The following is a 60948-nucleotide window of genomic DNA, read 5'->3' on the forward strand; positions in this document are numbered from 1 at the left end:
CCTGCAGTTTTAATGACTTAAATAATGGATTTTTCTTTCTTTCTTGTGCTCCAATCTTTTTAAAAATGTATCACTCACAGTGCTGCAGATGTTTGTGATGATCCCGAAAGACATGAACGTTCCTCTGATTGCAGTTATTTCTTCTATAGTGATTTCTCTCCTACTCTGCTGCTCTGCTCTGTCTGGATGTGAAGTCTCTTGTAGTCGACTTGATATCTTCCAATATCTCACAGATTTTTGTCGATTTTTGTCCCGATTGTTAAACTTTCTACTTAAAATCACTTTATCCAAGTGGATTTCTAAGATTGGTTCAGATTTTCTCTCATTTCAAAACAAAAAAAAACATAGAAATCTGGGAGCTCATAGAGACATGACTTCTCTTTAGAATCTTCTTCTCTCTCTCTCTCTCTCTCTCTCTCTCTCTCTCTGTGTGTGTGTGTGTGTGTGTGTGTGTGCGCATGCGCGCATGCGCGGCTGTGAGTGGTTGAGTGTGCGGAGCGAAGTGAGCGTGAGTAAGAGCGATATTGAATTACTTTCTTTTTCTACTTGCTGGCTTGTGTGTGTGTGTGTGTGTGAGTGTGAGCGTCAGTGGGAGCGTGAGTGTGAGTGTGAGTGAGTGAGTGAGTGTGTGTGTGTGTGTGTGTGGCGTGTGTCTGGAGCATGGCAGCTCAGAACACGCGGTTGTGTGAGAACCTGACTCGCCAGCACGGTGTGCGTGTGGCGTGTTCAGCGAGTGTTGAAGATTGTTGTATAGCGGTTGGAAATGTGGTGGGGCATGAGAATATTGTCTCTGCCTCTAGAATGAACAGTACTATTGTTGTTTTTCTCAATGATGTTAACAAAGCAGTGACACTGATTGAAGAAGGCATAATAATAAATGATGAGTTGAAAATGGTTTCTCCCCTCAGTTCACCAGCCAAAAAAATTATGCTGTCCAATGTTCCTCCTTTTATTAGTGATGAAGAAATCAGTAGAGAACTTAGCAGATATGGGCGCTTGGTCTCCCCCATAAAGAAAATCCCCCTCGGATGCAAATCCCCACTGCTAAAACACTTGGTATCTTTTAGAAGAATGGTTTTTATGATAATGAAAGAAGGTGTGGATGAGCTGAATGTTGTATTTAAATTTATAGTTGATAACTTTGCTTACAATATCTTTGTTTCATCAGACACTAATATGAAATGTTTCAAATGTGGAAAAATGGGACATATTGTTCGTGCCTGTCCAGAAAACAAAACTGATGATTCTGGTATTTCTGAGCAGCCAGGGCAAGATGCAGCAGAGCCTTCTGAAGCCGACCCTCCTACGGCTAAAGCTGGGCCTGTAGCGGAAAGCCCTGGGTCTCTCACCTCGTCTGATATGATGGAGGGTGACCCCTCTGCCCAGCCTGCTGCCAAGGAGTCCACAGGTGCAAATACAGTGGACTCTGAAGAAGTGCTAGAGAGACCTGCACAGGCAGGATCAGAGAGGCAGAGTTCCCACTCTGAAGCATCGGCCACCACAGTTGTGCACGATGATATGGAGATGAGCCCACATTTAAAGTCCCAAATAAAAGGAAAAAAAGAGGCAAGGGACAACTGAACAAGCAGGCAAAAAGAGATTTGAAGGCTGAGGAGAGAGAGTCAGATAGCGATGAACATATGTCTGACTCCATACTTAGTTTTAGTTCGCAAGAAGAACAATCAACAACAATGTACTCAGCTGAAGATATTAAAGATTTCCTAAGAAACACCAAATGGCAAAAAAATGTTGTGATAGAAGAACACTTCCCGGATCTTAAACAATTTATTCACGATGTGAAACATTTTAGAAGAGAAGGAGCATTTACTGATCAAGAAATTTTTAGATTAAAAAAATTGATTACTAAAGTTAACAGAGAAACCATTGACGTTGATCAGTATTGTTTTATGGCTTTTACACTAAAATAGGTCTGCGTCTGAAACTCTCCATATTTGTTAAAATTTTTATCTTTTTTATGAGTGGGATTCAGATTGCAACTCTAAATATTAATGGTGCCAGAGATCATGAAAAGAGAGCAAAGCTTTATGAACTTATAAAGCAGAAACATATTGATGTGGTGATGTTACAGGAAACACACAGTGATGCATGTAACTCTGTTGAGTGGTTTAAAGAGTGGAATGGATTGGTGGTTTTAAGCCATAATACATCACATAGTGCGGGAGTTGCATTGTTATTTGCTCGTAATTTTATTCCTGATTCCTATGAAGTTGAAGAAATTTTAAATGGAAGGATTTTAAAAGTGAAAACATTTTTTGAGAATGAGATTTTAGTTTTTATCTGTGTGTACGCTCCCACCAGTGCAGTGGCGAGGATGGTGTTTTTAGATAAATTAAATGATGTTATTGCTAGCTGTAGCACTGCTGAGCTTCTAATTATGGGTGGAGATTTTAATTGCACAGTGGACAATTTGGATAGGAATCATGAAGAACCTCATGTAGCCTCCCGAAAGCGCCTACGGGAGATGACTGAGACTAATGAGTTAAGTGATGTATGGAGATTTTTACATAAAGAGAAAAAACAATACACATGGGTCCACACAATAAATAACACGCTCTCTCTGGCGAGATTAGATCGGTTTTACACTTTCAAGCATCATATGTCATTTTTTACAAAGTGTTTTATCGTTCCAGTCAGCATCTCTGACCACAGTATGGTCCAGTGCCATATCACTAAGAATAAAATTAAACCCAGAAGCGCATATTGGCACTTTTAGAGGATGCTAATTGTAGAGAGTCTTTTATTTATTTTTGGAATGTTTTTAAATCAGAAAAAGAGTCTTTTAGTTCTTTACAGCAGTGGTGGGATGTGGCAAAGACACAAATCAAAATATTCTGTCAACAATATACTCTAAATGTTACTAAAGATATGATCAGATCATTGAAAGCCTTGGAGATAGAAATAGTGGAACTCCAAAGTTTGGAGGCCACAGGAAATGGAGGGCATAATGAAGCAATCAAAAAGAAAAAAGTTATAATGAATAACCTGCTGGACACTACAGCACAAGGGGCGCTGGTCCGCTCACGTTTTAAAAATGCAAATGAAATGGATGCTCCATCCAAGTTCTTCTTTGGTCTTGAGCAAAAGAATGGACAGAAAAGGATAATACATGCTCTGCGTACAGAATCTGGGGATCTCGTATCAGAGCCCAAGGAAATACGCAAGCAAACAGTCAGCTTCTACTCGAAGCTTTACAGCAGTGATCGGTCAGTGGCAACAGTAATAGAGGAAAGTTTCCTTTGTGACCTGCCAAAACTTTCAGAAAGACGGCGGAAGAAATGGCAACAGAGCTGACGCTCATAGAACTCCATGAGGCTTTGCAAAAGATGGAGAATGGATGGGTGTCAGGAATAGATGGTCTTCCTGTAGAATTCTATAAAGCCTTTTGGGCAGGAATGGGGCAGGACATGTTGGAAGTTCTTCAGGACAGCGTAAAGAAGGGGAAGCTCCCACTGAGCTGCAGAAGAGCTGTTCTGACCCTGCTGCCGAAAAAAGGAGACCTGACACACCTGAAAAACTGGCGCCCAGTGTCACTACTGTGCACTGACTGTAAGCTGTTTTCAAAAACATTAGCTTTAAGACTAACTAAGGTAATGGAACAAATCATCCACCATGACCAGTCATACTGTGTGCCTGGCAGGTCTATCGTTGATAACATACACCTAATTCGGAATGTTCTGGACGTCTCTAGGCTACTGGGTTTAAAGACTGGTCTTATTCTTTTGGATCAGGAGAAAGCTTTTGACAGGGTTGAACATGAATATCTGTGGAAGGTACTGGAGGGTTTTGGGTTCAACCCAGGTTATATAGCTATGATCAAGATCTTATATTGTGACATTGAAAGTATATTAAAGGTTAATGGTGGTTTATGTGCACCTTTTAAAGTATACAGAGGCATTCGGCAAGGTTGTTCTCTATCAGGCATGCTGTATAGCCTAGCAATTGAACCACTTTTATGCAAACTAAGAAAACAACTTTCTGGGTTTACTTTACCTCAGTCCAGTGATTTCCTTTGTCTGTCTGCATATGCAGATGACCTTGTTGTAATGGTGGCTACACAGACGGACGTTAATGTTTTAACTGATACCTTAAAAGACTGAACTTTTATCATCTGCTAAAATAAACTGGGATAAAAGTGAAGCCATGTTAGTTGGAGAATGGGACGGTGAGGAGCCGACTTTACCAGGAGGCTTAAGGTGGAGAAAAGGTGGTTTTAAATACTTAGGTGTTTACCTGGGTAACCCTGAGTTTTTAAGTAAAAACTGGGAAGGCACCATGGAGCGTGTAAAGGGCAGACTGAACCGGTGGAAGCGACTGATCCCAAAAATGTCATACAGAGGACGAGTATTGGTGATCAATAATCTTGCAGCGTCATCCCTGTGGCATAGGCTGGCATGTGTAGACCCACCGCCAAATCTGCTCGCTAATATCCAGGCTCTGCTGGTGGATTTTTTTCTGGGATGGACTGCACTGGATCCCTCAAAGTGTGCTTTATCTTTCAAAGGAGGAAGGGGGACAGGGGCTGGTCCACCTTGCCAGCCGAACTGCAGCTTTTCGCCTCCAGTTTATACAGAACCTTCTCACTGGACCCAAGAATCTGGTGTGGAGAGCAACAGCTCATGGAATCCTACAAAAAGTAGGAGGAATGGGTCTAGACAGAGCCTTGTTTTTAATGGATACAAGAATGCTGGACATTGGTGGATTACCCTTGTTTTATTATGGACTTTTTAAAATTTGGAATTATTTTAAAACGTAAAACAAAGGGAGCAGAGTGCTACAAGGGCTGCTAGGAGAACCCCTGTACTACGGGTCACGTCTTGACATCTCCAGTGTAAATGGCTACCAACTGTCTAGAATTCTGGTTACATCAAGGATCATCACACTACGACATCTGGTTGATGTCTCAGGGACAGACTTTTCAAGAGCGGTGTAAAAACTGAAGAATATTTCCCAGACTTATCAAAATTTGTTGAGAAAGCAAAATGGTTCATGAGCAAGGGTGCTTTTGAAAACACAGAAGTTTTTCGTCTTAAGAAAGTAATAACAGCAGCTAAAAGAAAATTGATTAGAAATGACAAAGAAGACAGCGTCTAGAATAATGACTGTTGTTGGGTGTATATATACATTTTTATTTATATTCATGGGTGAGATTCATGTCGCTTCCTTAAACCTCAATGGTGCAAGGGACAGACTAAAGAGGGCAGAACTCTTTGAGTTATTAAAATTAAAACGCTCAGATATAGTTTTCTTACAAGAAACACATAGCGATTCAAAAAACACTGCTGATTGGACCATTGAGTGGGATGGTCTATCTCTAATGAGTCATAACACCTCAGTTAGTGGAGGTGTTGCAATTTTATTTGCCAAACATTTCATTCCATTATCCTATGAAGTTGAGGAAATTCTAAAAGGGCGAAAACTTAAAGTCAAAGCCCTTTTTGAAAATCACGTGTTCATTTTAATCTGTGTATATTCACCAACAAACGCGTTAGAAAGATTAAGGTTTCTAGACACACTGTCTAATAATTTACATTGTAACAGTGAAGAAATATTACTATTGGGAGAAGATTTTAACTGCACAGAACACAACATAGACAGAAATCACATTGAACCCCATATGTTATCTCGAAAAAGACTCATTCAGTGTATCAAAACTCACAATCTAAGTGATGTTTGGAGAAACTTAAATGGCGAACAAAGACAATACACTTGGGCTCATGCTCATGAAAAATTATTCTCATTAGCAAGACTTGATAGATTCTATAGCTTCAAACATCAACTTAACATCTTTTTAAAATGTTCCATTACTCCTGTGTGCTTTTAGGACCATAGTTTAGTACAGTGTGTAATTTATTTGAATTCTGTAAAACCAAAAAGTGCATATTGGCACTTCAATACAAATTTAACACAAGACAAACAATTTAAAATTTTCTTTACTTTTTTCTGGAATAATTTCAGAACTTCAAAAACATCTTTTAATTCAATACAACAGTGGTGGGAAATAGGAAAAGTTCAAATACAACAATTATGCAAGCAGTACACACAAAACACAACAAGAGAAAGAACCGGAGTACACTGTAAGCCCGGATAAGTTCAATCTACTTAAAAAATTTGAGGAAACCGGTTGCCTTAAAAAAGTTAAGTAATGTATAATGAAAACTTGAGTTAGCATAACTTAAAACATTAAGTTATTACACCTAAAAGGCAAGTTGATTAAACTTTCTTTTTTTTGTTATACCAACTGCTTTTCCCAATAATTCTACTTAATATCTTGAGCTCAATGGAAAAAGCTATTGATTTCTTCTTAGTTTTCATGTTAATTACATTTTAAATATGAATTACAAATGTTTATAGAGAAACAGACACAATTATAAAATTATTTTTCTTTATTTCACTTCAGAAGTATTTACTTAAAATACAACATGTCAAGAAAACATCTTTAAAACTGTACAGTATTAAAAGTAAGTATTAAAATTAACATTAACAGCATTAATTTAAGGATTAAAATAAAGCAAGCCAGCTAGCAACCCAAAACCTCGTTCCTGGGTTCTCGTTTCCAACATATAAATGAAATGGACGCACCATAAAAAAAAATTTTCAGTTTAGAAAAAAAGAATGGACAAAAAAGATTTATTCATTCGTTGCGTGCAGAATCTGAAAATGTGTTATCGGACCCCACTGAAATTCGAAGTAGAGCAATAAGTTTTTATAAGGATCTATACAGGAGTGATATTAACGATGAACAATTTATTCACAATGTCTTTCTAAATAACCTACCTCAGGTATCAAGAGAATCCTTGGTAGAGCTGGATGCTGATATAACAATAGAAGAGTTGGAAAGAGCCCTCAAAAACACGGAAAGTGGAAAAGCACCAGGGCTAGACGGAATTCCAGTAGAATTTTACAAGACTTTTTGGTCAGAGGTAGGAGATGATCTTTTAACAGTACTTAATGACAGTTTAAATACAGGATGTCTACCGGTAAGTTGTCGCAGAGCAGTACTGACTCTACTCCCCAAAAAAGGAGATTTAACCCGACATTAAAAACTGGAGACCCGTATCACTCCTGTGTAGTGACTACAAATTATTGTCTAAAGTACTAGCTAATAGACTGCGCCAAATAATAAATGAAATTATTCACCCAGATCAGACTTATTGTGTTCCTAGAAGATCTATATTTGACAATATTTCTTTAGTCAGGGATATTGCAGAATTGTCAGAACGCCTAGGGTTAAAGGTGGGCATGATTTCACTTGATCAAGAGAAGGCTTTTGATAGGGTAGAACACAAATATTTATGGGATGTACTAACAGCTTTTGGTTTTACCGAAGGGTTTATTCATAAAATCAGGACCCTATATAACAACATAGAGAGTACTTTAAAGATTAATGGGGACTTAAGTGCTCCTTTTAAAGTACAAAGAGGAGTAAGACAAGGCTGCTCTCTCTCTGGAATGTTGTATTCAATTGCCATAGAACCTCTCCTACAAAAGTTGAGATCTACGCTAAAAGGATTGATAATATCTGATTGTGCTATTAATCCCAGATTATCAGCATATGCTGATGATGTAGTCATTTTTGTTAATGACGAGAGAGATATACAAGAAACAGTAGAATTACTAAGACATTTTAAAACCATTTCATCAGCAAGAGTAAACTGGTCCAAAAGCGATGCCTTCCTATTTGGTCAGTGGCCGGAGGGAGAGCCAAAGCTTCCAGATGGACTAAAATGGAAGAGAGATGGACTTAAATACCTTGGAGTTTATCTTGGAAATGAAACAAACACCCGAAAAAACTGGGAAGGAACACTTGAAAGAGTAAAAAACCGACTTGAACAATGGAAATGGCTGCTGCCTAAAATGTCATACAGAGGACGAACACTCATCATTAACAATCTGGTGGCATCGTCCCTCTGGCACCGACTAGCCTGTGTAAACCCACCTCCAGATCTTCTAAGTAAGATACAAGCTATGTTGGTCAACTTCTTCTGGGACAATTTACATTGGACTACACAGTCAATCCTTTTTCTACACAAAGAAGAAGGTGGACAAGGCCTGATACACTTGCAGAGCATGGTTGCCACCTTTAGAGTACAGTTTGTAAAGAGACTTTTAAATGGACCCAGAGACGTCGCATGGAGAGCCATGAGCTGTAAAATTCTGAAAAGCTTAGGAGGAGTTGGACTAGATAAAGGCCTCTTCCTAATGGCACCACGTGAAGTGGACTTCTCTAAACTACCAACCTTTTATCAAAGTCTTTTTAAAATTTGGGGATTTTTTAACATACAAAGAGAAAGACTAACAAGTTCTCTATACTGGCTTTTGCAGGAGCCGTTAGTCTGCGGGGCACGCTTGGACATTACAGCTTGCGGTTTTCCTGCGCTTAAGAAAATCCTTATTAACTCAAAGACTGTGACATTGAAAAACATCTGTGACTTGGCTGGACCAGATTTCAACAATGTGGATAAAACAGCAAAGGCACTAGGAATAAAATCTAACCGAATGACTGGAAAAATTCTACAGAAATGGCAAGCTGTTCTCACAGAAGAAGAAACAAAGATGATTAAAGAACATTATACAGGTGAACTCAATCCTAATGAAAAAGATGAGTTTCCTAAAATCGTACTGTCTCCGGAATTTGGAGAAGCTACAGGCTGTTTTTTAAATTCCAAGGACATAACACCCATGCACTTAGATTGTGTTGGTGGGAAACAACTATAAAAATCTTAAATAAAAGAACTCTAAACAACAAGGTGGACACACCGTGGAGAACTGTCCTAAAATTCACAGAAGACAAAAGACCAGAATGGCGATCACTCTACAAACCACCTATAGCTAAAAAGACAGGGGATTTACAATGGAGAATTCTGCATGGAGCTGTAGCCGTGAAAGTTTTTGTCTCAGTGTTAAATCCAGAAGTCAGTCAAGATTGTCCTTTCTGTGGCCAAAGGGAAACAATCTTTCACGCCTTTGCATACTGCGAAAGACTGAAACCACTGTTCCTGATTTTACAACGCCTGTTCAAGTGTTTTAATAAAGATTTTACACTGGAGATTTTTATTATTGGTTTTAAATATCTTCAGCGTAGACAAAATGTTTGTAAACTACTGAACTTCATTCTAGGTATAGCTAAAATGAGTATTTATAGTAGTAGAAAAAACAAGATTGACGAACAAAAAGGACATGACGTAGTTGTTGTATTCTATGCATTGGTTAAATCAAGGATTCTAATAGAATCTCGTTTTTATAAACTGATGCATGACTGAAAAATTTGAAGACATATGGTGTTGTGGGGATGCACTGTGTATTTTGAGTGAGAATGAATTGCACTTTACTTTATAATATACTGTAGGTATTGCATTGGTATCCTGTGTAAAGATTGTTTTTAAAAAGTAATCTATAATAATTGCAACTTGTAATAAAATGTAATTTTAAAAATCAAAATCAATCTCTCTCTCTTTCTCTCTCTCTCTCTCTCCATATTGATCTGAGGAAACGTGACTGAACTAAATATCGTCAAATTTTCACACACATTCGATATAAAATCGTCACATCGTGTTTAAAACACATTCTGTGTCTCTAACATTACAGTTTATATACAGTTTAAACAAGATACACGACTTTTATACACTTATTAGGACATTTTATGAGGAGAGCTTTTAGTCACGTCTTAGCATCTACTATGTGGGGAACAAAACCCGGTCAGGGTTGCCAGATTGCAACAGTGATTTCCAGCCAAAAATCCTCCAAATTACATGAAAAACCACCCAAAACACCACAGGATAAACAGATGATGTTTAACATTTCAAAAATAATAAACCAATTTGTTTATTAATATTTAAACGTCATGTTTTACACTTTGGTTACAATCATGACAGGAACGGTAGTTACTCATTACACAAGATTCATCAGTTCACAAGTTTATATCAAACACAGTCATGTACAATTTATGTAGCCAAGTGATGAGCAAAGGGTGATAAAGGGGCGCTGTTGCTTTAAGACTCCTCCCCTTTCGCCAGCGTGAGTGTAGCGTTAATGATGCACAGATGAAATAGGCAGTTGAAGCATGGCTGGTTATAGTGCTGAACGTGTGCCGCATCGGCAGATAAGCTGAGTTTACTGCGGTGTAGATGGTGTTTATTAATACCGGATTACATGGGATTGTTTAGCAGTTTTAATAGCGATTTTTCACAACGTGGCCTGGTAAATCTGTACATTGTGAATGTGCCATGTGATTAGTGGGAGCAGCCACACAGACTGTACTGTTAGCCACTACCGTATTTATTTATTTATTTATGTATTTTGTATTCAATTCAATCATTTGATCCATTTGTGTTCAAAGGAATGAGCTGGAAAACTATTTTGATTTCATTTTAATTTACAGTTTTAAATAAATATATGCCAGAATAAAAAACCCCAAAGACATCAATTTTTGTGTTGTTTTTCTGTGTTGGCCCGGTATACGGGCCCACACAATTTTGGTACCAGGAGTGGGGTCTGGCAGTTAATTTGGAAAAATAAATAAATAATAATAATACCGTAGTGGTAAAGGTGAAGCTTGGGATTCCAGAATTGAGGGAAGAGTGCATGCTGGGAGTTTGAGGACATCTGTGGAGGCAGTTTGCGTGTTTCGACTGCAGGTTAGAGATGTTGAACTTCAGCACTTGCATCCTGGGTGACTTCTCATCTGAATCTCCAAGAGACTGTCTACAGTGTGTTATCCTACTGATGCGTAATTAAAAGACTGTGTGGTTGTTTAAGAACTTAAGAGATTTGAGTTTGGACTTGAAATCGTACACAATGTCACAAGACGCGAGTGATGTGAGCGACGCTCTAGAACAGGGGTGTCAAACTCACGGCCCGCGGGCCAGATCCGGCCCGCCACGTCATTTTATGTGGCCCGCGAGAGGTTTAATGACTGTATGATTGTTGTGATGGTTCGAGTCGTTACAGAGACGCGCTTATAATTTAACGAGACACCTGCGCCTTTAAGAGACAACCGTGACATCGTAGTCATGGCAACTAACTTTAACCTTTGCTAAGAAGAAATGTGACTTTTACGGCAAAGAGAACGCGAAGTAGCGTAGTCAGTAATGTAAACAATAATAAATAAATACAAATAATTATCTTTCAGTATAATACCAAAGCAATGTCTGTAAGTAGTGGCGTTTATATTCTCAGTTGTTAGTAAATGTTTAGTGAGTATATCACAGCGTTTTAGTTACAAATTTACCGTAATTAAATACAGTTGTTACCGTTACTATAGCAATTAGTATCTTTACACAAAATTTTAACTCGTTAGCGCTATTTTACGTTTAGTTAAATCTCATATTGTACCAGATGTAACACTTGACTACAGCTGTGTGCTTGTACTGTATTAAGTTCTTTATTGTTTTTATTGTTTGTATTTTTACTTCATTTTGATGCACACAGTGAGCTGTCTGTCTGTCTAGCTGGGAAAGGGGGATAAACTATTAGTGAGGGCAGAATGATTGTCTTAAAAATACACTGTAAAATCCTAAACAAACTGCATCTTTTAAAATGCAGGCTGATTTTGTGACCTGCAAAGTGACACATCCTGCCAGTAGATGATGTTACACATATTTACACATGATCCTGTGAGGAAGAGAAACCGGTGCGTCTCTTGTGTTATGAGGCCGTGTCTGTGGTAAAGGAGGACAATATAAATGCAGAATTTGGCCTCCAAGAAAAACAACAGACTGCAATCACAGCAGGAGGGCCCCCTTTGAGGGCCACCATAATGCTAATGTGGCCCTCTGTGAAAATGAGTTTGACACCCCTGCTCTAGGACCATTAGGTGGGTTTGAAGGTCCAAGTGATGATCTGCAAATGCAAATACATGAACTGAGTAAAAAACAAAGTGAAACAATGGAAGCAATTGCCAATTTAAGTCAGGGATCAACACAGTCATATGTGTATGTTCCCAGGGAGCATCATGTTCAACCATTTTGTGGTGATGTAATTAAGGATGGAAGGTCAGTAGATGAGTTCATTGAAGAAGTTGAACGCATTATGGTGGCTAGAGACAGAACCATAGAGGATCAGGTCGATTTTGTCATCTCTTTGTTAAGAGGTTCAGCCTTAGAAGAGGTGAAGTTACGCCTGGGCGAGGAGTCTAAACAGCCAAGTGATATCTTCACTTATTTAAGGGAAGGATTTAGAGAGAAGCACAGTGCCTCCCAACTTTTGAGTATATTTTATGGTCGTAAGCAAACAGAAGGGGAAGACCTCTGTGACTATTTTCATGTCTTATCAAAAATATTGAGTTCTGTCAAAAAGCAGTCCCCAGATTTAATTTCAGATGCTCAGCTCATACTCCGAGATCAGTTCATAGGAGGTAAGAGATGGTTCACTTCGCAGAGAGCTTCGTAAGTTTGTCAGGGGTAAACCAAAGTCTACTTTGATTGAAGTGCGTGATGAAGCCATGTCTTGGTCATTTGAGGATTATAGACACAATAACAAAAATGTAAAGAGTAGGAGCATTGTAACTGAAACCACATCAGCTGAGAATGCCCAGCATTCTGCCGTTTATGACAAACAGACGGTGACATTGGATGATGTAAGTAGTAGCAGAACAAGGTAGAGCAATTGGTGAGTTGACTAGTGCAGTATGTGACCTTACTCTAAAAACAACCAAAGAACAAAATGGTGAGAGACCACGTGTACAGCGTAGGTTTACTGATGATGGGCAACCCATATGCTTTAAATGCCGAGAAGCGGGACACATTGCTAAAAAGTGTACTCGCAGGCCCCGTACAGTGAAAGATGAATCTTCTCCATTGTCACAGGCTCCGGGAAACGAGTCTCCTCGCTTGCCATGAGCCAAGCAATGCGAGGGAACATGTTAGGCTCAAACAAAACCGAAATCAGTCGTAGCCAGTTGCTTCAACGTGCAGTAGGAGAATGTCCAGTAGTAGAACTAAAAATTGGGGGTGTATCAGTGTCCTGTATATTGGATACAGGTAGTCAAGTGAGCACCATTGTTAAGAGCTTCTTTAGGGAGAAACTGTGTGGAGAGAGTACAGACATACTATCAACATTTGGGTGGTTAAAAATTACAGCTGCCAATGGGCTAGACATACCCTACCTAGGTCATCTTGAATTAGATGTTGAGGCAATGGGCATGGATTTATTTAATTGTGGGTTTCTGGTTGTAAAAGAACCTCAGAATTTGCCTACCAGTGTTCCAGTGTTAATTGGAATGAACATTATTAGCCATTGTGGGGAGCTGGTTCATGCTGAGTTCAGCACTACACTAGGTCGCGAGTTAGACTCAAATTGGAGGGAAGCCTTTCAGCAAATGCATGAAAAGAACTCTGGTAATAGGGTAGCGATGGCACGTGTGGCCGGAAAAGACATGATTCATGTACCCGCATGATCCGTGGCAACAGTCATGGCGAAAGGGTTTGGGAAGGATTCGAAGGATGGTCCTGACTTATTATTAGAGCCTGTGAATTTTTCTCTGCCCAGTGGCCTTGTGGTGATTCCTGTCTTAGTTTCCCCACTAGCTCACACGGTTCCAGTGCAAGTGGTAAATTTCTCACAGGAGGATGTGTGGCTTAAACCCCGGACAAGGCTTGGTACACTGTCAAAAGCCAGTGTCAGCATTGATGAGTCCTGTGAAGTTAAATTCCAGAGGGTTTCTGCAAGTATTGAACAAATCACGGTGGATAAAAAGGAAAAACAACTGCCTGACACACATTCTTTGCCTTTTCTTGGTATGCTTCAACTAGGTGGCACCACTGAGCAGCAAGTGGAGTTGGGAAGGTTGTTGGCAAATTATTCAGAGGTTTTTGCTTATGGAGATGATGACTTGGGCTATACAGACAAGGTTCAGCATGAGATCAATTTAACTGATGACACTCCTGTGACCCAACCCTACCGTCGCATTCCACCTAATCAGTACAATGAAGTTAAGGAGCACATCAGCTTTTAAAGAAAGGTATAATCCAAGAAAGTAACAGTTCTTATGCCTCACCAGTCGTGTTGGTCAGAAAGTCTGATGGCAGTTTACGTATGTGTGTAGACTATCGAAAATTGAACTCGAAAACAAAGCGTGATGCTTTTCCACTACCGTGTTTCTCCGAAAATAAGACATCCCCTGAAAATAAGACCTAGTAGAGGTTTTGCTGAATTGCTAAATATAAGGCCTCCCCTGACAGTAAGACCTAGCAAAGTTTTTGTTTGGACCGTACGCTGTCCCTGCTGTGCTGTACGTGTCACATTTGCTCCAGTGTGCTCCTATGTGCCACGCCCTCCTCTCTGTGAGCACACTCAGTCTCCTGCCACACCCTCTCTCTTGATTGGTTCATTTGAACTAATTGGCTCCAGCTGTCCTCCATTTAAGAGGTGCACTGGAGCACAGACACTGGGTGCTATTGAACTGTGCTTGACTTAAACTTTGTTTGACTTTTGTTTGACTTTTGTTTGACTTTTGTTTGACTTTTGTTTGACTTTTGTTTGACTTTTGTTTGACTTTTTACTTTGGCTCATGACTGCAGATTTCTGTACTTTGGTTTGTTCTTTGCTCCATGTGCCTTGTCCCATGTGCCCTGCTTCTTGTGCCTTGCTTCTTGCCGTATCATCCGGTCTGTATCTTTGATTTGTTTGTTTGTTTCAGTTTGTTTTCCATGTTAGCCATATTTGCCTTAGTTAGCCTTGTTAGCCTGTTTAGCCTCAGTTAGCCTTAGTAAGCCTGTTTATTCCTTGTTTAGCTGTGTTAGTATTGTTTCGCTTTATTTGTTCTGTTATGTCTTGTTATTAATAAATATTCATTAGGTTTTTTCACATCTCTGCATGTGTGTCCGCCCTCCTTGTCTTAGCCTTAGCCCATTCGTGACATAATAGCACCCCACTTTAGAGGACACAGCGAGATGTCGGTAACCAATAGATTCCCTGAGTTTGACTCCATGTGGTTCCACCAGACCTTCACACTTAGTAAGCCAGCTCCCTATGATGGAAGCGACTTGTGTGTCGGCGGCTTCCTTCTTCAGAGCCGGCTCTATTTGCAGTACCTTAGTGACCTCAACCCACTGAAAAACAGCAGGTGTTGTTTATGATGTCTCGGCTGAGTGGCACAGCTCGCAGATGGGCTAGGAAGCTCTGGACTGAGAAGGGAGCTGAGCTGAACTCTGTGCAAGAGTTTGAAGGCCTCATGCGAGCTCAATTTTTAGGAGAAGAACCTTACGGGTTTGGTATAGGGAAGGTTACCCAACCTCTCATACCATTTGGAGACGCTCCACGCAGCAAAGCGCCCACTGCAGCTTATACCCGGCATCCAGTGCCCACTGGGGAGGTGGAATTTTCCCCGGTGCCCACTGTTGATGTGGTCCGGGTGCCAGTGCCCACTTCTAATGCTCGTGACCGTCCCACGTCCTTGTTAGGAGCCAGTCAGGATCGTTTTAGTCAGGTTCCTTGTAATGACCCCAAAGGCTCCCGGGGTCCTTCTGTTTATTTGCCGGCTCCAGTTCCGTGTACTCAAGTTCGGGTCAGTCCTCTGCCGGTTCCGTCTGTTTCCTTGACTCATAGTCAGTCTAAGTCTTTGTCTAGGAAAGTTTATGACTGTATCCTGCCAGTTCGGTTAGGTTCATGTTTGCCAGTGTCGAGTTCAGTGCAGTCCAGGTTCGTTAGTTCAAACTCGTCCAGCCACTGTGCCTAGTCCGTTTAATTCTGCTAGTTCGTCGACCTTGCCTGTTCCTAGTCCGTCTTTACAGTCTGTCCAGTCTTGTCCCAGTCAGTCTGTCCAAGTCTGTCCTGTGTCTAAGTCAGGTTCAGTAAGTTCAAGTTTGTCTGGTCATGCTTGCCGCAGTCAGTCAGCCTGTCATGCCCTGTCCATCTGTCCAGGTCTGTCCTGTCTCCAAGTCAGGTTCCATGAGTTCTAGTTTCTCTAGTCCTGTTCCATGTTCATCTGTCTCTGTCGGTTCTAGGTGTCAGTCCGCAGATCAGGGTTTCAAAAATGATCTGTTTGTACGTTCGGGCCCTCCTGCCACCCAGACGGAGTCTAACAGTTCCAAGCCCTCTCCAGTTTTGTTTCCTGTCAAAGTACCAAGCTGTACGTTCCAGCCTGCCAAGTTCAAGCCACAGTCTACTACAGACAATTCTCCTTCAGCTCTGCTGCTACCACCACCAGGTTCCAAGCAGCTGATTCAAGAAACCTCTTCAGGTTCCAAGCAGCAGATTCAAGAAACCTCACCCGGTTCCAAGCAGATGATTCAAAACGAATCTTCAGGTTCCAAGCAGCTGATTCAAGAAACCTCTTCAGGTTCCAAGCAGCTGATTCAAGATAATTCTTCAGGTTCCAAGCAGCTGATCCAAGAAGCCTCTTCAGGTCCCAAGCAACTGATTCAAGATGAATCTTCAGGTTCCAAGCAACTGATTCAAGAATCTTCAGGTTCCAAGCAGCTGATTCACGAAGCCTCTTCAGGTTCTAAGCAGCTGATTCACGAAGCCTCTTTAGGTTCCAAGCAGCTGATTCATGACGTCCCTCCAGGGTCCAAACAGCTGACTTCCAACGCATATTCAGGGTCCAAGCAGCTGATTCCGGACGCCTCCCCAGTGTTCTCGCCACTGATTTCAGTGTATCCAGGGTCCAAGCAGCTGATTCAGGACGCTTCTTCAGGGTCCTCGCAGCTGATTCAAGTTTCTCTAGGGTCCAAGCAGCTGACTTCTGACGCCTCTCCAGGGTCCAAGCAGCTGATTCAAGAAGCCTCACCAGGTTCTAAGCAGCTGATTCAAGAAGCCCCTCCAGGGTTCAAGCAGCTGATTCCTGACATCCCTCCAGAGTTCAAGCAGCTGATTCAAGAAGCCCCTCCAAGGTTCAAGCAGCTGATTCCTGACATCCCTCCAGAGTTCAAGCAGCTGATTCAAGAAACCCCTCCAAGGTTCAAGCAGCTGATTCTGGACATCCCTCCAGGGTTCAAGCAGCTGATGCAGGATGCCTCTTCAGGGTCATTGCAGCTGATTAATGACGTTTCTCCAGTGTTTTCGCAGCTGACTCCGGACGCCTCTTCTCAAGGGTCCTCGCAGCTGACTCCGGACGCCTCTTCTCAAGGGTCCTCGCAGCTGACTCCGGACGCCTCTTCGCCAAGGTCCTCGCAGCTGACTCCCGAAGCCTCTTTGCCAGGCTCCACGCAGCTGACTCCCGAAGCCTTTTCGCCAGGCTCCACGCAGCTGACTCCCGAAGCCTCTTCGCCAGGCTCCACGTAGCTGGCTTCTGTTCCTGAGTTGGCGCCCCCCGATGGCGTTTCTGTTCCCGAGTTGGCGCCCCCCAATGGCGCTCCTGTTCCAGAGTTGGTGTCCTCCGACGGCACTTCTGTTTCCTCGTTGGTGCCCCCTGATGGCACTTCTGTTCCCGAGTTGGTGCCCCCGAGGTTGCTTCTGTTTCCATGTTGGTGCTCCCTGATGGTGCTCCTGTTCCTGAGTTGGCTCCCGCCGATGGCGCTTCTGTTTCCGTGTTGGCGCCCCCCGACTTTGTTTGACTTGTTTGGCTATTTTTGACTTTGGCTCATGACTGTTTGGCAGATTTCTTGCTTCTTGCCATATCATCCGGTCTGTATCTTTGATTAGTTTGTTTGTTTCAGTTAGTTTTCCATGTTAGCCTAGTTTGTTAGCCATATTTGCCTTAGTTAGCCTTGTTAGCCTGTTTAGCCTCAGTTAGCCTTAGTAAGCCTGTTTATTCCTTGTTTAGCTGTGTTTAGTATTGTTTAGCTTTATTTGTTCTGTTATGTCTTGTTATTAATAAATATTCATTTGGTTTTTTCACATCTTTGCGTGTGTGTCCGCCCTCATTGTCTCAGCCTTAGCCCCTTCGTGACAGTATGAGTGTGCTGTGGTGAGCTCCCCCTGGTGGCTGGAAGCTGCAATACCTTCCCTGCTGTACAAGTGGCTCAGTGTATATATTAGGGCTGATAATAACGCATTAACGCGATCTCAATTTAACGCGATAAAAAAAAAAAGTGCCGTTAACGCAAATTCTAGTTCATGTTGAGACTTGACTGGTAGAACCAACGTTTTAATGTCGGACTTGCCACCGTTGTTCATTTGCGGTTTGTTAAAATAATATAACTGAGCGTCGTAGGGATGCACTTATATAATAAAGAAATAAATACACGGTATATTCACAAGTTGTCGGGAGCAAAACACTTTATTAACTTAATCTGTTACGGCACTGAATACCGGAGTCAAGCACGCTAGTCCATGAACTATGGAAGCCCCAAAGGGTCAAAACACATCCAGGATAGAAACGTCCATCAAACCATTGTCACGATACAAGCACAGAAAAGTCTGTTACAATAACTACGCCTTATCCCACCTAAAGCACCGCTGATCTACAATGTTTGCTGATGGAGAAATTCTAACCTACAATCTGACATTTATACGAAGTCAAGGGTCTCTGCTGGATAGTATTACTGCCTAGTATGTGAGTGAATAAAACAGGGCCGGCGCTAGGGGGGGGGCTGAGGGGGGCATTGCCCCCCCAAATTGTGTCTTTGCCCCCCCCAAGCACAATGCAAGCAACGGCTATTTTTAAAATTATCTCTGAACCAATCACAAAAATGCATTTTGTTTTACAGTGTGAAGATATTTCCTTGCTTATTCCTGATTGGCTCTTTGAGTCATATAAAAATCGGCAGACTGCCCCAAACAGTTCAGTTCGGCAGTATATGTTCTGTTAGTGTGAGCGAGAGGCAGGTATACTGGTAAACACTTTTTTTTTTTACAGAATTAGTATTCTTTTGTTTTCTTTATATTTTAATTTCCCAATAATATAAATATTCTCACTCATTCCTATTTCCACGTTTGAATATTCTCAGTCTGTGTGTAGGTACATTTGTCAGCTTTGACTTAAATTTGTATTAAAGCCTTTCAAGAAATAGAGTTGTTCTATTAGTAATGGCAATTTAATTAAGGGGGCGTATTAAAATGAAATACAATTAGATAATCTTTTTTCTCCATTTACATAATCAACATGTATTTTTTAATCATTGGGTTTTAAGTTTAAGTTCGAAAACATTTTTATTTCTTTACCTCATACATCACTTTAAGCCAGTATCAATAGCTTGACTGTCATCATTCATGCACAAATCAAGCCTTGAATATATTTCTGGCTTCAAAAACATGACTATCAACATGCCCCCTCATTAGGTTTTACTGCCCCCCCCCCCCCCCCCAAGCAAAGCAGTCCAGAACCGGGACTGGAATAAAACTCCCTTACAGTTTTCTCTTGTCCCAGCAGTTTTTAACATCAGTACATTTAGCATAAAATGTGTTCACCATTTTAATGGTAACATTTCACTTAAGAAACCTTGTTTTCTATAACATTTACACAGATTTTATTTAATGTGATTAATCGCGATTAACTATATGAAATTCTGAGATTAATCGCGAATAAAATTTTTAATCGTTTGACAGCCCTAATATACAGTATATATATACAGGGGTTGGACAAAATAACTGAAACACCTGTCATTTTAGTGTGGGAGGTTTCATGGCTAAATTGGACCAGTCTGGTGGCCAATCTTCATTAATTGCACATTGCACCAGTAAGAGCAGAGTGTGAAGGTTCAATTAGCAGGGTAAGAGCACAGTTTTGCTCAAAATATTGCAATGCACACAACATTATGGGTGACATACCAGAGTTCAAAAGAGGACAAATTGTTGGTGCACGTCTTGCTGGCGCATTTGTGACCAAGACAGCAAGTCTTTGTGATGTATCAAGAGCCACGGTATCCAGGGTAATGTCAGCATACCACCAAGAAGGACAAACCACATCCAACAGTGGACGCAAGAGGAAGCTGTCTGAAAGGGATGTTCGGGTGCTAACCCAAATTGTATCCAAAAAACATAAAACCATGGCTGCCCAAATCACGGCAGAATTAAATGTGCACCTCAACTCTCCTGTTTCCACCAGAACTGTCCGTCGGGAGCTCCACAGGGTCGATATACACGGCCGGGCTGCTATAGCCAAACCTTTGGTCACTCGTGCCAATGCCAAACGTCGGTTTCAATGGTGCAAGGAGCGCAAATCTTGGGCTGTGGACAATGTGAAACATGTATTGTTCTCTGATGAGTCCACCTTTACTGTTTTCCCCACATCCGGGAGAGTTACGGTGTGGAGAAGCCCCAAAGAAGCGTACCACCCAGACTGTTGCATGCCCAGAGTGAAGCATGGGGGTGGATCAGTGATGGTTTGGGCTGCCATATCATGGCATTCCCTTGGCCCAATACTTGTGCTAGATGGGCGCGTCACTGCCAAGGACTACCGAACCATTCTGGAGGACCATGTGCATCCAATGGTTCAAACATTGTATCCTGAAGGCGGTGCCGTGTATCAGGATGACAATGCACCAATACACACAGCAAGACTGGTGAAAGATTGGTTTGATGAACATGAAAGTGAAGTTGAACATCTCCCATGGCCTGCACAGTCACCAGATCTAAATATTATTGAGCCACTTTGGGGTGTTTTGGAGAAGCGAGTCAGGAAACGTTTTCCTCCACCAGCATCACGTAGTGACCTGGCCACTATCCTGCAAGAAGAATGGCTTAAAATCCCTCTGACCACTGTGCAGGACTTGTATATGTCATTTCCAAGACGAATTGACGCTGTATTGGCCGCAAAAGGAGGCCCTACACCATACTAATAAATTATTGTGGTCTAAAACCAGGTGTTTCAGTTATTTTGTCCAACCCCTGTATATACAGTATATACAGTATATACAGTATATAATAAATGTTCATTTTTTTTGTTCAACAATAAATGTGAATTCTTCTTCATGGAAAAATAAGACATCCCCTGAAAATAAGACCTAGCGCATCTTTGGGAGCAAAAATTAATATAAGACACTGTCTTATTTTCGGGGAAACAGGGTACCTCGTATTGACGAGAGCTTTGATGCCTTACAAGGGGCGAAGTTCTTTTCCACGATCGACTTGGCAAGTGGGTACCATCAGGTGGCGGTACATGAAAACGACTGCCATAAAACCGCATTTACAACACCATTTGGGTTATTTGAGAATAACCATATGCCCTTTGGGGTCTGTAATGGTCCGGCAACCTTCCAAAGATTAATGCAGGCTACCATGAGTGACCTGACCTTCCAGATAATGTTGGTTTATCTGGATGACATTTTGGTGTTTTCCAAAACTTTTGAGGAACACCTAATCAGGCTTGAGACTGTACTGCGACGACTGAAGGAGACAGGGTTAAAAGTCAAGCTAGAGAAATGTCATTTCTTGCAAGAGAAAGTTCGGTTCCTTGGTCATCAGATTTCGGCACAGGGCATAGGGACAGACCCTGGTAGAATTTCAGCTGTTCAGCAGTGGAGGGTTCCCAAATCAGTCAAAGAGCTGAGATCTTTCTTAGGTCTTTGCAGTTACTATCGGTGTTTTATTAAGGGTTTTTCACAAGTGGTTCTTTGGTGTGTTGTGGACTCCTGAGTGCCAGTCCTCCTTTGAAATGCTCAAAGAGAAATTGAACACAATGATCGCAATTACAGCAGCATGAAACTTAAGGTCTTGGCCCTCAAATGGGCAGTATCTGAAAAATGTAGGGGTTACTTACTTGGGTCCAAGTTTATTGTAATTACTGACAATAACCCTTTATCTCATCTCAAAACAGCTAAACTTGGTGCCATTGAGCAAAGGTGGATGTCTCAATTAGCTGTGTTCGACTTTGAGGTCATTTATCGGCCAGGGCGACAAAATGCAGCTGCTGACGCTCTCTCAAGGCACCCATTAGCAGGGGAGCCAATCGCTGAGCAGGATGATTGTTATGGCTGCTGTGTAGTGTCTGTGTGTCTTTGTGTGTTCTTCCTTTTTCCTCCCTGTCCCTAGGTGGAGCCAAGAAAATTCCTAACTACCTGTGCTGGTGAGGTTATAAAAGGAGAAGAAATGAAGACCAGAGAGAGAGAGAGAGAAAGACAAAGACTGAGAGAATTGGTGGTGGATGTATTGTGTTGTGTAGTTGGCTGTTATCCTTAGTGAATTAGTGAGGTGCTGAGTATTGTAAATATTGTAAATTATGAATGTTATTGCTTATCTGTGTAGATAATTGTAAATATGGAGTGGGGTGTTTATGTGAATTCAAAAGAGCTGGAAGGGGGTAAGTGCCATTTTGTTTGTAACCTTTTTCTCCTGGTTTTGTGTTTAGTTAGGGAGTCAGGATAGAAACCTGTGTTTTGTTTCCTTTATTTTTTGGTTAGGTTAGTAAGAGGCTTGGGTTTAAAGTTAGTGTGGGTAGTGTTTATTATTTTGGCCTTGCTTACCCCTGGAGAGAGAGCTTGGTTTGACTGTATTATTGAATCTATTGTAAATAAATTTGTAATTGTGAAGTTCACTTTAGTGTGAAACGTGTGTGTGTATTTTGGTGCACGAGATACTCTAATACCCTAGGCTGGCGTGTAACATATTTGGGGGCTCGTCTAAACACTTATTAACTTAAGCAATACAGTGTGAGTTTATTAGTAATTCAGTGTGTGTAGCAAACAGTGGCTTTACTGTCTTTGTTCTCTCTGGTGGTCTCTTTGTTTTTCTTGTGCATTGGTGGCACAATACTTTTGTGTGGGGAGGTGAGTGTACTATTTGTATTGGGGACATGGAGTTTGACTTGGAGAAATTTATTCGGTCTCCAACAGTAGAGGCCTTGAGTAAATGCAGGAAGGCGGAATTGTTGGAGGTAGCTGGGTTTTATGATGTAGCCATACCACGTGCTGCGCGTAAAGCTGATATAATGGAGGTTGTGCTTGCTAAACTGCGTGATGACCAAAGGTTGCCAGTGTCTCCGGATTCGGGGAGTGTTGTCGGAACTCAGCCTGCTATGTTACCTAGGGTGGAGGGTGCTAGTGTTACCTTGGGGGAACCTGGTATTTTTCCAGTGGTGGAGGCCGCTGGGAGATTACCAAAAACACCTCCTGGTATGAAGCTAGGCACTTCTCCATCTGGGGCAAGTCCTCTAAGTAACTTAGAGTTGAACATGGCTATAAAGCTGAAAGAGCTGGATCTAGCAATAAGACAACAGGAGAGCGAAACCCAAAGACTGCGGGTTCGTGCTTTGGAGTTGGAGGCAACGAGGCCTTCATCTCGGGGACAACCTGGGTCTCACGCTATAGAGTTTGATATCAGCAAGTATATCTCTCTGGTACCTCCATTTAGAGAATCTGAGGTAGATTCTTATTTTACTGCATTTGAGCGCGTGGCTACTACTTTGCATTGGCCTAGAGATATGTGGCCTTTGCTACTCCAATGTAAACTGGTTGGAAAGGCTCAGGAAGTGTGTTCATCATTGAGTGTGGAGCAGAGTCTTGATTATGAAATCATTAAGGCCGCTGTCCTGAGAGCCTATGAGTTAGTCCCAGAGGCCTACCGGCAAAGATTTCGTTCTCATTCAAAGTCTGGGGATCAGACATTTGTGGAGTTTGCTCGTGAGAAGGCAAACTTATTTGAGAAGTGGTGTTCAGCTTCTAAAGTGACCAATTTAAGTCAGTTGAAGGAGCTAATTTTATTAGAAGAGTTCAAAAACTCTGTTCCTGAAGCTGTGGTGGTTCATCTAAACGAACAAAAAGTGTTAACCCTGTCTGAAGCTGCTGTCTTAACTGATGAGTATGTGTTGACTCATAAGACAGTGTTCCCATGCAGCAAGGCGATGTTGGTACACGGAGTTAGTACCAAGGACAGGAGGGACAAAAGAGGGTTAGAGAATTGGTCTCGTGTGTCACGAACATTTGAGAGGTCATTTAGAAGTGACAAAACCCCTCCCAAACCGATTGGTGAGTCATCTGCACCTACTGCTGGGAATCGTACCTGTTTTTATTGTAAACGCCCAGGTCATTTGATTGCGGAGTGCGAGGCATGGAATAAAAAGAGAGACAAACCCAAGAGTGTAGCTTGTGTTTCGGCTGAGACTGTTCATGTTTCTGAGTGTGAACTTCCCCAAGGTAAATGTGACGTTACCTTTAATCCTTTTATCCTGGATGGTTATGTTTCACTAAATGAAAAGTCTGAGTGTCGTGTGCCAGTGAAGATCCTTCGTGATACAGGGGCAGCTCAATCATTTATTACTGATAAAATGCTTTCTATGGGTGAGAATACATTTTGTGGATCATTTGTAGTTGTGCATGGAATAGATTTGACACCAGTTAGTGTACCACTACATAATGTGTATTTACAGTCTGAACTAATCAGGGGGATGGTACGATTGGCTGTACTTTCTGAGTTGCCAGTTGATGGAATAGATGTCATCCTGGGAAATGACCTAGCTGGGGGAAAAGTGTTTCCCATTCCTGAAGTAGTTTTTGAACCTGTAGCTGGAATGGATAACTTACAACAGGAATTTCCTACTGTGTTTCCCATGTGTGTAACTACTCGATCACAAAGTGTTAAAGAAAAGATGAGCTTGACTAATCTTTTTGAGGACTCTTCTTTTCAGAACAAAGACGCATCTGTTCTTGATCCCGCTGTCGGCTCTGCAAGTCCAATGAGTCAAGATTCTGTTACTTGTCTTACCCTTACTTTGCCTGTGGATCGAGCTGAGTTAGTGTCTGCTCAAGAAGCTGATCCTTCCCTGTCTAAATATTGGTCATCTGTGGTAGACCAGCGACAAATTCATGGGTCTTGTGTGGCATATTATAAACAGGAGGATATTCTAATGAGAAAGTGGGCACCTTCTCTACCATCAAATGAGTGGAGCTGCATTTTTCAAATAGTTGTGCCAGAACCGTATAGGCTGTATGTGCTAAATCTTGCGCATGATCATGTGATGGCAGGACATCTAGGGGTAAATAAAACTTATAAGCGTATTTTGCAACACTTCTTTTGGCCTGGTTTGAAAGCTGATGTAGTGAAATACTGCCAATCATGCCACGCCTGTCAGGTGGCAGGAAAGCCCAATCAGCGTATACCACCAGCACCTTTATGTCCAATACCAGCTGTCTGTGAACCCTTTGAGCATTTGTTGTTAGATTGTGTAGGTCCGCTCCCAAAGACAAAAAGTGGAAACCAGTTCCTATTAACTATAATGTGCCTCTCCACTCGTTTCCCGGATGTGTTTCCACTGCGTAACATCACAGCAAAGTCAGTATCAAAAGCCCTGGTACGCTTTTGTTCTGTGTTTGGGTTGCCGAAAACTGTACAAACTGATCAGGGAACAAATTTCACAGCAAAACTGTTTTCTCAGGTCCTTCAACAACTGGGTATCCAACACCAAGTTTCCTCAGCATTTCATCCTGAGAGTCAAGGAGCTTTGGAGAGGTTCCATCAAACGTTAAAGGCAAGATTAAGAACATTTTGTCTTGAAACGGAAAAGGAGTGGGATGAAGGGATTCCTCTCTTGATGTTTGCCATCAGAGAGGTGGTACAGGAATCCACTGGGTTTAGTCCTGCACAATTGGTGTTTGCACATACGGTGCGTGGCCCGTTGAAACTCCTAAAAGATCAACTGTTGACTGAGCAGAGTGGTAAACCCCAGAACTTGTTAGAGTATGTAAGTAGATTTAGAGACAGGCTCCATCGAGCCTGTGAAGTGGCAAAAAAATCTCTTTCATCTGCTCAGTCCTCTATGAAAATGTATTTTGATAAGAAAGCAGTGCCTCGAGAATTTAACCCTGGAGCCCAAGTTTTAGTTCTGTTGCCAGTTCCTGGGTCAGCCCTGCGTGCAAAATTTGCCGGTCCCTATAAAGTGTACAAAAAACTAAATGATGTAAACTATGTGATCTCTACTCCAGATCGAAGGCGAAAGCACAGAGTGTGTCACGTCAATATGTTAAAAGGGTATATTAGTCGTGAGAGTGAAATGTGCACAAAGCCAGTAGATGTGTCTACTCTGGCAAGTAAACCTATCTTGGTGACGGTGGTGTCAGAGACAGATAATGTGTGTGATGATGGGCTAATGCCTGTTGCAATGTCTGTGTTATCTGCTAGTCTGCAGAACTCTGAAGTGCTGGCTAACCTGGATTCCTCTTTGCAACATCTTTCTAATGATTCTTGTGTGGAACTGAAGACCTTGTTGGGTAAATATGCTAACCTGTTTACAGATGTCCCACGACAAACACATGTTCTCCAACATGACATTGATGTGGGTACCAATGCTCCCGTCCGACAAAATTATTATCGGGTAAATCCTGTCAAGCGGGCTACTATGAAGTCAGAGGTTGATTACCTGGTAGGGCATGGTTTGGCTATTCCTAGCTCCAGTCCATGGAGTTCCCCATGTGTAATGGTGCCTAAATCGGATGGCAGTTACCGGTTCTGTACGGATTACCGAAAAGTGAATGCTATCACTGTCCCTGATTCCTTTCCATTGCCTCGGATAGAGGACTGTATTGATAGTGTGGGTACTGCCAAATACGTTACAAAGTTGGATCTCTTAAAAGGGTACTGGCAGGTTCCGTTAACTGACCGTGCATCTGAAATTTCTGCTTTTGTGACCCCGGATGCGTTCTTGCAATATACCGTCATGCCGTTTGGGATGCGTAATGCCCCTGCCACTTTTCAGCGTTTGATGAATTGTGTTCTTCAGTCTGTGCCTAATTGTGCTGCGTATTTAGATGATGTGGTGGTGTATACACTCACTTGGGAAGAACATTTAAGCACACTGAAAAGAGTCTTTGATTGTTTAGATCAAGCGTCATTGACGTTAAATCTTGCCAAATGTGAGTTTGGAAAGGCTACCATACGTTATCTTGGAAGGGAGATAGGTCAAGGTAGAGTCCGGACCCCTACCGATAAAATAACAGCTGTTCTGGCATACCCTGTGCCACGTACTAGACGTGAATTACGCAGATTCTTGGGTATGGCTGGATATTATCGAGTTTTTTGTAAAAATTTCTCAATAGTGGTGTTCCCATTGACCAATCTGCTTAAAAACAATGTGGAGTATGTTTGGTCAAAAAAGTGTCAGGAAGCTTTTGAAAGTGCAAAAAGTTTGTTGTGTAGTGCTCCAGTGTTGGCAGCTCCAGACTTCACCCGGCCATTTAAGTTAGAAGTAGATGCCTGTGATATGGGAGCTGGTGCTGTCCTAATTCAAGAAGACAGTCAGGGAGTTGATCACCCTGTATGTTTTTATTCTAAGAAGTTCAATAGTTACCAACTTCGTTACAGCACTATTGAAAAGGAGACATTGGCATTGCTCTTGGCCTTACAGCAGTTTGAAATTTATTTAAATTCACATCCATCACCTACGATTGTGTACACCGACCATAATCCTTTGGTTTTCCTATCAAGGATGAGCAACAAAAATCAACGTTTAATGAGATGGGCTCTACTAGTACAACCATTTAACATCACAATAGAACATAAAAGAGGATCAGAAAATATTGTAGCAGATGCCTTGTCACGTTCAGTGGTCCCCTGAGTACTCAGTTTTTTTAGTGGGGGGGTGTTATGGCTGCTGTGTAGTGTCTGTGTGTCTTTGTGTGTTCTTCCTTTTTCCTCCCTGTCCCTAGGTGGAGCCAAGAAAATTCCTAACTACCTGTGCTGGTGAGGTTATAAAAGGAGAAGAAATGAAGACCAGAGAGAGAGAGAGAAAGACAAAGACTGAGAGAATTGGTGGTGGATGTATTGTGTTGTGTAGTTGGCTGTTATCCTTAGTGAATTAGTGAGGTGCTGAGTATTGTAAATATTGTAAATTATGAATGTTATTGCTTATCTGTGTAGATAATTGTAAATATGGAGTGGGGTGTTTATGTGAATTCAAAAGAGCTGGAAGGGGGTAAGTGCCATTTTGTTTGTAACCTTTTTCTCCTGGTTTTGTGTTTAGTTAGGGAGTCAGGATAGAAACCTGTGTTTTGTTTCCTTTATTTTTTGGTTAGGTTAGTAAGAGGCTTGGGTTTAAAGTTAGTGTGGGTAGTGTTTATTATTTTGGCCTTGCTTACCCCTGGAGAGAGAGCTTGGTTTGACTGTATTATTGAATCTATTGTAAATAAATTTGTAATTGTGAAGTTCACTTTAGTGTGAAACGTGTGTGTGTATTTTGGTGCACGAGATACTCTAATACCCTAGGCTGGCGTGTAACAATGATGCTGAGTTTGATGACTGTGTGGCTATCTGTAGCCTTGTGAACAGAGGGACTATGTTGGAGCCTGACCTTGTGGAAGCTGGGGTTAAATGTTGTAAAGTGAGGGAAATTCGTGCAGTGGAAGCTGGGGTGGACCTTGGGTGTGAACTCCCAGGAAACACAGAGACCCTTCCTGGTTATACCAGAGATGAGCTTAGTGCATTTCAGATGCAAGATCCAGTTGTGGGTGTTATCTGTAAGTTTTGGCGGGACAACAAAAGACCAAACAGATCAGATTGCTGCAGTCTCTCAAAGGCATTGCTCTCGCTACTAAAACAGTGGGACAAAATTAGAGAACATGAGGGGTTGCTATATCATGTGATTGAGGTGCATTCTGACGAAGATGCCACAATCTAGAATTCACCCACCAATGAAAGCTTTCATTGCCTCAAGACCTCTTGAAGTAGTGGCCGTAGAACCCTACATGACCTTACCACCTGACAAAAAGAGAAGGTGGCCTGAGCATTTGCCTGAGTTAGTGTATGCCTACAATGTAACACCCCATGCCACAACAGGTTACTCACCCTACTACCTCCTTTTTGGTGTTAATCCCCATCTACCAGTGGATGCTTTGTTGGGTCGGAAGCCGGATGCCGACAGGAGATGTGATTGGTTAACTCTACATCAGGAAAGACTGAAAGAGGCACATGAAAAAGCTAGAGAGTATACCAGACTAAAAGCTGCTGAGAGAATGTCCGCCCATGAGGGCAAGGTGTATTGTCCCCCTGTGGATGTTGGTCAGTTTGTATACTTGCGTCACAGGCCTCCAGGTCGTAACAAGATTCAAGATTCTTGGGGACCAACCATGTACCATGTGGTTGAAGTCCAAGGTACTACTCATACAGTGGAACCTGTGGAAGGGGGTCCTGTCAAGCGTGTTCACCGAGCAAATCTGCGTCCGTTTGAGGTTCCTATTCCTTCTCCAAGAGGAGTTCCAGTCTCAAGAAGAGACAGCTCCCACACCATTGATTTGCAGACCAAAGAAATGTCTGAGGTTTCACACTCGACAGCTTTTTTGAGAGTGTAGGTAGAAGGGATGAACCCATAGAGAGTATGGATGTGAATGAAGAATTCGGTGAAGTTGAGGGTGCACAGTCTGTGGTGACAGAGTCTGAAAGAGCTCAATCCCCCACCACACATTTACATTGTGAATGTGCCATGTGATTAGTGGGAGCAGCCACACAGACTGTACTGTTAGCCACTACCGTATTTATTTATTTATTTATGTATTTTGTATTCAATTCAATCATTTGATCCATTTGTGTTTAAAGGAATGAGCTGGAAAACTATTTTGATTTCATTTTAATTTACAGTTTTAAATAAATATATGCCAGAATAAAAAACCCCAAAGACATCAATTTTTGTGTTGTTTTTCTGTGTTGGCCCGGTATACGGGCCCACATTTAGTATCACTAATTTACATTTACATTTTCAGCATTTAGCAGACGCTTTTATCCAAAGCGACTTACACAGTGAGCAATTGAGGGCCTTGCTCAGGGACCCGACAGTGGCAACTTGGTGGTGGCGGGGCTTGAACCGGCAATCTTCTGTTTACTAGTCCAGTACCTTAACCACTGAGCTATCACTGGCCCTAATTCACCTCAATTGCACGTCTTTGGACTGTGTGAGGAAACCGGAGCACCCAGCGGAAATCCACGCGGACACGGGGAGAACATGCAAACTTCACACAGAAAAGACCCAGACCACTCCACCTGGGGATGGAACCCAGGACCTTCTTGCTGTGAGGCAACAGTGCTACCCACTTAGCCACCGTGCCGCCCAGAAACCAGTTAAACCACTATGACCTACAAATAAATATCTTAAAATGTACAGATCAGTAATTATAAATGATAAAGGACAAATTATTTTTGCTTGCATGTCTTTGAAGTAGCCCCAGCTACACCTTATGGAACCAAACCAAAAATGTATGAACGAAATAAATCTCGAATTATTTATTACCAGACACTTGTCGTTTATTGACTTCAGTTCTTCATTCATTAGTCTGTCAGTCGTGGTGTTTGTGTAAAATGCTCTCACATCTCTGCCTGAACCAAACCCCCCATCTCCCAAAAACATGCAGAAGTTGGATTGATAACCCCAAATTACCCCTAGGTGTGAGTGAATGAGTGTAATGCTTGTGAGTGTGTAAAGCTCAGTGTTTTCAGTGTCGCCCTGATCCAAATGAAGAAGTTATTCAGAAAGAGTTTTACATCTTCACAGCATTGTGTAGCTCAAACTATTATGTAATTCAAATCATTATATAGTTTAAATCATTTAATAATTTACAGCTCATAAGAAAAGCAAACATTTATTAATTTATTGTCTGTCTTACCACCTCTTTATCCTGGTCAGGGTGTCGGTTGTCACTGAGTGAAGGGCAGAAAACACCCCAGACAGGTTGCCAGTTCATTACAGGACACACACACACACACACACACACACACACACACACACACACACACACACACACACACACACACACACACACACACACACACACACACACAGGGAAATTTTAAGTAGCTCCAACTGGCCTGACTGTATTTCTTTGTACCTGTGGGAGGAAACCAGAGGATATGGAGAAAACCCACACAAACACAGGGAGAACATGCTAACTTTTTACTAAAAGGACCCTGGCAGAACACAGTGTCACCATGCCCCACAGTGTTTTATGTTTTTTTTTTTTCCAATACTAAAATATGAATCTCTAAAAATGTCATTTTAAACTCACATAAGCTTTAGAAAGTGTTTTTGCTTTTAGTTTGGGGTTTTTTCAGCCAATATCCTAAAATCAATCATTAAATCTAACTACGAACTCACATTTTGATGCTCATGTTACCTAGTAAGATTTAGTGGGTTTGGTCCCTGTACAGAAATCAGCTCCACACAGACACTGTAACCCTTAACAATTAGTCTTTATTATGCTTTATTAATGTTACACAGAATCTTTATAATAGCAAGAAAAATATAAACCAACAAAGATCTATCAAAGTATCTAAAGTAAAATTTTTTTTTTTTTTTGCATTTGCGAGCAGTGAGATTACAGTTGTAAGAATGTTTAATGCAAGTCTGTTTCATTGTGCTGAACAGATTTTTTTTACATCGTTTGTAATAACAATATTAACCCACACACCTTTAAATATGATCAATTCAATGTACATTTTATACTACAATTATAGCTAAAACATTTAAAAAGCAAATTATATTTCATAAGAACAAAAAGATTTAAAGTAATTAAATATCCACTGGTTATGTAGGATGTAAAAACTCTAGCAGGTTTCATGGTTTTAATGTCATGTGTCACGAGGGGGTCTACGGCTAGACAAAAGGGCGGACACACGCAGAGATGTGAACTAAAGCAAGGATATATTTATTAATGAAGACAAGTGCTATTTACATAGTAACACAAGCTAAGCACACGGCTAGTAACACAAGCTAAGCACACGGCTAGTAACACAAGCTAAGCACACGGCTAGTAACACAAGCTAAGCACACGGCTAGTAACACAAGCTAAGCACACGGCTAGTAACACAAGCTAAGCACACGGCTAGTAACATAAGCTAAGCACATGGCTAGAAACACAAGCTAAGCGCATGGCTAGTAACACAAGCTAGTAACAAACCTTCAAACAGAGTCCAAAACAGAGTTCCACACCATAAACCCAGTTCAGTTCAATAGTTCTCAGAGTCTGTAGAGAAGCTGCCTCCTTTTATTAGGAGCAGCTGGAGCTAATTAGCCCAGAAGAGCCAATCAGGAATGGGGTGTGGCAGGAGACAAAGGCACTACTCCCGGAGTGCCTTTACCAAAAAAGAAAACAAAACCAAGGAGGTCCTGGGCCCTGCGGGGCAAATTTGAAGTCATTTAAAAAGTTCCGAGGCAGGCATGACAAAAATGCTGGAACGCAGGCCGCGGACGGAAAACCAGAAGCGCCGACGAGGGGCAGCGCCGTCGAGAGACCAGAAGCACCGTCGGAAGGCGCCAACTTGAGGCCAAAAGCGCCATCGGGGGGCGCCAACTTGAGACCAAAAGCGCCATCGAGGAGCGCCGACTTCAGACCAAAAACCAGCTGCGTGGAGCCTGGCGAAGAGGCTTCAGGAGTCAGCTGAGAGGACCCTTGAGAAGAGGCGTCCGGAGTCAGCTGCGAGGACCCTGGCGAAGAGGCGTCCGGAGTCAGCTGCGAGGACCCTGGCGAAGAGGCTTCCGGAGTCAGCTGCGAGGACCCTTGAGAAGAGGCGTCCGGAGTCAGCTGCGAGGACCCTGGCGAAGAGGCGTCCGGAATAAGCTGCAAAAACACTGGAGAAACGTCATTAATCAGCTGCACAAATCCTTGAGAATCTCAGTGATTCAGCTGTGAGGACCCTGGAGAGGCGTCCGGAATCAGCTGCAAAAACCCTTGAGAAACTCCTTGAAACAGCTGTGAGAACCCAGGAGAGGTGTCCAAAGTCACTTGCGAAAACACTGGAGAAACGTCACTCAGCTGCGAAAACACTGGAGAGGCGTCCGAAATCAGCTGCTTGGACCCTAGAGAGACTGGACTCGGCTGCAAAAACACTGGAGAGGCGTCCGAAATCAGCTGCTTGGACCCCGGATATGCGTCAAAAGTCAGCTGTTTGGACCCTGGAGAAACTGGACTCGACACAGTAGCTGGACTAGTTTGAACTAGTGAAGAAGACATGGACTGGACTGACTGACACTGGCGAACGTAAAGCTACCCAAACTGGCAGGATACAATCATAAACTTTCCTAACCAAAGACTTAGATTGAACACGAGTGAAGGAAACAGACGGACTTGGCAAAGGACTCACCCGTACCAGAAAATTTATCCCGCATGAGGCCCTCAAACCCTTGCACTGAGTTAAGCTCAGCTCCCTTCTCAGTCCAGAGCTTCCTAGCCCATCTGCGAGCTGCACCACTAAGCCGAGACATCATAAACAGCACTTGCTGTTGTTCAGTGGGCTTAGGGTCACTGAGGTACTGCAAATAGAGCCGGCTCTGAAGGAGGAAGCCTTCAACACTATGGTTGCTTCCATCATAGAGAGCTGGCCTACAAAGTGCAAAGGTCTGATGGAACCCCATGGAGTTAGACTCCGGGAATTCCATAACCACCGCCATCTCGCTGTATCCTAACGCGGGAGAACTATTATGTCACGAGGGGGTCTACGGCTAGACAAAAGGGCGGACACACACGCAGAGATGTGAACTAAAGCAAGGATATATTTATTAATGAAGACAAGTGCTATTTACATAGTAACACAAGCTAAGCACACGGCTAGTAACACAAGCTAAGCACACGGCTAGTAACACAAGCTAAGCACACGGCTAGTAACACAAGCTAGGAACAGAGTCCAGAACAGAGTCCAGAACAGAGTCCAGAACAGAGTCCAGAACAGAGTCCAGAACAGAGTCCAGAACAGAGTCCAGAACAGAGTCCAGAACAGAGTCCAGAACAGAGTCCAGAACAGAGTCCAGAACAGAGTTCCACACCATAAATCCAGTTCAGTTCAATAGTTCTCAGAGTCTGTAGAGAAGCTGCCTCCTTTTATTAGGAGCAGCTGGAGCTAATTAGCCCAGAAGAGCCAATCAGGAATGGGGTGTGGCAGGAGACAGTGTGCTCATGGAGAGGGGGGCGTGGCACCTCAGGAGCACACACAGAGGCTCAAAGCGTGACATCATGAAAGTGTTATGAAGCCACACATTGACTCTTGTTAGACGTTTTCTCTTTTCCATCACCAGTTGTGTTAGAAAAGAATGTTAACAAAAAAGAATGTTAACACACTTGTCATATTTTAAAATATTTTTTCTTATTTAACTTAATTAACTTTACCTTTTATCATCAGTTTGTCAGTTGCAGTATTTGTGTAAAATTCCCCCTTATTTTTACGGTACATCTCATCAATCTTGTGTAGCAGTTCATCCACTTGAGTCTGATTGCTGGTGTCTCTGTTGTTAAATGCATGAAATCTGTTCTCATAATTCCTCACCACTTCTCTGAGATCTTGATTCTCCTCAATAAAGGTGTGAATGGGTCTTCCCTCCAGGTTGTCTTCTCTAGTAAACAGAATCAATATATGCTTTCTTGCATTGTGTCCAAGCTTTTCTTGAACAAGCATCATGGTTTTCTTTGCTGCTGGAGTGAAGCGACCCACACTCAGCACTATGATAATGACATGGGGTCCAGGATCACAGTCAGACAGAGATTTGGAGATGGCTTCCTCAATTTCTTCTTCATTTTCATCAAATCCAGGAGATTCTACCAGCTTCAGATTCAGTCCAGATCTGGTGTGATTATAAACTGGAGTTTGGGGAGTTTTACGATCTAAACGTTTGCTAAGAGTCTCTATGCTGGAGGTCTTTCCCACCCTCGTCATACCAAGGAATAAAACTCTTATAACTTTTCTGTTTATTTGTGTCTCTGTGGTTTTTGGCTTTTCTGACTTCATTCCTCTTTCATAATTCAGGAAAGTAGACGAGGGGTTACAGTCCTTATGTTGCATTTCATTTCGGGGACTTTTTGCTGAACGTGATTCATGCATCTCTGTGTGTTTAAGGTCCTGCAGTAGTTTCTCCACATCCTCATCAGATCTTGGGTTTCTGTTGTTCCAGAAGTGGCACCTCCGGCTGCATTTGTTTAACAGTTCCTGAAACTCTTTCTCTCCTTCATTAAGAAATACTTCAAAGGTTTTATCCTTTCAGCATGGTGGTAAAAATGATGTAAGAAAATTTCCCTGAGAAAACATTTAATAAAATAATTGTTTAATCATTTAACATGGTTCATTACACACTATATGGCCACAAGTATTTGGACACCTGACGAGCTTTTGGACATCTTATTTCAAAAATAAATTGTATTAAAACTGACTTTTATGTCATCTTTTCATCTAGAACAGCCAGTCTTCTGGGAAGTTTTAAAGTATGTGGAAATTTGTGACCATTATGTTCAAAGGGCATTTGTATGGCTGGGCACTGATGTTGGTGTTCCAGTTCATCCCAGAGCTGTTAAGTGGGGCTGAGGTCAGGGCTCTGTGCAGGACTCTGGAGTTTCTTTAATGCCTAGTTCACACTACACGATTTTTGCCCTGATTTTCGCTCGGCGACTGGTCGGCGATTGATTTTCCGGGTCGGGAGCAACTCAGCGTTCCCCCCGCCTTCAAAACTCGGCTCTCAGTCGCTAAGTGTGAACTATCCAACAACTCGATCCGACCGGCTCGCCGAGCGCTCGGCGACTGGATTGAGTTTTCTAGCATGTCAGATATCTGATCTCAGACGGGCAACTGGGAATGAGTGACATGTCAAACAGCCAATGAGAACACAGGATACAGCGTGAGGGGAAATGCAGGAGAGGACAGGGGACAGGGGCTTAATTAATATACAGTAGTTTATATCAGGATACACCGGCACACACACGTTTTACAGTATTTCTGATTTGATCGTCCTCTACAAAACATAATACCCATGCTGCATTGCAAAACTCACTACAGAACAAGCCATATACTGTTCGTGTTGCCAAATCCACTCAGATTCATTGATTTTTCCTCCTTGATATTACGCTGCACATCAGCGCACAAACAGCTTTGATCTCTCGCTACTTGTTGACGTTCATTTTTTTGGACGTGGTATCATTAAACTTCTCGTCACTTCTCACGAAAAAAAGGGAGACCAGAGAAGCTCGCCTGCGATTCCAGTTGGTGATGGATCGTGTAGTGTGTGACCCCCTATCGCCGATCAGTCGTGTTGTGTGAAATATACTCCGACTGAAAGAAGCTGGCATAAGCTGGCATAAGCTGAGATTTAGAGTTTGCTTTGTGCACAATCAAAGTAAAAAAAAAAGTTCAAAGTTGATTTATTAAACCTGTTAGGAACTGATGTGGCCAAACTTACAAACAGTGTGTGTTAGGGGTGTGCCCTGTGGAGGGCTTCTATCACCCCGTTTTTTCTTTGTGTGTGCGTTTTGTTCTGTTCTGTTTTGTTCTGGGGCAGCTTCAGTGGCATCACGTGGTGTGGAGCAGACTACTCCGAGACGCGCTCAGCCTATAGATCGCAGCGGCTCATTAACCCACTCACCTGCAGATCATCTCAGGGCAATCAGTACTCTCCACTTAAAAGGTGGTTTGAAGCGTAGCTGGTTGCTGGTTCGTCAGTGTTCGTACGCCGGTAAACACGATCTCCACGATCGTTTATTTATCCCTAATCCGAGACTCGTTTCGTGTTTTTCTGATATGCGCTTTACTTTTACTTTCGTTTTAAGTCTGCTGCGGTTTTGAGCTCGCTTCCCTGAATGATCTTGCAGCGCGATTCCGAGGACCTGTCTGTGTTCCACGCCTCGCCCGGACGTCTCGCACCGGATCGCCACCACTTGCCAGCCACTGCACCAGAACCCCGAAAGGACAATTGCGCACACCCACACAAACACTGTGTAAATAAACTTTTGAACTATATACCGGCTCTGATCTCTTTTGTGTACCGTTGCACACTGGTTCTAAAACCCCGAGGTTCCACCTCACACCGCATGTTCATTCAAAAATTAGAAGTGGTGTCCCAATATTTTTGGTCCATATAGTGTACATAGCATGTTTAGAAAAGGACATAATTATTCATAATTAAGCCTGATACACAGCATGATACAAAACTAAGATTTAGTTTATTAATTCAGTTCAAATAATTTTGCCCAGATCACATTTCTAATGACAGAAAAAAATTAGAGGAAAAATTACGACATAATGAAAGTAAAATAGTGATGATAGGAAAACTGTCAAAGCACAGTTAATAGGAACAACATAGTAATCCATTGTATTGTAAGTGATGTTTACTCAGTATGAATGATTTTATTTTTATTATTTACTTTAAAAAACAATTTGAAATAAAAATGAAACTCACCTTTCTGAGATCAGCTAAAAATAAGTAGAAGGAAGTGTCGTCTGAGGATATTTATAGTTTTATTTAGTCCAGCCTCACAAGCTGAGACATCCAATCAAACAATGTGGGATGAGTCTGAGTTTACAGATCCCAGCCCATTTCATCAGCATATAAATAGCTTGAGACTGAGGATAAGATAGACTTTAGATAAATTCATCTTTAATACACTGACCACTGCATGATTACTACAACAGCAATGGCTGGTACTGGTGCTTTTATAATTGTAATTTAATGTAGTTAAAGTAAGTACTTTAGTTAAAGTAAGTAAGTTAAAATACCTCAGTTTTAAGTATCTGCAGCTTAAATAAGGCTACATGATTATGTAAGTGAAATATTAAACTTTGTCTTATACACTGTAAAAAAAAAATAAAAAGTTGAGCAAACTTAAAAATGTAAGGCAACCAGCTGCCTCACTTTTTTTGAGTTTTCTCAACTTCAGGCATTCATAGTTGTTCTAACTTATTTTCTTTAGTTACCCTTTAAGTTCACTCAAAAGAAAAATGTAAGTTAAATCAACTTTTTTTACAAGTACAATTAAATAGTAATTGTAATTTTGTCCAACTTTAAATAGTGATTTGAGTGAACTAACAACCTAACTTAGGAAAGCAAGTTGGCACAACTGTTTGCTCCTGAAGTTGAGAAAACTCAAAAAGATGAGGCAGCCAGTTGCCTTACATTTTCAAGTCTGCTTAACTTTTAAGTTTTTAAGTTGACTCAACATTTTACTTTCTAAGTTTACTGAACCGTTTTTCTAATATGAAAAAAAAGCAGTTACTAAAATGTTTTTTATAGGCACAAGTTTTTACATATCTGAACTGGCAGTTGGTAGCTCAGTGGCTGAGGTACTGGTCTAGTATTCAGTTGGGTGCCGGTTCAAGCCCCACCACTAAGTTGCCACTGTTGGCCCCTGCAAGGCCCTCAAACCTCAATTGCTTGCATCGTATTCAGCCACAATTGTAAGTCTCTTTGGGTAAAAGCGTCTGCAAAATTACAAAAATGAATATGTTATGCTCTTAATAAGTAGCTATGAAAGAAATTTAAGACCACAAAAAAAAATTCTTTAAATATTTATTTTACTTTCACAACAGACATGTATTTTAAGCCATAAACCTGTGCCACTCCAGCAAAAGTATAATTAGCATCAATAAATAAACTGGTTTTCCAGGTAAGCAGAGTCAGGATACAAACACGGCAATGGCCAGGAGCGCCCTTGGTAATGACACAATCTGTAATGTTTCAGTAGTGTAGCGAACCCAGCTGATTAATGGTCAAAACTCGAAAACTGATGATTCATGGAGATTTATTGTCTTTAATTCCAGAATTCACCGTAAGAGCTAAGTTAAACAAAACAAAATAAATAGTTCACAATTACTGTCTATTCAGAAACAATACACATATAACAGCATGTTTTAGTGTAAAACAACTCAGTTCACAATCACAGTTCACTTTCTCATAAATGAAAAACCCATAAAGCAGTTCCACTCAAATGCCCTTAACCCATCAAATAGATAAACAGAAAATATGTTCGCTTATATATATATTTATATTTCAAAATGAGTTTATGACATGAAGCACCTTGTACTCTATATAAACAATAAAAATATATATATACCTTGTTCGCCATTCTACGGAGCCCCTAAGGTGACATCCTCTGAAAAAAAAATAACGCGTGGCCACGACTTAGTAACGCGTTCCCACGCCTTATTAACGCGTGGCCACGACTTACTTAACGCGTTCCCACGCCTTACTAACGCGTGGCCACGACTTAGTAACGCGTGGCCACGACTTACTTAACGCGTTCCCACGCCTTAGTAACGCGTGGCCACGACTTACTTAACGCGTTCCCACGCCTTAATAACGCGTGGCCACGACTTAGTAAGGAGTGGGAATGAGATCGTGGCCACGACTTAAAAAGGTTGAAACAGTTGAATATTGTTTACTCTGTTTACTTTCTTGACTATCGTGTCAATAAACAGAATGGATGATTAAAGCATTGTACTTGCTTACTTTATATTTATTACATCTACAACAGTAGCGAACATTAACGTGTGTATAAACATTACTATGACAACTCGCATACGTCTGTGTGTGCGTAACAGTTCCGTACTGAAACATAAAACCATCACACGTTCTATACATTCACACATGTTGTTAGCCGTAGATCGTTTGTTTTGGAGCCTTGATGTAATATGCAGTCTCCCTCCTGGGTGTAACAGATGATCACACCACATTCAACTGTTTCCCCTAACAACATGTGTTAATGTATGGAACGTGTGATGGTTTTATGTTTCAGTACGGAACTGTTACGCACACACAGACGTATGCGAGTTGTCATAGTAATGTTTATACACACGTTAATGTTCGCTACTGTTGTAGATGTAATAAATATAAAGTAAGCAAGTACAATGCTTTAATCATCCATTCTGTTTATTGACACGATAGTCAAGAAAGTAAACAGAGTAAACAATATTCAACTGTTTCAACCTTTTTAAGTCGTGGCCACGATCTCATTCCCACTCCTTACTAAGTCGTGGCCACGCGTTATTAAGGCGTGGGAACGCGTTAAGTAAGTCGTGGCCACGCGTTACTAAGGCGTGGGAACGCGTTAAGTAAGTCGTGGCCACGCGTTACTAAGTCGTGGCCACGCGTTAATAAGGCGTGGGAACGCGTTACTAAGTCGTGGCCACGCGTTATTTTTTTTTCAGTGGATGTCACCTTAGGGGCTCCGTACCATTCAACTAGGTGCTATTTTACCGTTTGAGAACCTTCCAGCAGCTATCTGTCTACCACCGTCTTTTCCCTCCAACTGTTTCTCTTTTGCGCGTAAACAGAAACCGCATGAGTGAAACAACAGCATGAATGCAACAGCAGCATTTACCAAAATAAAAGTCTTTACCTTTTTACATAAACCCAAAATCTGAAACTGAACTGAACACTTAAGAACATAAATTAGTAAAAACAAAACACTCTTTAAGGATCCTTTACAAGTAGTACTTCTGGACTGGGATTGCATATCAATCTGCAAAATAAAAAACAAAATTAAATAATATATTTTTACATTTAAATTTAAAGAATATGATGATTTAGATCTCGTTTAATAATCCATTAAGACATGCATGGTAAATCAGCTAAACTTTAAGTATGAATGAAATTAGCAAAATTGCAATAAATGACAATAAGCATATTAATGTTTAAAAGTTTGCAACTATATCCAACTGTCCATGCTGTAATTCTGACTATAGTTAGTTTGGATAAATGTGCCTGTGTGCATAAATCAGGGTAAATTTGCTACTACAAACACACTGGCATGGACTGAAATGCTTCAAGAGCATACACCATGTACCATGAATAAGGCCCTACCTAATTCACAGGCGTGAAAATCACATCGCAGACCGTGAAATGAGCCGCTTACTGTGAAATATGCAATTTGTTCTGAAACTCAAAACGTAACACTTGTGTTTACCCAGCTAACAATTTTTGGTTCCCAGAAAGTTCCGGGAACGTTAGTTTTTGGTTCCCAGAACGTTCTGGGAACGGATCATTTTGGTTGCCCTTTGGTTCCCCAGGAAAGTTTTCTTTACGGAAATAGAACGTTCCCGTTTGGTTGTGCATTATAGTTGTGGGAACGCTCCCCTAACGTTCCCGTAACCTTAAAATTATTGAAACCTTAAGGGAACCTTGTACTAAACTTTAAATTATTGAAAACTTTAGACAACCTTGCAATAACACTCCGGTAACACCGGCAGCCCGTGTCGGCTCTGACTCTTTTTGAATGACTGCCCAGAATCGGGCCAAATACACTGACCCAAATCCGGGTGCCAGATCTCCACCGACTCTCCCATAACTGGGCCGGAAGAGCCCCCAAAACACTGCGATACCATTTATTTACCGTTTTCTTCTCCTTTCACATCCTCATAGATGAAATAGTAGATTTATACTACAGATTAACTACAGATTGTGCAGTAGAAAGTATTTTATTAAGATAATTGCAGCAAGTAGTATAATAATAATAATCAGAATATTATAAATAAGACCAATTACAAAAGTGAACCAAAATGACAGCTATATGAATACTATATATAGAAAACAACATATAATTGCATATAAGAATAATAATTATAAAAGTAAACTATATATACAGTGTATCACAAAAGTGAGTACACCCCTCACATTTCTGCAGATATTTAAGTATATCTTTTCATGGGACAACACTGACAAAATGACACTTTGACACAATGAAAAGTAGTCTGTGTGCAGCTTATATAACAGTGTAAATTTATTCTTCCCTCAAAATAACTCAATATACAGCCATTAATGTCTAAACCACCGGCAACAAAAGTGAGTACACCCCTAAGAGACTACACCCCTAAATGTCCAAATTGAGCACTGCTTGTCATTTTCCCTCCAAAATGTCATGTGATTTGTTAGTGTTACTAGGTCTCAGGTGTGCATAGGGAGCAGGTGTGTTCAATTTAGTAGTACAGCTCTCACACTCTCTCATACTGGTCACTGAAACTTCCAACATGGCACCTCATGGCAAAAAACTCTCTGAGGATCTTAAAAGACGAATTGTTGCGCTACATGAAGATGGCCAAGGCTACAAGAAGATTGCCAACACCCTGAAACTGAGCTGCAGCACAGTGGCCAAGATCATCCAGCGTTTTAAAAGAGCAGGGTCCACTCAGAACAGACCTCGCGTTGGTCGTCCAAAGAAGCTGAGTGCACATGCTCAGCGTCACAACCAGCTGCTGTCTTTGAAAGATAGGCGCAGGAGTGCTGTCAGCATTGCTGCAGAGATTGAAAAGGTGGGGGGTCAGCCTGTCAGTGCTCAGACCATACGCCGCACACTACATCAAATTGGTCTGCATGGCTGTCACCCCAGAAGGAAGCCTCTTCTGAAGTCTCTACACAAGAAAGCCCGCAAACAGTTTGCTGAAGACATGTCAACAAAGGACATGGATTACTGGAACCATGTCCTATGGTCTGATGAGACCAAGATTAATTTGTTTGGTTCAGATGGTCTCAAGCATGTGTGGCGGCAATCAGGTGAGGAGTACAAAGATAAGTGTGTCATGCCTACAGTCAAGCATGGTGGTGGGAATGCCATGGTCTGGGGCTGCATGAGTGCAGCAGGTGTTGGGGAGTTACATTTCATTGAGGGACACATTAACTCCAATATGTACTGTGAAATACTGAAGCAGAGCATGATCCCCTCCCTCCGGAAACTGGGTTGCAGGGCAGTGTTTCAGCATGATAATGACCCCAAACACACCTCTAAGACGACCACTGCTTTATTGAAGAGGCTGAGGGTAAAGGTGATGGACTGGCCAAGCATGTCTCCAGACCTAAACCCAATAGAACATCTTTGGGGCATCCTCAAGCGGAAGGTGGAGGAGCGCAAAGTCTCGAATATCCGCCAGCTCCGTGATGTCATCATGGAGGAGTGGAAAAGCATTCCAGTGGCAACCTGTGAAGCTCTGGTAAACTCCATGCCCAGGAGAGTTAAGGCAGTTCTGGGAAATAATGGTGGCCACACAAAATATTGACACTTCAGGAACTTTCACTAAGGGGTGTACTCACTTTTGTTGCTGGTGGTTTAGACATTAATGGCTGTATATTGAGTTATTTTGAGGGAAGAATAAATTTACACTGTTATATAAGCTGCACACAGACTACTTTTCATTGTGTCAAAGTGTCATTTTGTCAGTGTTGTCCCATGAAAAGATATACTTAAATATCTGCAGAAATGTGAGGGGTGTACTCACTTTTGTGATACACTGTATATACAATATAAAGAAGTACTGTTTGTTAGGATTTATTAGGATTTTAACCTCATGTTTTACACTTTGGTTACATTCATGACAGGAACGGTAGTTACTCATAACACAAGATTCATCAGTTCACAAGATTAATATCAAACACAGTCATGAACAATTTAGTGTCTTCAATTCACCTCACTTGCATGTCTTTGGACTGTGGGAGGAAACCGGAGCACCCGGATGAAACCTACGCGGACATGGGGAGAACATGCAAACAACACAGAAATGACCCAGACCGCCCCACCTGGGGATCGAACCCAGAACCTTCTTGCTGGATCTTGTGACCTTGGCTGATAATCTACACCGGATGTTAGATGCTGCAGAGTAGTCTTCATAGTTTTTACTCGTGTATGAGAGGTGAATAAGCAAATGTGGCTCAGTGATGGTAGTGGACACTTGAATATCTACAAAAAATACAAGGGACAATCTTTGGGTTATAAAATTATATACGATCAGCCATAAAATTAAAACCACCTCTTTGTATGTTTACTCTTTTTCTATCAGCTCCACTAACCATATAGTTTACTAACCATTTACTGACTTTCTCTATGGGATTAATAAAGTTATCTATCTATAGGCTCTACAATGCCACTGTCGTCCATCAGTTACTCTGCATACTTTGTTAGCCCCCTTTTACCTTATTCTTCAATAGTCAGGACCCCCACATGACCACTACAGAGCAGGTATTATTTAGGTGGTGGATGATTCTCAGCACTGCAGTGACACTGACATGGTGGTGGTGTGTTAGTGTGTGTTGTGCTTATGTGACTGGATCAGACACAGCATCGCTGCTGGAGTTTTCAAATACCGTGTCCACTCACTGTCCACTCTTAAATTATACACACCTGCTTTGTTTGTCCACCTTGTGGATGTAGTCAGAGATGGTAGGTCGTCTGTTGCTTATTATTGTATTACTATTATTGTTGTTGTTGTTGTTCTTGTTGCTTATTGTAGCTTTTAAGTTTACGTTATCCACAGTATTCAATGAACTTTAATTATTTAGCAGCTGTTGTCTAATGCTAGAAACTGTTAGCCTTTTAGCTAACGTTACCTGAAGTGTTTCAGTTCAGACTACCAGTTAACCTGAAACTCACTAGATAACATTACCTAACAGTTTCCATTTCCAAATTGTTCTCTATCTTAATCCAAAACTCATTAATAGACTTTCTGCTTACATTTTACTAAGTAAAAAGTTGTTTAGATTAAATGTATACTTACCTCACACGAACAAACGATTCCTCATTTTCAACGGCTCGCGTCGCACTGTTGCTATGGTGACGCTCTTTCTGCCGCCGCTGAATCAGAGACTGGACGCTGGGCCACAGCCGGACAACCAGCGTCGGCGCGCACGCGTTTCTACGAGCACCAGCCAAACCCAGCTGTGGTAACAACTGGGCCGGATCTGGCTACATTCATTCTGGCCGATTCTGACACTCGGCCGACTGTGCCGATAGAAAAGTGGGAACTGGGCCAGATGATTGTGCTAGCTGGGTTAACTTAGAAACCTTCCGGGAACGTTACTGGAACGATACTTTATATACATTAGAAATAAAACCTTATACAAGCTTTACCTAACGTTCTCTGTTAGTTCTCATAAAACCATAAGAGAACGTTAGGTTTCATAGTTTTATAGTTGGTACTAAGTAAAGGTTGATCTACATGGACCGTCTCAAGCAAAAGGCTGTTTTTTTGGTAAGTTCCTACTAAAAAACTTTAAAGATCATAAGAAAACCTTCCGGGAACGTTACTGGAACGTTACTTTAAACACATAAGAAAGAAAACCTTAAGGCAACTTTTAGATAACGTTCTCTGTTAGTTTTCATAAAACCATGAGAGAACGTTAGGTTTCATAGTTCCCGGAAGGTTCCGGGAACAGCGCTGATTTTTTTAACGAAAATAGAACGTTCCCATAACATTATGGGATGGTTCCCTAAAAATAACCATAGGGGAACCAAAATCTAACGGTACGGGAACGTTCTGTGTTAGCTGGGGGTACAGTCAAATACATATTGTGTAAAAGAAATCTAAACGTACATTTTAATGTAATGAGCAATGTAAATTGCAATGAAAAATTTCTATATTTCATTCTTTATTATTATACTCATGCTGTAGGACTTTGTATGATTTATCACTGCTGTAAAATACTATTATGTAAAATAGTGAGTAGTGCAAGTGACATGGTAACTACTACAACCTTTTTTGTATAAAAATTTACGTTTCTATGTTATATTTCTACGTTAATATTTTATTCTTTATTACTATACCTACACTGTAGAGCTTTTTTTCTGTAATTTAGGGGTAGTAGGTGGTGCATGTCACTACATTGCTTATTACATTAAAATGTACGTTTAGATTTCTTTTACACGATATGTATTTGACTGTACCGGTACTGTAGGATTTAATACAGTTGTGGTGAATGGTACATGTCACTAGGTAATACAGAACTATAATCTGGCTTTATGCACTTTTGAGAGGCTCCCTTGGCTTTTCAAGGCAGATAAAGCTCACAATCACGAACTGGAATGTCAGGCTGAGTGTCCAATATGTCCACTATAAACTAGCAGGGTTAAACGCATTAACACATTAACTAGCAGACAACACGCAGCAAACATCCACCATAATACCCACAGCAACACTAATAAGGAAGTTATAACGTGAGTTATGATGTTCTGATCCAACTACACTGAAACTTTGTGATCGACACGCTTCTTGCTGCGCTAAAAACAAGCTCTTTTGATTGGTCGGTAATTACGTCTTTCTCCCCAGTAGTCCCGCCCCCTGCGCCCCTAAGCCCCGCCCCTGCAGCTACAGGTACAGATCAGTTTTGCAGCACGCTGACAGATATTTGTTGCAAAACTCGTGGCGGGCAGATTTGAAACTGTGCTGCAATGTTTTTATTCTCACATCGAAAATATAAGTACACATTTATTTTTTACAGGTACAAATCTTTTTTACAGTTACACATTTATTTTTTACAGGTACAAATCTTTTTTACAGTTACACATTTATTTTTTACAGGTACAAATCTTTTTTACAGTTACACATTTATTTTTTACAGGTACAAATCTTTTTTACAGTTACAGATTTATTTTTTACAGGTACAAATCTTTTTTACAGTTACAGATTTATTTTTTACAGGTACAAATCTTTTTTACAGTTACAGATTTATTTTTTACAGGTACAAATCTTTTTTACAGTTACACATTTATTTTTTACAGGTACAAATCTTTTTTACAGTTACACATTTATTTTTTACAGGTACAAATCTTTTTTACAGTTACAGATTTATTTTTTACAGGTACAAATCTTTTTTACAGTTACAGATTTATTTTTTACAGGTACAAATCTTTTTTACAGTTACACATTTATTTTTTACAGGTACAAATCTTTTTTACAGTTACACATTTATTTTTTTTACAGGTACAAATCTTTTTTACAGTTACACATTTATTTTTTACAGGTACAAATCTTTTTTACAGTTACACATTTATTTTTTACAGGTACAAATCTTTTTTACAGTTACAGATTTATTTTTTACAGGTACAAATCTTTTTTACAGTTACAGATTTATTTTTTACAGGTACAAATCTTTTTTACAGTTACAGATTTATTTTTTACAGGTACAAATCTTTTTTACAGTTACACATTTATTTTTTACAGGTACAAATCTTTTTTACAGTTACAGATTTATTTTTTACAGGTACAAATCTTTTTTACAGTTACAGATTTATTTTTTACAGGTACAAATCTTTTGTACAGTTACAGATTTATTTTTTACAGGTACAAATCTTTTTTACAGTTACAGATTTATTTTTTACAGGTACAAATCTTTTTTACAGTTACAGATTTTATTTTTACAGATAAAAATTTTACAGATTTTATTTTTAACAGGTGCAAAACTTTTGCTACATATTTACCTCCATAGGAGTGAGAGAGAGAGAAAGAAAGAGAGAGAGAGAGCACTTGAAGTTTTACATTGCGCTTTACGTAGCCAGACATTACACGCTGGAAAGGTGAGGAAAATGAGTGACAGGAAATAGTAAAGTTTGGACACGAGGAACCACTTTAACAGAGAAGTTCAGACCCACTGAGACCCACATCTTATACATGTCACTGTGTATTGTAGCAACATCTGTCCCCTCAAAGAGAATCTTTTCTAAAACAGGGCAGATCATAACAGAAAGAAAAAACAGGATCAACCCCTCAGTGATGAGCTGCTTCGTTTTTTCTGAATGCCAATCTTTACTAAATACTTACAAATACTGTCACCTGGATGCTGCTTTTTGTTTTGCACATTTTCATTTATATTTTGTTGAGTGATGCTTTGTTGTTGATGTGTTGTTCCACTGTAGATGCAAATTTACAAGTAATATACACAATCAGACCTTTTGGTCTAATTGAGATGGGTCTTTGTTTTTGTATTTTATAATTTATTGTTGTGGCTCTCTGTTCCACGTTGAGTATATAAATAAAGCCATTTAAATAATAAACATTTGATACAATGTTTTTTTTTACATTAGTAATTCATTTTACATGTAATTTGTTAATACATTAGTTCAAGCAACAAAAAAATCTGTTTAAAGACTCAGCTCAGCTCAATGAGCTTGTTTGATTACTTTGATTTTCAATTTAAGATGGCAATAAGTAACTTAAATTTGGTAAACCTGTTAGGTTACAGTAAAGTACTCTGTTCTTGGTAATTACCTTTAATTGCAAGGGACTAAAGTTTTTTTTTTTGTTTAAAAAATGTACAAGAAAATGTGCATTGTTTTGCACTGTTTACACTTAAAAAAATCGAATAGTGAGCTCAGTATCGTGAATCGAATCGAATCGTGAGCAGAGTGTATCGTTACACCCCTACTAACTGCCCCAATTATCCCTACACCAGCTTATGTATGACACAAGCAAGTGTGAGCCCTCCCAGAACCCTTAAAGATAACAAAAGAATGAAGAGTGTTTGGAAAAGGACAAAATTATCCATAACTAAGTCTGACATACAGCATCAGAAGTAAACTTCTGCTCATCAAAACTATTCAAAAGATCACATTTCTAATAACAAACAGACAGAATTATAAAAAAAAAAATTTGGCATGACAAATAAGGACATTCGTATTGCCAAAGCAAGTTACAGGGAAATATAAAAAATAAGAAAGAACAAATATATACAGAACAGTTGCATGTGCAAAAAATTATAAAATAGAATAAAATATTAATAAAAACAGTGCAAAATAATAACAATAAAAATTATAATATTTACATTAATGAGGTAGTAATAATGATCAGTTTTTACAGGTGAGTAAACACTCACCTGTAATATTCTAGCACTGCTCACACTCACCAGTGGGGTCCTAAAAGAGTACTATGGGAAAACTCCTTAGCTTTACTTACCTGGGTGAGTCCATCCTCTGTAGAAGGGGAGGGGTGAAGAACCTGTAAAAGAAAAAAAATGTTAGATAAGCGTTCGCTGTAAATATTGGAAATGTTGTTAACTGAATGGTTTTGAGTATTGTTTGTAACTCATAACATTTCGCCATATTCGTTGCTTTGTGAAATCGATATTCATTATTTATATATTTTGTCTTTACCGGTAAGGGGTATGGTATGATCTAGGGGAGGAGCTACCTGTTTAAATACAGCTCTGTGCTCCTGCTAATTTTTTCAGTGCTTTCGACCATTCGCCCAACATTACCCATAGAGAGTGTCCTTTCCTACTTGTTTTGTGGTAGTCTGGGAACACGCTTTATCACAGTCACTGTTTACAGACAAGGTTTGTTCTTCTTTAATATCACAGGTTTGGAACCATGGCGCTTTGTGCTACTGGGCAAGACTAGAGTTGGCAAAAGTGCCACAGGAAACACCATTCTGGGTGAGAAGCTGTTTAAGTCAGAAGTTAGAGCCTCATCTGTAACTGCTCACTGCAACATTCAAGAAAGAAAAATAAATAAAAAAAGATCACAGTCATGGACACCCCTGGTTTATTTGACACAAAAATGTTTCATGAGAAAATCAAAGATGAGATTTTGCGTGGTCTGCAGCTAATCGCTTCTGGTCCTCACGCCTTCATTCTGGTGATCGATACGAGGCGCTTTACCGAAGAGGAAAGAAACATAGTCAAGTACTTTCAGGAAGTCTTTGGTGAGGAAGTGCACAAGTACATGATTGTGTTGTTCACACGGGGAGATGATCTGGAGCATGAAGATAAAACCATAGAAACCTTCATCAGGGAAGCTGGACCTGAAGTTCAGCAGCTAATATCTGCATGTGGAGGGCGCTATCATGTGTTTAACAACAGATGCCCAGACAATCGCACTCAGGTGGACACCCTCCTAGAGAAGGTTAACCAGATGCAGAAAAAAAATAATCATCAGTACTACACTTATGACCTGTTTAACATGGCCATGGAAATTAATTATCAGAAAAAACGAACTAATAAACAGAAGCAAAAAATCACTGAACTTGAGGCTAAAGTGTCTGAGCTGATAAAGAACAGCAGTAATGAGAGTTGTAACATACTGTAGTGCATCAGTCATCAGTTTCTAAAAGAAAAAGTGGAGACAAGGGTAGAGAAGTTGTAAATAAATGTTAAAACAGAGAGAGTCCTATAATTGGTCATTTTTCTGTATTATTCTGGTATAGGGATTTATTCAAATACAGTAATTTTGATAGTACTTCTGTAGTTGTATGTCCACCTAGAAACCTAACCCATGCCTTTTTTTTAGCTGTAGCACAACAGCATTACACTACCCACCGTGCCACTGTGATCATATGAGGGAATTATGATTTTACAAAATAGTTAAGTTAAACATAAGTGCAGACAATTTAAAGAAATTAACGAAATTACCTGTTGCATTTTTTAATCCACCAAACAAAAAGAAAAACTTTAAAAGGATATGGCTTAATTTTATAATCAGATTATCATGTGATTTAGCTGGCATGCGTAAACAGGAATACATTAAATGCTTGTTAATTAATGAACTTGTGTGTACAATTTGTTGTACAATAAAATGCATTTCTATTTGGGCTGTTAAAACACTTTTCTTGCATTAATGCTTTTCATGTTAATCAAATATTACATTATTGTATTGTACTTCAGTTAAATAAAGGTTTAAGATGATGAACAAATTCTTGTTTTTATTGTGTTTACATGTTTAATAATATCTGAATCCTCATTACAGATGCATTCAAAAAGATTTTTTTCTTTCCAATGTTATAATTACATGAATTATTAATCAGGTCTAACGCTAAGAATAAATGGTGTTGTAAAGTATTTGCAAATACCTGCGTGTATCAGTAATTAGCAATTACAATGCAAATAAGCAGATATGCAATTCTCAGCACTGCAGTGACACTGACATGGTGGTGGTGTGTTAGTGAGTGTTGTGCTGGTATGAGTGGATCAGACACAGCAGCACTGCTGGAGTTTTTAAACACCTCACTGTCACTGCTGGACTGAGAATCGTCCACCAACCAAAAACATCCAGACAACAGCGCCCCGTGGGCAGCGTCCTGTGACCACTGATGAAGGTCTAGAAGATGAGCGACTCAAACAGCAGCAATAGATGAGCGATCGTCTCTGACTTTACATCTACAAGGTGGACCGACTAGGTAGGAGTGTCTAATAGAGTGGACAGTGAGTGGACACGGTGTTTAAAAACTCCAGCAGTGCTGCTGTCTGATCCACTGATACCAGCACAACACACACTAACACACCACCACCATGTCAGTGTCACTGCAGTGCTGAGAATCATCCACCACCTAAATAATACCTGCTCTGTGGTGGTCCTGTGGGGGTCAAGTTTATATGCGTATATAAGTATATATATATATAGGCAAGTATTCACTCACCCATCCAAGTCATTGAATTCAGGTGTTCCAATCACTTCCATGGCCACAGGTGTATAAAACCGAGCACCTCGGCATGCAGACTGCTTCTACACACATTAGTGAAAGAACATGTCGCTCTCAGGAGTTCAGTGAATTCCAGCGTGGTACCGTGATGCCACCTGTGCAACAAGTCCAGTGGTGAAATTTCCTCACTACTAAATATTCCACAGTCGGCTGTCAGTGCTATTATAACAAAGTGGAAGTGATTGGGAACGACAGCGACTCATCCACCAAGTGTTACCACGTAAAATTACAGGGCGGGGCAGCGGATGCTGAGGAACATAGTGCACAGAGGTCACCAACTTTCTGCAGAGTCCATCACTACAGACCTCCAACCTTCATGTGGCCTTCAGATTACCTGAAGAACAGTGTGTAGAGCTTCATGGAATGGGTTTCCATGGCCGAGCAGCTGCATCCAAGCCTTACATCACCGAGCGCAATAAAAAGCGTCAGATGCAGTGGTGTAAAGCACGCCGCCACTGGACTCTATAGCAGTGGAGACGTGAATGATTAACCCTCAATTGCTTAGACTGTATACTGTCACAGTACTGTAAGTCACGTTGGATAAAAGCATCTGCTATGTAGAACTACATCTCTGAGTGCCTAGTGACAGGCCACATTTATCCTTCCTCCTCTCCCCTTGGTGCAGGGTTCTTCTTTGTGAAGAGAAATCTGAGACCCTGCATTGACTAAAGGCGCCTAAACCAGATCACTGTCCAAAACAAGAATCCCCTACCGTTGACCTCTTCTGTCTTCAAGTCATGCAAGGAGCCATCATCTTCAGTAAACTGAACCTCTGCGGCGCTTACCACCTGGTGTGGATTTGCAAGGGGGATGAGTGAAAGACGGCCTTTAACACCCCGCTGAGGCACTTTGAGTACTTGGTTATGCCTTTCAGACTTATTGTACATTTACATTAACATCTTTGGCATTCAGCAGCTTATCCAGAGCGACTTACAGAAGTGCTTCCATAGTAGACATTACCTTACTCTAATTTAAGTAGGGCAGGCAGCCACAAACTAGGATAGATTTTGTTACAGACCTTCTGGAATCTCAAGTTATGACTGTCATCCTGATGGTAGTAGACCTTTTCTCCAAGGCAGTGTGCCTACTTTAATTTCCTTGGGGATCAATAAAGTATCTATCTATCTATCTATCTATATATCTATCTATCTATCTATCTATCTATCTATCTATCTATCTATCTATCTATCTATCTTATCTATCTAATCTATCTAATCTATCTATCTTATCTATCTATCTATCTATCTATCTATCTATCTATCTATCTAATCTATCTATCTATCTATCTATCTATCTATCTATCTATCTATCTATCTATCTATCTAATCTATCTATCTTATCTATCTATCTATCTATCTATCTATCTATCTATCTATCTATCTATCTAATCTATCTATCTATCTATCTATCTATCTATCTATCTATCTTATCTATCTAATCTATCTATCTTATCTATCTATCTTATCTATCTATCTATCTATCTATCTATCTATCTATCTATCTTATCTATCTAATCTATCTATCTTATCTATCTATCTATCTATCTATCTTATCTATCTAATCTATCTATCTTATCTATCTATCTATCTATCTATCTATCTATCTATCTATCTATCTATCTATCTATCTATCTATCTATCTATCTATCTATCTAATCTATCTATCTTATCTATCTTATCTATCTATCTATCTTATCTATCTAATCTATCTATCTTATCTATCTATCTATCTATCTATCTATCTATCTAATCTATCTATCTATCTATCTATCTATCTATCTATCTATCTATCTATCTATCTAATCTATCTATCTTATCTATCTATCTATCTATCTATCTAATCTATCTATCTATCTATCTATCTATCTATCTATCTATCTATCTATCTATCTTATCTATCTAATCTATCTATCTTATCTATCTATCTTATCTATCTATCTATCTATCTATCTATCTATCTATCTATCTATCTATCTATCTATCTTATCTATCTAATCTATCTAATCTATCTATCTATCTATCTAATCTATCTATCTATCTATCTATCTATCTATCTATCTATCTATCTAATCTATCTATCTATCTATCTATCTATCTATCTATCTATCTATCTATCTATCTATCTATCTATCTATCTAATCTATCTATCTATCTATCTATCTATCTATCTATCTATCTATCTATCTATCTTATCTATCTAATCTATCTATCTTATCTATCTATCTTATCTATCTATCTATCTATCTATCTATCTATCTATCTATCTATCTTATCTATCTAATCTATCTATCTTATCTATCTATCTATCTATCTATCTATCTATCTTATCTATCTAATCTATCTATCTTATCTATCTATCTATCTATCTATCTATCTATCTAATCTATCTATCTATCTATCTATCTATCTATCTATCTATCTAATCTATCTATCTTATCTATCTATCTATCTATCTTATCTATCTAATCTATCTATCTTATCTATCTATCTATCTATCTATCTATCTATCTATCTATCTATCTATCTATCTATCTATCTATCTAATCTATCTATCTTATCTATCTATCTATCTATCTATCTATCTATCTATCTATCTATCTATCTATCTATCTATCTATCTATCTATCTAATCTATCTATCTATCTATCTATCTATCTATCTATCTATCTATCTTATCTATCTAATCTATCTATCTTATCTATCTATCTTATCTATCTATCTATCTATCTATCTATCTATCTATCTATCTATCTATCTATCTTATCTATCTAATCTATCTATCTTATCTATCTATCTTATCTATCTATCTATCTATCTATCTATCTATCTATCTATCTTATCTATCTATCTATCTATCTATCTATCTATCTATCTATCTATCTATCTATCTATCTATCTATCTAATCTATCTATCTTATCTATCTATCTATCTATCTATCTATCTATCTATCTATCTATCTATCTATCTATCTATCTATCTAATCTATCTATCTATCTATCTATCTATCTATCTATCTATCTATCTTATCTATCTAATCTATCTATCTTATCTATCTATCTTATCTATCTATCTATCTATCTATCTATCTATCTATCTATCTATCTATCTATCTTATCTATCTAATCTATCTATCTATCTATCTATCTATCTATCTATCTATCTATCTATCTATCTATCTATCTATCTATCTATCTTATCTATCTATCTTATCTATCTATCTAATCTAATCGCACTGCCCAGGCTTCCTTCGGCCTTTGAGACAGCTCAAATCCTAATCAACCAAGTATTTCAATTCCATGGAATTCCCCTGGACATTGTTTCAGGGCGTGGCCCCCAGTTTGTGCCCCAGGTCTGGTGCACATTCTGTAAGGCCCAGAGAACATCAGTCAGCCTTTCATCATGGTCTCACTTCTAATCTAATGGGCAAGCTAAAAGGGCTAATCAAAAACAGGAGGCCGCTCAGTGTTGCGTGCCTGCCAACAACCCCTCAAACTGGAGCACTCACCTTGCCCTGGCGGAATACACCCATAATGCCCCTACCTGCTCGGCTCCTGGGCGATCCCCGTTTGAGACCTCATTAGGTTATCAGCCTCCCTTATTCCCAGAGCAGGAATAAGACCTGGCAGTTCCCTCTGTTGACCAACACAACTGCTAAAAGGGGAAAATATTAGCAAGATATTATCTTACTACTAAGTGACTACTACATTTTGGTCATTACGTGTCTTATTTTTATATAATAATTTGTTATTCACACAGTGTTAAGGAATAAATGTACTTTGTTATTATTCATTAATTTTTTAATAGTTTGAACTAAATCTATTTAAATATCTGTATGAAATTTAACTTCTCTAGAGCATTGTAACCCTTCAGTAGACGGCTTGCTGGGTATATTTCTTGAATGATATCTCTTGAAACATCACAGGTAGTCAGGGCATATGTGGTCACTGATTCCTCCAGCTCAGCTTTTGTCATGTGCTCCATTTTAGTGATGAATTTAAATTTCTCAGTCACAAGCTGAAGATTGGAAAACCTCTCAGACAGCTCTTGCAGGATTGTGTCAACAATGATATTGAAAACCATGCACTTAAAGTACCTTTTGGGTTCCTTTTCATGATGACCAGTGCATGAATTGTCATCTGGGAACCTCTTTTGCTTCCTAAAACATCTTGGTTTGAATTCTGGAGAAGCATCCATTTCACTGGCAATCCTGCATGCAATGTCAAGTGACTTCTGAAAGCCCTCTTCTCTATACTTGAGCAAAAATTCTTTCAGAGACTCAATTAACCTAATGGCTGTGTCCATTGACACATCTGCTGCTTGTAGTGCCTTGCTTGCAAAGTTTATCTCTAATAATAAGTCATGCCAAACTATGAGGCACACAAGGAATTCCATACTAACAAGCTCATGAGATAGTGACTTTGCCTCTGAGACAATTTTGCTGTCTCCTGCCACTTCTTCAAGCTTTTGTAGAGCATCTAGAATCCCCCCCAACTGGAAACGTACAGCTTTGACAGAGTCTAGCTTTGCTTCCCAACGGGTGTCACTCAGCGGCTTCAGTGTGATGTCAACAAACTCAGTCAGAATATCCCACCTCTTCACAGAAGATGAAAAGATAGTGTACAATCTTTGAAGAGTGCCAAAGAAGGTTAGACACTCTCTGTTGGATGAGGCTGCATCACATAACAAAAGGTTTAGGCTGGGGCTACAGCAGGGAATAAACAGAGCCTCTGGACATCTCTGTTGTATTAAAGCTTGGACACCCTTCTTTATTCCCCTCATATTAGAGCCATTGTCATAACTTTGTCCCCTACAGTTAGCCATATCCAACCCCAGTCTATCCAGCACGCCTGTCAGTGTGTCTGTGAGGCCCTTCCCAGTTGTGTCCTTTACAGCAGTGAACACTACAAAAGACTCAGCAATAGTAACCTTCTTCTTCTCATCTGTATGCACCTGTCCTTTTAAGCTAACCTGAATGTTTACAAGCCTGCTCTTAACAAACTGACATAATAAACTGACCGACCTGCTGTCTTTTAACCACTTTGAGAAGCTTTTCTTCATCCCCACAAACTCCTTTTCCCTCTCCCTCTTCCGTTTTCTGTTTTGTGCCCCGGAGAGCTTTTTTTTCTGCCCCTCCATCTCTTACACACTGCAGGTGCGCCACGACGGGAAAAAAAAAACACACGCCTGGGTGAGTTCTCTACGGGGCGCGTTCTCAAGCGCCTGTGTTTGGGAGGAAGTGACTGGAGAATAGAGGGGAAGGAGTGAATGGGTGCCTGATTAGTGCTGTGCTTCTGTTTTTTGATATGTATTATCATACACGAACAAACAGCTCTTACAGAAAATGCTGACAAGAAATAATTTTCCGGCATCGATTTGGCGCCCCCTCTGGTGCAGCGCCCCTATGCTTTGCATACGCTGCATACCCCCTTTTTGCGCCACTGCCTGGAGGCGCTATGCAAAGGGTGGACATAGGGTGGCCACATTCATGGTCGCAAAAAGGAGGACATTACACCCCAAAAAGGAGGACATTACACCCAAAAGGAGGACGTCATATTAGGAACAGGGGGACATGATACTGCAACACACAGAATGAATCCAGAACCCATATAACAGAGTTTTTGACCAATTTAAGCAAGAATTCTATAACAAATTACTGTTTTACTCACTAAATGTTGTGTTTACTTTTCATTTTTAAGTCCGTTCCTCGCTGCCTCCAAAAGTTTACTTTTTGGCATTTTCACAGCGTTCCTGGACTAACGGACTCAGGTAGAGGTGTTTACAGAACAGAGCGAGCGGGCGAAATTTAACCACCCAATCACAGACTAGCATTTAGAGGGCGGGCCTTCTGCGATAAACCAGTGGTAGCACTATAAGCAGTCAAATGAGGCTGTTAAACCAATGAAATACAAAGCATTTGTTTCGACATGTACCTGAGCTAATGACAGATGATATTAATCAAAAATGAAACCAGTTCACTCCAAAAGGAGGATTTTTAAGTGTCCGTCCTAGCATTGCGTGAATGGAGGACTGACAGCTGAAAAGCCGGACTGTCCGGCCTAACGCCGGACGTCTGGCCACCCTAGGTGGACATCAACAGCCTGACTCACTGCATAACGAACTACAGGGTGAGTCAAAAGTCACCGGACACTCAGATAAAACACTCATTTATTTCAGAAACGAAAGGGAAAATGATATCAGTATCAGAATACCCCAGCAAGTAATGGGTGAGGGGGGCTATTTTTTAGGCTATGTCCGGAACTTGGCCGCTATCTTGAAAGCCACCATATTGGATGAAGGGCACATTTGTCCAATGGGAACGTGGTCATGTAGCATATCAAATTTTCTCAGAAATCGATTTCCGCAATAAGATTTAATCTTGTGGTTCAACACAGAAAGTTGCAACAACAACCGGGAACGTTCCGTGTGATGCGCAGCTATTTGACGTGTTCATTGTGTCGACGACGGGTTTATATATATATATATATATATATATATATATATATATATATACAGGGGTTGGACAAAATAACTGAAACACCTGGTTTTAGACCACAATAATTTATTAGTATGGTGTAGGGCCTCCTTTTGCGGCCAATACAGCGTCAATTCGTCTTGGAAATGACATATACAAGTCCTGCACAGTGGTCAGAGGGATTTTAAGCCATTCTTCTTGCAGGATAGTGGCCAGGTCACTACGTGATGTTGGTGGAGGAAAACGTTTCCTGACTCGCTTCTCCAAAACACCCCAAAGTGGCTCAATAATATTTAGATCTGGTGACTGTGCAGGCCATGGGAGATGTTCAACTTCACTTTCATGTTCATCAAACCAATCTTTCACCAGTCTTGCTGTGTGTATTGGTGCATTGTCATCCTGATACACGGCACCGCCATTGGATGCACATGGTCCTCCAGAATGGTTCGGTAGTCCTCGGCAGTGACGCGCCCATCTAGCACAAGTATTGGGCCAAGGGAATGCCATGATATGGCAGCCCAAACCATCACTGATCCACCCCCATGCTTCACTCTGGGCATGCAACAGTCTGGGTGGTACGCTTCTTTGGGGCTTCTCCACACCGTAACTCTCCCGGATGTGGGGAAAACAGTAAAGGTGGACTCATCAGAGAACAATACATGTTTCACATTGTCCACAGCCCAAGATTTGCGCTCCTTGCACCATTGAAACCGACGTTTGGCATTGGCACGAGTGACCAAAGGTTTGGCTATAGCAGCCCGGCCGTGTATATTGACCCTGTGGAGCTCCCGACGGACAGTTCTGGTGGAAACAGGAGAGTTGAGGTGCACATTTAATTCTGCCGTGATTTGGGCAGCCGTGGTTTTATGTTTTTTGGATACAATCCGGGTTAGCACCCGAACATCCCTTTCAGACAGCTTCTGATTGTCCATATACAGTGCCTTGCAAAAGTATTCAGCCCCCTTGAACTTTTCAACCTTTTGCCACATTTCAGGCTTCAAACATAACGATATGAAATTGTAATTTTTTGTGAAGAATCAACAACAAGTGGGACACAATCGTGAAGTAGAACGAAATTTATTGGATATTTTAAACTTTTTTTAGAAATAAAAAACTAAAAAGTGGGGCGTGCAATATTATTCAGCCCCTTTACTTTCAGTGCAGCAAACTCACTCCAGAAGTTCAGTGAGGATCTCTGAATGATCCAATGTTGACCTAAATGACTGATGGTGATAAATAGAATCCACCTGTGTGTAATCAAGTCTCCGTATAAATGCACCTGCTCTGTGACAGTCTCAGAGTTCTGTTTAAAGCGCAGAGAGCATCATGAAGACCAAGGAACACACCAGGCAGGTCCGAGATACTGTTGTGGAGAAGTTTAAAGCCGGATTTGAATACAAAAAGATTTCCCAAGCTTTAAACATCTCAAGGAGCACTGTGCAAGCGATCATATTGAAATGGAAGGAGTATCAGACCACTGCAAATCTACCAAGACCCGGCCGTCCCTCTAAACTTTCAGCTCAAACAAGGAGAAGACTGATCAGAGATGCAGCCAAGAGGCCCATGATCACTCTGAATGAACTGCAGAGATCTACAGCTGAGGTGGGAGACTCTGTCCATAGGACACAATCAGTCGTACACTGCACAAATCTGGCCTTTATGGAAGAGTGGCAAGAAGAAAGCCATTTCTCAAAGATATCTATAAAAAGTCACCTGGGAGACACACCAAACATGTGGAAGAAGGTGCTCTGGTCAGATGAAACCAAAATCGAACTTTTTGGCCACAATGCAAAACGTTATGTTTGGCGTAAAAGCAACACAGCTCATCACCCTGAACACACCATCCCCACTGTCAAACATGGTGGTGGCAGCATCATGGTTTGGGCCTGCTTTTCTTCAGCAGGGACAGGGAAGATGGTTAAAATTGATGGGAAGATGGATGGAGCCAAATACAGGACCATTCTGGAAGAAAACCTGTTGCAGTCTGCAAAAGACCTGAGACTGGGACGGAGATTTATCTTCCAACAAGACAATGATCCAAAACATAAAGCAAAATCTACAATGGAATGGTTCACAAATAAACGTATCCAGGTGTTAGAATGGCCAAGTCAAAGTCCAGACCTGAATCCCATCGAGAATCTGTGGAAAGAGCTGAAAACTGCTGTTCACAAACGCTCTCCATCCAACCTCACTGAGCTCGAGCTGTTTTGCAAGGAAGAATGGGCAAAAATTTCTGTCTCTCGATGTGCAAAACTGATAGAGACATACCCCAAGCGACTTGCAGCTGTAATCGCAGCAAAAGGTGGCGCTACAAAGTATTAACGCAAGGGGGCCGAATAATATTGCACGCCCCACTTTTCCGTTTTTTATTTCTAAAAAAAGTTTAAAATATCCAATAAATTTCGTTCTACTTCACGATTGTGTCCCACTTGTTGTTGATTCTTCACAAAAAATTACAATTTCATATCGTTATGTTTGAAGCCTGAAATGTGGCAAAAGGTTGAAAAGTTCAAGGGGGCTGAATACTTTTGCAAGGCACTGTATATACAGGGGTTGGACAAAATAACTGAAACACCTGTCATTTTAGTGTGGGAGGTTTCATGGCTAAATTGGACCAGTCTGGTGGCCAATCTTCATTAATTGCACATTGCACCAGTAAGAGCAGAGTGTGAAGGTTCAATTAGCAGGGTAAGAGCACAGTTTTGCTCAAAATATTGCAATGCACACAACATCATGGGTGACATACCAGAGTTCAAAAGAGGAGAGTCGAGGTGCACATTTAATTCTGCCGTGATTTGGGCAGCCGTGGTTTTATGTTTTTTGGATACAATCCGGGTTAGCACCCGAACATCCCTTTCAGACAGCTTCCTCTTGCGTCCACAGTTAATCCTGTTGGATGTGGTTTGTCCTTCTTGGTGGTATGCTGACATTACCGTGGATACCGTGGCTCTTGATACATCACAAAGACTTGCTGTCTTGGTCACAGATGCGCCAGCAAGACGTGCACCAACAATTTGTCCTCTTTTGAACTCTGGTATGTCACCCATAATGTTGTGTGCATTGCAATATTTTGAGCAAAACTGTGCTCTTACCCTGCTAATTGAACCTTCACACTCTGCTCTTACTGGTGCAATGTGCAATTAATGAAGATTGGCCACCAGACTGGTCCAATTTAGCCATGAAACCTCCCACACTAAAATGACAGGTGTTTCAGTTATTTTGTCCAACCCCTGTATATATATGGACAATCAGAAGCTGTCTGAAAGGGATGTTCGGGTGCTAACCCGGATTGTATCCAAAAAACATAAAACCACGGCTGCCCAAATCACGGCAGAATTAAATGTGCACCTCAACTCTCCTGTTTCCACCAGAACTGTCCGTCGGGAGCTCCACAGGGTCAATATACACGGCCGGGCTGCTATAGCCAAACCTTTGGTCACTCGTGCCAATGCCAAACGTCGGTTTCAATGGTGCAAGGAGCGCAAATCTTGGGCTGTGGACAATGTGAAACATGTATTGTTCTCTGATGAGTCCACCTTTACTGTTTTCCCCACATCCGGGAGAGTTACGGTGTGGAGAAGCCCCAAAGAAGCGTACCACCCAGACTGTTGCATGCCCAGAGTGAAGCATGGGGGTGGATCAGTGATGGTTTGGGCTGCCATATCATGGCATTCCCTTGGCCCAATACTTGTGCTAGATGGGCGCGTCACTGCCAAGGACTACCGAACCATTCTGGAGGACCATGTGCATCC

The 60948-nt window shown here is 40.7% G+C and overlaps 2 protein-coding genes and 2 long non-coding RNA genes across 4 annotated transcripts; 2 read left to right on the top strand and 2 right to left on the bottom strand.

Annotated features, from left to right (window-relative positions):
- Positions 1-25970: 25970 nt before the first annotated feature.
- Positions 25971-27973, top strand: LOC134314673 (uncharacterized). Its single transcript, XR_010012416.1, has 2 exons — positions 25971-26039; positions 27474-27973. It is a non-coding gene; the product is annotated as an uncharacterized LOC134314673 (long non-coding RNA).
- Positions 27974-31064: 3091 nt separating this feature from the next.
- Positions 31065-36201, bottom strand: LOC134314674 (GTPase IMAP family member 8-like). Its single transcript, XM_062995356.1, has 3 exons — positions 36146-36201; positions 33909-34809; positions 31065-32377 (listed from the first exon to the last, which is right to left on the bottom strand). Exons 2-3 carry the CDS (start codon positions 34615-34617, stop codon positions 31884-31886), a joined length of 1203 nt encoding a protein of 400 aa, XP_062851426.1. The 5' UTR covers positions 34618-34809; positions 36146-36201; the 3' UTR covers positions 31065-31883.
- Positions 36202-38051: 1850 nt separating this feature from the next.
- LOC134314675 (uncharacterized) lies at positions 38052-39971 on the bottom strand. The gene is made up of 2 exons (XR_010012417.1): positions 39752-39971; positions 38052-38331 (listed from the first exon to the last, which is right to left on the bottom strand). It is a non-coding gene; the product is annotated as an uncharacterized LOC134314675 (long non-coding RNA).
- Positions 39972-48177: 8206 nt separating this feature from the next.
- zgc:153642 (uncharacterized protein LOC768150 homolog) lies at positions 48178-49334 on the top strand. The gene is given in 3 exon segments (XM_062996414.1): positions 48178-48208; positions 48608-48763; positions 48766-49334. Coding segments are annotated over 3 exon segments (756 nt in total).
- The last annotated feature ends 11614 nt before the right edge of the window (positions 49335-60948 follow it).

The sequence above is a fragment of the Trichomycterus rosablanca genome, chromosome 5 (genome assembly GCF_030014385.1).
Source record: "Trichomycterus rosablanca isolate fTriRos1 chromosome 5, fTriRos1.hap1, whole genome shotgun sequence".
Classification (NCBI taxonomy): Eukaryota; Metazoa; Chordata; class Actinopteri; order Siluriformes; family Trichomycteridae; genus Trichomycterus; species Trichomycterus rosablanca.

What these genes read in the sequence shown, in the direction of transcription:
- LOC134314674 (XM_062995356.1), bottom strand. Translation starts at nt 34,617, where the DNA reads ATGCATGAATCACGTTCAGCAAAAAGTCCCCGAAATGAAATGCAACAT. An exon ending in TGACAAACTGATGATAAAAG is followed by an intron (nt 32,378 to 33,908) that starts GTAAAGTTAATT and finishes ACGTTTCTCCAG; the next exon opens with TGTTTTTGCAGCTTATTCCG.